Here is a 70,866-nt window from a genome sequence, read left to right as displayed (position 1 = left end):
TAAATTTGAAAGACAATTTTTTCGTAGTCTGTGGCACAAAATTTTTTAAAATGGAAAATTATAAAAATGTGTGTATTGTTTACGTGTAAATTTAAATGAAACAAAATTCTTTGTTGTTTTTTACATTTGCAAAATAAAACTCCACATGTACAATGGCAATTAAAAGTGAAATATTACAAAAATAAATGATTGCATCAAACTAAATCATAAAGAAATTGAATTATTGCGGCAGAAAATTAAGACTAAAACAAAATGAAAAGGGCAGTTACTAAAAATGAAACAAATATAGAACTATATTATTTTCTGTCTCGTGACGCCTCTGTATACTTTGTGACGGCTGTCAATGGTCTCTTATCTGTAATAATCTGTGGGTCTTATAGAAGGTGACGACAGAACTACAATTTTTAAATTAAATTTTTTTTTTAAATGTTTTTCAAAATTTTTTTTTTAAAAAAAAGTTTTTTCCAAATTTTTTTAAAAAAAAATTTAAAATTTGGTTTTCTCAAAACTTTGGATCAGACATCACTTACGAAAATATTATACTTACATTCGTCGGCAAATATATCACGATTCCAAAAATCCATACCCTTGTCCATATGAGCTTTATCAAACTCAAGCCAAAGTTTACGATTCTTCGCTGAAATGAGTGGTTTTTTGCGTTATGTTCTGCTATTAAATCCATTGTCATGTAAAATGTTTATAATTTTTCGTGGAGTAACAATGTTATTGGAACATTTTTCGATCTGTACCGCTAATTTTGGGGCGCTTATTTTCGAATCCTGGTTCACTAATTTCAAAATATTGGTAACATCACGTCTCGAAAGCTTCTTATGTCTGCCAGATTTTGGCTTATTTTCGGTTCTATTGGTGTTATTATAATGTTTTATGATCGTATGTACAGTAGCCGACTTAAATTTGTTGTCTTAGCAATTTCTCCATAAAATTTATCTTCCTTTCGGATATTTACGACCATATTCCGAACTGGAATATGAATCTCTTTTCATTTTGTCATTTTCAAGGATAAAAATTCAAAAAAATCTTTAATTATCGCTTTAACTATTGTAATGTTTGTAAATTTAAATAAATCAACAAAATTAACTGTTATTTTCTTCTGTTTTTTGTTTTAAATATTATATTTGATGTTAGAATATACTACCTTGTATGTAGACCTTTTTCCCGCTAAATATTATGTTTTTTCCCAATAATTTCTATGTTACATTTTTTTCACATTCTTTTTTACTTCAAATAGTCTTAATATTAAATACCTTAAACATAGCTATAACATCTTTTTTAATTATCGCCACTAATTCTCTAAAACTTCAAAATCGTAGGGTGTATTTAGACTTTTTTCCTTGACTGTACATATACTAAGCTTATTAACAAAAAATTTATTCTTTACATAAATAATTAAAGCCCTCACTATTCAATTATCTACACTATATTAAGTTTAAATACTTATTTGTTTAATTTTTCATTTTGGTTTTTTGACATTTGTTAAGACCAATCGTTGTTCTTGTAGAACTGACACCACCTTGTATGAATTCGCCTTGGCTTGCATCAGTAGCTCCAGAAACGTACTGTAAATCACAAAGTGTACTGTAAATAAAATACGCTGTATAAAAAGGGAAAGCCACATCTAAAAAGGTTTAAAAACAAAATTGTAATTAAAATATTTACGAAGACGCCAAATATGGAATATATAGTAAGTAGATTTCATATTCAGTACATTTGTATATAAACTTTCAATTAAATTTTGTAAATTTAATTTAGTACCACTTTATTGATTATTATACATTTTACTTGTACATACATATGTATATTTTTGTGCTTTTATACCCAACATCAAAAAAGATGGTTATATTTTTTTGTTATTTCGTTTGTAACATATGAAAATATTGGTCGTATAACCCACAAAGTATACAGAGATGTCAAATTTGACGTTTCAAAAATTCAAAATCATATGATAGGACAGTTCTCTTAAAAAGGGATAGCAAATATTTTGTACTACAATATCAGTGATGTGTTAAAGCAAAACGCTATACATAACGCGAATATGGTAGACAAAGTAATGTAATCAAAACAAACAAATAAAAAAACAAAACGATGAAAAGGGCAGTTTATAAAGATAGAGACAAATAGAACACGAGATTATTTTCTGTCTCGTGACGCCTATGTATACTTTGTGGTATAACCCAAAAGTATATCATGGGTCCTCATAAGATTCGAAGACGATCCAGCTATGTCCGTCCGTCTGTTTAAAACAAACGAAAGGAGATAGCTAGCTGAAATTCCACAAATGCTCTCTGTTGATAAGGTTTGTTTGGTATTGAAAATAGGGAATAGGTATATGTACAGTGAGTGTCACTCAAAATCGTACAACATATTTTTTTTTAAATATTATGAAATTATACAGGCAATAATAGGTGAATATATAAAAAATTAAAAGTCATTTTATTAATTGGAACAAAAAATATGTATTTCAACAAAAAAGTTAAAACCTCATTTCGTTAAAAAAATATTGATGAAAATTAAAGAACATCACAAAATTCATATTTCACTTAAATTCGTAAAATTATATTAAATTATAATTAAAACTTTAAAAATTAAAAAAAAATGTTAATATTAAATAATCCTAATACTTTGTAGGGTATCATTTGCAATTTTTTAGTGCCTTTACGATTTTAAATGAAGCGTTGATATTCTGGGCACTGACAGTCTTACCCAATTTTTTTATTTGTGGATAAGGGCAATTAAAATAATACCCAATTTTCTGATAGGTAATAGCACACACAATATAATAATAGCATTTTAAAATATTTCCAAAACATCATCTTTCTAAAACTAATGAATAAAATTTGACTACGATGGTGTACGATTTTAAGTGACATTCACTGTAGGGCAATGATATCACCTACCCACCATACAAATGTCCCTCGGAATATCAGAAAAATATTTTATTGTCAACTAGGTGCAGCGAACCCCTGTCGTAGTAAAATAAAAAATGTTAAATGATTTTATAAAAAAATAAATTAATATAATTAATACCGGAATTGAGTTGAAAAGGAGCCAGTTTGTTAGCTCTACAAGTTTACCAAACAATTATGTATATCTTATTAAGCGCCATTATTACAACTTGCCTTTATGTTCGTAATAGTAAAAGTTAACTTTCTATTACGATCAGGCCGTCCTTTTTTATATATGGTGGAGAACTAAAAAAAACTAATTGAAATTTGGTGGACACCATAAAACTTAGGAGCTGAGTTCCAGAATTCCGGCTTCCTATACGAAGGTATAGGACAATTGGCGTTTCCTGGGCGAGGCTCTTCCTAAGCGTATGCCGTAATTTTGGATGGCGTTATGTATTTTATAGAGGCCAAATAATTCTTAGCTGATATCGCAGCTATGAAACTTAATTGAAAAGGAGACAATATATTAAAAACTTAAAATGTCCGAGTTTTACCATTTTTTTCCATCTCCTGAATTTCGAATCGAATAAAACAAAAATCTGACAAATCGCTCCAGCCGTTCTCACGTGATGCCATTACATACATGGACCATTTCATTTTTATACTAGGATCGCGTGGTGGTCAAAATTTGACCACTAATAACGAAATTATACAGTTACTTTTGAGTATACGCAAATATATATTTCACGTTTATGTACAAATACCCATGTATTTAGATGTGCATAAACATGTTGTTGTTGTTTTTCAAGCAAAAAAATTTGTATTGTCCACATCTAGAGAAAATAACCTTTTAAACCATATATGTTTCATCAATATTGGTGGACAATAACATACTTAAAAGTGTACTACAAAAAAAGAGCGGCCTATTTATATATACTAAGATCGCCTGGTGGTCAAAATTCGACCACTAATAACGAAACTATACAGTAGTAGAGTATACGCAAAAATATTTTTCACGTTTGTGTATAAATACACGTGTATTTAGATGTGCATAAACATGTTGTTGTTGTTTTCCAAGCAAATTTAAAACGCTTTAACACTTTTATGGAAAGAATTTAAAAAAAAAAAATTATATTGTGCACACCTAGAGAAAATAATCTTTTAAACCATATGTTTCATCAATATTGGTGGACAATAACATACTTAAAAGTGTACCACAAAAAAACGTGTGGCCTATTTATATATAAGATATATATATATGTATATAAGATTCATACTAGCAGACCGCTCCTTCGTTTCGCTCGGTAGCTAATTACTAATGTTAGTTTTTCAAGTTTCTCCAAAAAAAATTTCTTATTAAGAAAATTGAGAAGTGAAAAGGAGGCAATATATTGAAAACCTAAAATTTCAGAATTTCTGAATTTTATTTCTTTACAAACCATCTCCTGAAAATGTCGAATCGAATAAAGAAAAAGACCCAACTCAGTTCTCAGAAACCTAAGTGGTGTGCAGTTAACTGTATGGTAATTAACGTACTGTACGATAATTTAGACCTCGGAACAGTAGCCAGGTAATTTCTACATTTTTACGGAAATTTTTAAAAGTATAAAATCATTAGACCCCAAAAGTTATATTTTCATAATGTCAACGCATGTTATACATGTTTCTATTAAATAATTCATAAAATTTGTATGTTGATATTTCAACATACAAATTAGCTGAATTTAAAATTGATTTCAAGAATTTTTTTGAATCAAATCAAGTACAATCTTTAAAAAGTTAGCATTAGCTCCATAATTCAACATGTTTGCCGCTGTTTCTTTATGGAATGGAAATATACTCATGTACATCGACCGGAAATTTGGATAGATTAAGGAAGTGCTTTAACAGGGTAGTCCGTTACATTTTTGGTCTTCACGTTAGGGAAAGTGTATCGCAATATCGAAGGGACGTATTGGGATGTGAATTTGAGCAGTACATTGACTTAAGAAGAATTATATTTTTTTTAAGACTTTAAAAACTGGTAATCCAGCATATTTAATCCGTAAATTTGAATTTGGTACATCAAGGAGAACACATGTTTTGACATGTCCTAGATATTCATCATTGATCATGAGTCGATCGTTTTGTTTGAGAGTACTAGATTGTGGAATACAATGATTCCTTACCAAGACCGAAGATTTTCACACTCCTTATTAACACCTGATATTTTAACAATGAAAATCACGTGCGCTGAAAACTACCTCTAGGATTGACTAAAAAAGCCGCAAGATACAAAACTCAGACAATTTTTGGGGGTGGAAAATTAATAGCGGTCGGCCTCATATTGCACCCTCCCAGTGGCAATTATCGGTCAGTTGTTGTGGTTTTTATTTTTAAGGTTTTAGAAACACTTACACACAAATATGAAAAAAATCAATTTAAAAACATTTGTCTTGAGTTACAAAACTTTATTTTGATAGATATCCCACTCGCATCCCACTAAGCGACCAAAAAGGTTTTAAAGGAAAAGACCTAAGCTTTCTTTTGAGAAAAAAAAATTAATAAAAAAAAGAGTCCATTTTGGAAAAAAAAAGTCAAAAAGGTTTTTGATTTTTCAAAAAAAAGTAAAAAATTGTACAAAAATAGTTACAAAACATTTTTTTTATAGATATCCCACTCGCATCCCACTAAGCGACAAAAAGGGTGTTAAAGGAAAACACATAAGCTTTCTTCTGAGCAAAAAAAAAAATTAAAAAATGGGTCCATTTTTTTAAAAAAAGTCAACAAAGTTTTTGATTTTGCAAAAAAATTCAAAAATTTTAAATCTTGAGTTACAAAATATTTTTTTGATAGATATCCCACTAGCATCCCACTAAGCGACCATATAGGTCGCTTAGGAAAAGACCTAAGCTTTCTTAAAAAAAATAAAAAGGGCCCATTTTGAAAAAAAAAGTCAAAAATATTTTTGATTTAAAAAAAAAAAATCAAAAATATTTTATTAAATTTTTTTAATTTTTTTTTTCGAAAGATTGCATAAATAGCTATATAAACTATTTGGGACACATTTTGCTAAGAACAATAGGTAATAAGTTATATGGATAAAAAAAAACACCTGTTTGGCCAAAATGTCAAAAATGTCCTATAACTCAGAGAGGTCTTGACCGATCTTGTTGAAAAATGGTGTCCGAATTACTATCCAATAGAACTAACATTGGTGCAATTTCATCGCGATCGGAAGACATCGATTTCAAAAGTTGGTTCACTTGACGTGAAATGCCCCATATACAAAATTCATGTCACCAAATTTTGTTACGATCGGTCCATAATTAGTCATAGCTCCCATATAGACCCGCTTCCGAAAATCACCTAAACGTGCATAAATCGCTTAAAAATGTTGGCATACACACAAAATTCAACATAGTTACCTTTAATATAGACATAAATCACACGACCTAATTTCATGGTGATCGGTCCATAATTGGTCATAGCTCCCATATAATACCCACTTCCGAAAATCACTCAAAAATATAAATTATTGAAATTTTAAAAGAAAATAGTTTTTACTTTAAACTTAGTGTAGGGTATTATATGGTCGGGCTTGACCTACCATACTTTCTTACTTGATTTTTATTTATTTTATTATTATATTACAAGTATTCATATTATCTATGAGAACATCCATACATCCTAACGACTCCTACAAATATATGTTCAATTAAAAAAATGAGAAGATTTTAATAACTCTAATTATCAGTATAAAGTCAAATATCATTCAAATTAAAAAAATCAATAAGTTTACGCTTAAAAATTACAACTGCCATTGTAAAAGAGCACATATTTCTAGTCAATAAATTCAAAAAACGCGCAGCTTGTACATCAAATGATTGTTCATATATTGGGTTATGTATACAAGATATAATAATTTGGGGATTTCTAAATCCCGTAACAATAAAAAATATTGTTAGGATTATGAAAGTAGATTATGAGAGTAGACCGTCTTTGGAACAAAATGAGCCAATCGTGCTAAAAATCGTGTGATTGGTTCCAGAGAAAAATTACTTCCTCCAAAATGGCCCAAATAAATCGTTGCTGATTTAAAAGCCATATATATTATGAAAGGAGACAGTTTTTGGAACTTCCCACGTTTCCCGTAATAAATCAGCAACGATTTTTTTGGGCCATTTTGGAGAAATTCATTCTTCTCTGGAACCAATCACACGATTTGTAGCACGATTGTTTCATTTTGTTCCAAAAACTGTCTATTTTCGTAATATATACGGATTGAACCTAGCCACTATCCATATTATTTATAATTGTGTATTTTTACTTCCCGATTTTCTTAATTCGACGCTGAGTTAAAAAATACCCATTAATTGGGTATTTTTACTTCCCGGTTTTTTAAATTCCCAAAATCGAAACTATCTCGTCGACGCTATCTTGGCTCACGTAAAAAACTCGAGCAAAAAATAATCAGCTGTTTGATTAATGTCACCTTGTATATCATAGTTGGGGGTAGTGCCACAAAGTATACAGAGATGTCAAATTTGACATTTCAAAAATTCAAAATCAGATGATAGGGCAGTTCTCTTAAAAAGGGATAGCAGTGATGTGTTAAAGCAAAACGCTATACACAACGCGAATACGGTAGACTAAGTAATGTAATCATAACAAACAAATAAACAAAACGATAAAAAGGGCGTTTATAAAGCGAGAGAGACAAATAGAAAACGAGATTATTTTCTGTCTCGTGACGCCTCTGTATACTTTGTGGTAGTGCAATAAATGTTAATTGAAATCAGCATTGCACTATCACTCACTAAAATTGCAAAAAAATTAGTTTGCACTATTTTTTATTAGCTTTAGTGATAATGCTTATTTCTTAACTAAGACCCCTTTCAGACTAGGCAATTTAGTAGCGCAAGTCTCTTGCCCAACAACAAAACAGCATGTAAAATTATCTTCTCCTTAACCCGACATTACCTCTGGCATCTACAAACACAAGAGACTTGCGCTAAACTAAAGTGCCTAGTGTGAAAGGGGTCTAACACTAAAAAAATAGTGATAGTGATAATTTATTAACTATCACTAAACGAAGATTTAGTGCAAAAATCTGCACTACAATTAATTAGTGCAAAATTTTAACCTGCAATCAAAAAAAAGATGCATTAAACGTACTATCACTAAATTTTCAAAAATGAGTAGTCTGAATCCAAATTCGAAAAATAAAAATTTTAAATATTTTTTTTTTTTAATGAAATATTAGTCTTAAGTATTTAATTAGTGCACAGAAATAAACTTAAACCATTTGGAACTTAAAAATTTAGTGCACAATTTGAAGTAGCACTCAAATTAGTGCAGAAAAAAAGGTGCAATAAACTGATGATTGCATTTTTTTAAATCAACTAATTTAATTTTGAGTGCAATATTGTTTAACTCACTATCACTAATGTTTAGTGAGGCTTCTAATTTTCAACTCAGCACTAAACATGAACAAAATGATTGCACTAATTTTGCACTATCACTAAGTATTAGTGCAAACTGCGTTTATACGTATCCTATTCGCAAATAGTTTGTACGTTCCGTAACGAATCAGCTGTTTTGTTTTTAGCATAGGGAAAGTTGTGTATGTCGTTAGTTTTTCTGTAACGTTGCCGTTCTGTTGCGGATGAATCTTTCGAAAACAGAATTTTGTCCGCAACGTTAAGTGACAGCTAAAACAGCTGATATCACATACACACAAAAATGCTATCAATATGAAAGCAGTGGTGCCAACATTTTTGAAAGGGAAATATTTATTATTAACAAAAGAAAAAAAAATAATATTTTCAAAAAACATTGAAATTTAATAAAATAAATATAAATTTCTTCTAATGTATGTAAAACAAATTAGTTTAAATTAAATCATTAACAAACAATATACAGTGAGTGTCACTCAAAATCGTACAACATATTTTTTTTAAAATATTATGAAATTATACAGGCAATAATAGGTGATTATATAAAAAAATAAAAGTCATTTTATTAATTGGAACAAAAAATATGTATTTCAACAAAAATGTTAACAACACCTCAATATTAAAGAACATCACAAAATTCATATTTCACTTAAATTCATACACTTATATTAAATTATAATTAAAACTTTAAAAATTAAAAAAAATGTTAATATTAAATAATCCTAATACTTTGCAGGATACCCTACCCTAGTGCCTGTTCGATTTTAAATGATGCGTTGATATTCTGGGCACTGACAGTGTTACCCAATTTTTTTATTTGTAGATAAGGGCAATTAAAATTATACTATATTTTCTGATAGGTAATAGCACACACAATATAAAAATAGCATTTTAAAATATTTCCAAAACATCAACTTTATAAAACTAATGAATAAAATTTTAATACGATGGTGTAAGATTTTAAGTGACATTCAATGTATGTATGTATTTATAAAAATGTTCACAATAATATGTTGACGGTCTAAATACAAAAAATAGTAACAAAATCACCAAGTTTTTTTGGTTACGGAAAAACTAACTACAATATAACAACATTCAGAACGGCACAGAACAGAAACGTTACAGAACGCAAAGACTAATGGAGCCAAAGTAAATTAATAAAGTAGACTCAGTAGAACAGCTGACTAAACGACTTTGGTCTGATCTGTCAATTCACTTGTGGTTGTTGTGGCGAAAAATACAACAAGCCCAAAAGCAAAAACAACAACAGGCAACTTTGACAGCTCAGACCTTAAACCAAAAACAAAATTGCTTGTGGTTTTTGTAAATGTTGTATTTGTTGTAGTACTGTCGCTACTTTATTAATTTACTTTGAATGGAGCCTTAACTCACTGTTTATAAGTCGGAAAATTTATGTTTTTATGTGATGCCGGATGGTAAAGGTTCAATTAGACGTACCATAGCCATAACCATATAAAGGGCACCATACACTATCAAAATGCTTGATGTCACTTTCGTGTACGTGTAATTTGATGCTTTGATGTCCACTTGATTGATGACTCGTCAATCTGCATTTTATTTTTGATTTTGTGGTGTTAACACCAATAGCGGGAATTATATTTAATTTTAATTTGCACTAAAATGTATTTAAAAATGTCAATATCGGATGCAACTTTAATTGCAATAACCAGAACATGTTCAGAATAACTTGGGGGTTACACGATCAAGTTTTGCCTTTCAAGTTTTAATACACTCACACTTTTTTACTAATACACTCACACTTTTAAGAATTGAAACGAACTTGCATTCAATTTCACATTCAAGTTGGTGTTCAATTTTTCATTCAAGAAAACAGCTGATTACATTTTTATGTCCAATTTGTACTAAAATTGTTTTCAAGTTGCGTGCTGCCTACGTCACCGCTTTCAATTTTTATAAATTTTGACAAACAGTATATGTAAAAGACTATCAAGAAAAACTTGATCGTGTGGCTGCAGTGTAAAGAAAAAAAAAACAAAAATAATAAGTGAAATATGTAATATAAAAAATTATTCTCTTCATCCGACACGCTCATCAACCTCACGCCTTGAAATATTTTTGTAAATGACTTCGTGATTGATGAGAAAACACCATACACTATCAAAAAGTGACATCAAGCATGCTAAAAATCAAAATGTTTTTGATTTTCCATCAAGCGTTGTCGGTGTCACACAAAAACATTTTCACTAATACTACCATAGTGCTTGATGAGTATTTTGATAGTATATGGTGCGCTTTAAACAGCTGTTCGAACCAAGCTTATGGGCAACACTGTATTTGATTATTGGTGAGATACCATAACGCCATAGCCATAACCGTAACCGTAGATATCAACTGAATATTGGTTTTCTGCCATAACCATAAACAGCTGATTGACAAATTAACGTATTTTTTTGTGTTTTTATCATTTGACTTTTATTTTTCATAGTTGCTGAATTGTTTGGTGAGTTTTAATTTATATTTTTCTTTTGTTTCTTTTCATAATTCAAAATAAACAAATGAAAACATCAAAAACTGCTGTTTATGGTTATGGCACCACAAATCGAGTATTGTAAAAAATGCTTATGTTATGGCTATGTTTACGGCTATGGCGATATTGTATGGCACGATTAATTGAAACTTAAACTTTAATAAATTGGTAGTAATGTTTTTGAACAAAATATGATAATTTTTTTATTTTTTAAAAGCAAAAATGATAGAATCTAAAATTCATATTTGCCTCGCAATCCAATTAATACAAAAACACAATAAGGGTCCTCATGTAAACGCTTATATGTCTCGCAAACTGTGCAATCTGTGCATTTTTACACTCTCGCAAATGAACTGTCAAAAAATGTATGGAAATTCGTTTGCACAACTCCGATAAGTTTGCGCGTCAATTTAGACTCGCAAACTTGAATTTATTGTGCATTTGATGAATCAGCTGCTTTTGTTTATTTTTATTTATAAGAAATAAAAATCAGAAAATATAAAAATTTTGTGCATGTGAAAATTGTGTAACTTTGGAACAGAATGATTGGATTAAATGGCATTGTGTCTGAAAACATTAACCAACAGATAGAATATAAACAAAATCTTCCAAACTATGTATACCACCATTTGTTCCAAAGATTTAACTTTCATTCAACATTTTTCAAATTAAAATGTATGCAATTTGAACAAATTTTTTTAAAAGCTTTTGTTGAATTTATTTTTATTTGACATTTTTATCAAATATAAATTTTCTGTATAAACTTGCACAAAATTGAAAAGGTGAGTTCATGAAACACGTCGCGCAAATTTTGCACATTTGCACAAATGGGAAACTTAAGCGTTTAAATGAGTACCATTAGTGTTGCTAATATAATAAAAAATGTAAATCAAATTAGTGCTTAAAAAATATATATATTTTTTTTACTTAATTAAGAGAAGTTTCTGATAAGCGTTTAAATGAGTACCCTTAATGAAATATTTAAAAAAAGTCTTAATAAACTAAAAATGTTAAAACATATGGCAATGCTTAAAATCTTATTTGCAAATAGTGTCGTTAATCAGGAATTGTTTTCGTGAGTTAGCTATTCGCAAATAAAAAATTAATTCACTGTTTAACTGGCAAATTTTTCTAAATGCAATATTTTTATTTGCGAATAAGCCGTGCGTATAAACGTAGTATATGTTGTATATCAAGGCGAATTTATATATAAGGTGGTGTTGATTCTACAACAAGTACAACATTTACAAAAACCACATGCAATTTGTTTTTGTTTATGTGGTTTCAACTGTCAAAATTTGCTTGTTGTTTTTGTTACTTTTACGTTTGTTGTAGCATTCGCCGCAACAAACACAAGACAATTTGACAGATCAAACCTCTAAACAACATTAATCAGCTGTGCTATCAACACCACCTGGTATATACAATGCAGAAATTGAAAGGCAGACATTTTTCTCATTCTCTTTTGAACTTACCTAAACCTGTGTAAAACACACTCTACCTCTTCAACCCCTCGCCAACAAACTTCGTCTGTCTGCCTTTCAATTTCTGCATTGTAAAAGGGGTCTTATCATAGACTAACATAGACCCGAATCAGCTGTTTTTAGCAACATGGCGGAGGCAAACAAAAAAATTTACGAAAAATTAACAAAAGAAAATGTATAATAAACCACGGTAGATTTAAAAGAGGGACAAACATATAAATTTATCTTTCTATATCTCGTCTCACACACTCATCGATTTTTTACTACATTTTATTTTTTCTCTCGCTCTAAGATCTGCCTTAATGGCGGAATTGGAAAAAATGTTAAAAAAAATGTAAACAAAACCATACGGTTCGAAATTACTTGTTTGACGGCTGCACAGAATATACAGAAGTGTCAAATTTGACGTTTAAAAAACGCCAAATCAGATGTTAGGGCAGTTCTCATAAAAAGAGATAGCAATATATTTTGTACTACAATATCAGTGATGTGTTAAAGCAAAACGCTATATACAACACGAATTTGGTAGACAAAGAAATGTGAACAAAACAAACAAATAAATTTGAAAGACAATTTTTTCGTAGTCTGTGGCACAAAATTTTTTAAAATGGAAAATTATAAAAATGTGTGTATTGTTTACGTGTAAATTTAAATGAAACAAAATTCTTTGTTGTTTTTTACATTTGCAAAATAAAACTCCACATGTACAATGGCAATTAAAAGTGAAATATTACAAAAATAAATGATTGCATCAAACTAAATCATAAAGAAATTGAATTATTGCGGCAGAAAATTAAGACTAAAACAAAATGAAAAGGGCAGTTACTAAAAATGAAACAAATATAGAACTATATTATTTTCTGTCTCGTGACGCCTCTGTATACTTTGTGACGGCTGTCAATGGTCTCTTATCTGTAATAATCTGTGGGTCTTATAGAAGGTGACGACAGAACTACAATTTTTAAATTAAATTTTTTTTTTAAATGTTTTTCAAAATTTTTTTTTTAAAAAAAAGTTTTTTCCAAATTTTTTTAAAAAAAAATTTAAAATTTGGTTTTCTCAAAACTTTGGATCAGACATCACTTACGAAAATATTATACTTACATTCGTCGGCAAATATATCACGATTCCAAAAATCCATACCCTTGTCCATATGAGCTTTATCAAACTCAAGCCAAAGTTTACGATTCTTCGCTGAAATGAGTGGTTTTTTGCGTTATGTTCTGCTATTAAATCCATTGTCATGTAAAATGTTTATAATTTTTCGTGGAGTAACAATGTTATTGGAACATTTTTCGATCTGTACCGCTAATTTTGGGGCGCTTATTTTCGAATCCTGGTTCACTAATTTCAAAATATTGGTAACATCACGTCTCGAAAGCTTCTTATGTCTGCCAGATTTTGGCTTATTTTCGGTTCTATTGGTGTTATTATAATGTTTTATGATCGTATGTACAGTAGCCGACTTAAATTTGTTGTCTTAGCAATTTCTCCATAAAATTTATCTTCCTTTCGGATATTTACGACCATATTCCGAACTGGAATATGAATCTCTTTTCATTTTGTCATTTTCAAGGATAAAAATTCAAAAAAATCTTTAATTATCGCTTTAACTATTGTAATGTTTGTAAATTTAAATAAATCAACAAAATTAACTGTTATTTTCTTCTGTTTTTTGTTTTAAATATTATATTTGATGTTAGAATATACTACCTTGTATGTAGACCTTTTTCCCGCTAAATATTATGTTTTTTCCCAATAATTTCTATGTTACATTTTTTTCACATTCTTTTTTACTTCAAATAGTCTTAATATTAAATACCTTAAACATAGCTATAACATCTTTTTTAATTATCGCCACTAATTCTCTAAAACTTCAAAATCGTAGGGTGTATTTAGACTTTTTTCCTTGACTGTACATATACTAAGCTTATTAACAAAAAATTTATTCTTTACATAAATAATTAAAGCCCTCACTATTCAATTATCTACACTATATTAAGTTTAAATACTTATTTGTTTAATTTTTCATTTTGGTTTTTTGACATTTGTTAAGACCAATCGTTGTTCTTGTAGAACTGACACCACCTTGTATGAATTCGCCTTGGCTTGCATCAGTAGCTCCAGAAACGTACTGTAAATCACAAAGTGTACTGTAAATAAAATACGCTGTATAAAAAGGGAAAGCCACATCTAAAAAGGTTTAAAAACAAAATTGTAATTAAAATATTTACGAAGACGCCAAATATGGAATATATAGTAAGTAGATTTCATATTCAGTACATTTGTATATAAACTTTCAATTAAATTTTGTAAATTTAATTTAGTACCACTTTATTGATTATTATACATTTTACTTGTACATACATATGTATATTTTTGTGCTTTTATACCCAACATCAAAAAAGATGGTTATATTTTTTTGTTATTTCGTTTGTAACATATGAAAATATTGGTCGTATAACCCACAAAGTATACAGAGATGTCAAATTTGACGTTTCAAAAATTCAAAATCATATGATAGGACAGTTCTCTTAAAAAGGGATAGCAAATATTTTGTACTACAATATCAGTGATGTGTTAAAGCAAAACGCTATACATAACGCGAATATGGTAGACAAAGTAATGTAATCAAAACAAACAAATAAAAAAACAAAACGATGAAAAGGGCAGTTTATAAAGATAGAGACAAATAGAACACGAGATTATTTTCTGTCTCGTGACGCCTATGTATACTTTGTGGTATAACCCAAAAGTATATCATGGGTCCTCATAAGATTCGAAGACGATCCAGCTATGTCCGTCCGTCTGTTTAAAACAAACGAAAGGAGATAGCTAGCTGAAATTCCACAAATGCTCTCTGTTGATAAGGTTTGTTTGGTATTGAAAATAGGGAATAGGTATATGTACAGTGAGTGTCACTCAAAATCGTACAACATATTTTTTTTTAAATATTATGAAATTATACAGGCAATAATAGGTGAATATATAAAAAATTAAAAGTCATTTTATTAATTGGAACAAAAAATATGTATTTCAACAAAAAAGTTAAAACCTCATTTCGTTAAAAAAATATTGATGAAAATTAAAGAACATCACAAAATTCATATTTCACTTAAATTCGTAAAATTATATTAAATTATAATTAAAACTTTAAAAATTAAAAAAAAATGTTAATATTAAATAATCCTAATACTTTGTAGGGTATCATTTGCTATTTTTTAGTGCCTTTACGATTTTAAATGAAGCGTTGATATTCTGGGCACTGACAGTCTTACCCAATTTTTTTATTTGTGGATAAGGGCAATTAAAATAATACCCAATTTTCTGATAGGTAATAGCACACACAATATAATAATAGCATTTTAAAATATTTCCAAAACATCATCTTTCTAAAACTAATGAATAAAATTTGACTACGATGGTGTACGATTTTAAGTGACATTCACTGTAGGGCAATGATATCACCTACCCACCATACAAATGTCCCTCGGAATATCAGAAAAATATTTTATTGTCAACTAGGTGCAGCGAACCCCTGTCGTAGTAAAATAAAAAATGTTAAATGATTTTATAAAAAAATAAATTAATATAATTAATACCGGAATTGAGTTGAAAAGGAGCCAGTTTGTTAGCTCTACAAGTTTACCAAACAATTATGTATATCTTATTAAGCGCCATTATTACAACTTGCCTTTATGTTCGTAATAGTAAAAGTTAACTTTCTATTACGATCAGGCCGTCCTTTTTTATATATGGTGGAGAACTAAAAAAAACTAATTGAAATTTGGTGGACACCATAAAACTTAGGAGCTGAGTTCCAGAATTCCGGCTTCCTATACGAAGGTATAGGACAATTGGCGTTTCCTGGGCGAGGCTCTTCCTAAGCGTATGCCGTAATTTTGGATGGCGTTATGTATTTTATAGAGGCCAAATAATTCTTAGCTGATATCGCAGCTATGAAACTTAATTGAAAAGGAGACAATATATTAAAAACTTAAAATGTCCGAGTTTTACCATTTTTTTCCATCTCCTGAATTTCGAATCGAATAAAACAAAAATCTGACAAATCGCTCCAGCCGTTCTCACGTGATGCCATTACATACATGGACCATTTCATTTTTATACTAGGATCGCGTGGTGGTCAAAATTTGACCACTAATAACGAAATTATACAGTTACTTTTGAGTATACGCAAATATATATTTCACGTTTATGTACAAATACCCATGTATTTAGATGTGCATAAACATGTTGTTGTTGTTTTTCAAGCAAAAACATTTGTATTGTCCACATCTAGAGAAAATAACCTTTTAAACCATATATGTTTCATCAATATTGGTGGACAATAACATACTTAAAAGTGTACTACAAAAAAAGAGCGGCCTATTTATATATACTAAGATCGCCTGGTGGTCAAAATTCGACCACTAATAACGAAACTATACAGTAGTAGAGTATACGCAAAAATATTTTTCACGTTTGTGTATAAATACACGTGTATTTAGATGTGCATAAACATGTTGTTGTTGTTTTCCAAGCAAATTTAAAACGCTTTAACACTTTTATGGAAAGAATTTAAAAAAAAAAAATTATATTGTGCACACCTAGAGAAAATAATCTTTTAAACCATATGTTTCATCAATATTGGTGGACAATAACATACTTAAAAGTGTACCACAAAAAAACGTGTGGCCTATTTATATATAAGATATATATATATGTATATAAGATTCATACTAGCAGACCGCTCCTTCGTTTCGCTCGGTAGCTAATTACTAATGTTAGTTTTTCAAGTTTCTCCAAAAAAAATTTCTTATTAAGAAAATTGAGAAGTGAAAAGGAGGCAATATATTGAAAACCTAAAATTTCAGAATTTCTGAATTTTATTTCTTTACAAACCATCTCCTGAAAATGTCGAATCGAATAAAGAAAAAGACCCAACTCAGTTCTCAGAAACCTAAGTGGTGTGCAGTTAACTGTATGGTAATTAACGTACTGTACGATAATTTAGACCTCGGAACAGTAGCCAGGTAATTTCTACATTTTTACGGAAATTTTTAAAAGTCTAAAATCATTAGACCCCAAAAGTTATATTTTCATAATGTCAACGCATGTTATACATGTTTCTATTAAATAATTCATAAAATTTGTATGTTGATATTTCAACATACAAATTAGCTGAATTTAAAATTGATTTCAAGAATTTTTTTGAATCAAATCAAGTACAATCTTTAAAAAGTTAGCATTAGCTCCATAATTCAACATGTTTGCCGCTGTTTCTTTATGGAATGGAAATATACTCATGTACATCGACCGGAAATTTGGATAGATTAAGGAAGTGCTTTAACAGGGTAGTCCGTTACATTTTTGGTCTTCACGTTAGGGAAAGTGTATCGCAATATCGAAGGGACGTATTGGGATGTGAATTTGAGCAGTACATTGACTTAAGAAGAATTATATTTTTTTTAAGACTTTAAAAACTGGTAATCCAGCATATTTAATCCGTAAATTTGAATTTGGTACATCAAGGAGAACACATGTTTTGACATGTCCTAGATATTCATCATTGATCATGAGTCGATCGTTTTGTTTGAGAGTACTAGATTGTGGAATACAATGATTCCTTACCAAGACCGAAGATTTTCACACTCCTTATTAACATTTAAAAACATTTTCCTGGCAAATTTTTTAATACTTTGTATATTTTTTTATAGGAAATTTTCATTAAATTTAATATTTTTAGTCGAAGTATTTGTTAAATTCTCCCTTTTCGATAAATTTTCGATTTTTGAATTTTTTGTTTTGAAAAATGCAATTCTGAAAATATTATTTTTTGATTATTGTAGGAATATGAATCATATTTGGCCCTAAGGGCTTGATTCTAAATAAATGAAATAAATAAATAAAACTAAATAAATAGTATGTATTCAGTAATCAACACCTGGATACTCGATACTTTTATTTCACTTTATTGGAGACACCCAAACAATTATTTTCGATTATGTTAACGGTTAGTTTGTGCTTATAATAATAGAGTATTTCATATTATTTTTCTTTATATTATATGTATATTGTTATATTTAGTTTTTTTTTTCATATTGAATTTAATTATATGTACATAAATACAATATTGTAGTCTTGCTAATTGGGCCTAATAGGCTTATATTTATGTTTTCTATTGCCATATAGTTTGACTACTGTGCAACGTAGTAAATTTTATGTGTGGTAAAATTCATTAAGATGTCAAATCCGAAAATATCTGTTTTCTACCTTTACTGAAAGTACAAATTTTAAATACTTTATTTTATTATAAATTGTTTCCTCAACTTTTTGTTGTTTTTTTAAATAAATATATTGAATTGTAAATATAAACCCGTTTCAATAAGAAAATATTTTTGTACAACATTTGGGATACTGTAATTTTACCTAAAAACCGGTATTTTTTACGGCTGAACGGAAATCGACATACAAAAGTTAACATCACCACTGGTGAGAATGTATTAGTAGAAAAAACTATGTGAAAACCCAAGGCGAATTTATATAAATCTATAAATTCGCCTTGTGAAATCCAAAACAACACTCGTACCAAAGTAAATTAATGTGCTATAATATTAATTTACTTTGACTCGTACGTGTGACTATTTTGAGTAATTTTATTGTTTGAGTTTTTTCTAGTTTCCGCTCTATGTTTCTCTATGCATATGATATTAACATACATTTCGACATAAGTCATTTAAAGTTTTAAGAAATTAGTCACTATCAAAGTCAAAAACAATACATTGATGGTGGGTACACAAGATTCGACACAGCCAAATAAAACATTCTTACTTGTAATTAATTAATAAAATTGTAATTTACGTACAGTTGCACGTAATATACCCCCTATAAAAAATGCATTTTACATGAAAATTTAACTTTAATTCCTTAATAAATTCCTTATAAAAAAAGAAACGATAAATTTTGTCCAAAATGTGTATATCTGGAAGCTGGTATTTCTAACAAAATAAATATAACACTCTTACTTATTATTAATTAATAAAATTATAATTTACGTACAGTTGCATGTAATATATCCGCTATAAAAATGTACTTTACATGAAAATTTAACTTTTTTATCAACAAAAATCATATAATTCCTTGTAAAAAATTAAACCATAATTTTTGTCCAAAATGAGTATATCTGGAAGTTGGTATGTATTTCTAACAAAACAAGGACCCAAACCTACAGAGGCCATTGTAAAGGAATGGTTATGTAATGCACTAAAACAACTTCGTTCTTCTCTACAGCCGCCTGACTTAAAACCCCTTGAAAAATTATCGAAATATTTCGACCAGAGGATAAGAAAAAGAAGTTTTATTTTTTACAAGGAAAGAAAGATGCAATATGATTGTTGTGTTGGTATGAAAGTTATGTATTGTTTTCTGTGTCATTTATTGCTCTGTTCTTTATTCTTAACAAATCCGTCAAACAAATTTGCTTTAAAATAGAAGGTCCCCACTGTAATTCCTGCCAACCCCTTTGATGCGGCAGCAGATAGTCAGGCATTGCGTGCAGCCATGAAAGGGTTGGGAACTGATGAACAGGCAATTATTGATATTCTAACGTCACGTTCGAATGCTCAGCGTCAGGAAATTAAAGACAACTTTGAAGCTGAATATGAAAGAGATTTGATTGAAGATTTAAAAAGTGAACTGGGTGGTACATTTGAAGCTGTTATTATAGCTTTAATGACACCACCCATTGAATTTTTGTGTAAGCATTTGCACAAAGCAATGGCTGGTATGGGCACAGATGAAGAAACTCTTCTGGAAATATTGTGCACTAAAACAAATGAAGAAATGCAGGAAATTGTTAGTGCATATGAAGCAAAATATGATCGTCCGCTTGCAGAACAAATGTGTAGTGAAACCTCTGGTCATTTTAGACGTCTGTTGACTTTAATTGTAACAGGTGTAAGAGATGCAAAAGGTACGGTAGATGCCGAAAAAGCCAAAGAACAGGCTGCACAGTTATATGCAGCTGGCGAGGCAAAATTGGGAACAGATGAAGAAGTTTTCAATCGCATTATGGCTCATGATAGTTTTGATCAATTACGGCTAGTTTTCGACGAATATAAACAATTGAGCGGACAAACTATTGAGCAAGCAATAAAGCATGAAATGGACGGTGAATTGCATGATGCAATGATGGCTTTAGGTAACTTTTTTGGGCACTTTTTAAATTTCCTTTACTTAAATATTATATATTTCAGTTGAGTGTGTTCAATCACCAGCAGCTTTTTTTGCAAATCGTCTTTACAGAGCTATGAATGGTGCAGGTACCGATGACACTACCCTCATACGAGTTATAGTTTCTCGATCGGAAATTGATTTGGGTTCAATAAAGGATGAATTTGAACGTATTTATAATCGCACATTGTTTAGTGCTGTAACGGTAAGTTGTATTTACAAATCCATTCTTACAAAGGTATTTTCCCAATATCAAATTAAATTTTTATATTGTACTGTATATACATTAGGGTGACAGACGATTTTTTTTAGATTTCAAAGTGTACCGGGTGGAATATTGTGACACTAGGTCTAAAAATAAAGTGCTGAAAATTTGAGCCAAATCGGACAACTATTTCGGATCGCACATCGATGTCAAAGGTCAGATACATATATGCAAAATTTTACTATTTATATGAAATAAATTTGTGAAACTCCTTAATATTCTGCATTATTTTACAGAAATATGTAGATTTATTTATATTAATGAAAATATTTTGGAGATTAACCCTATATCTCCTTTGGGTCGAATGACCCACAAACAGTATTATCGCTAAAATTCGGAAAAAAAATTTCAGTTTTTGTAAAAATTTTAAAGTTTTTAAAAATTGCCAGACCTTGAATAAGAAACTTAGGAAAAAACATTAACATATTTTGAGAAATAATAAAATTAAAGGTAATTTTTACTTAAAATATATCCGTATTTACTTGTGTATTAGTTTTTGTCTTCTTAGGATAGCGCTAACCTATTCACAGCTATGACCGACAAAATTAAATTTTTTTAACGGCAGTTTCAAATCTCCATTTTCAAATTTTTAAAAATGTTGTTAAAGGTATTTATAGACGGCAATACTGAGTATTAATATTTGTCAAAAACTCAAGTATCATAATACAATTTCATCGTCTAAACAAAATTTGTATTAGATTTTCAAAAAATACAAATGATTTTTTTGATTTACGGTCGGTATTGAAAATTTGTTTAAAACAATTCAAAAACTTTTTATTTTCATATGTATCGGGTATGTATTTATAAAAACAAATAAGGCAAATAAAAATGTCATATTTTTATTCCCTATTATAATCTCAATAAATCACAATGTGATGATCAACAAATTCTAAAATTTGTTTAACAAAATTTTTAAAAATATGAAATTGGAGCTTAGAAGCTGCCGTTAAAAAAATTAATTTTTGTCGGTCATACCTAGGAAGACAAAAACTCAAACATTTTTACAAAGTTTGCGAGTCTTTTTTACCCAAAGGAGGTAAAGGGTTAATCTCCAAAAGATTTGTTTACTGTAATTTCCATTAGTATAAATAAATCTACATATTTCTGTAAAATAATGCAGAATGTTAAGGAGTTTCATAAATTTATTTCATATAAATAGTAGGGTATTCAATCGACTAATGCTCGTTCGATTAATCGAATAATTTCTTACGAATAATTATTCGAACAATTTAAAAATGGCCATTTTCGAATAACAAATAATTCGAATAATTTTATGTAGAATAATCGAATAAATGTTCATATATATTTAAATTTATTAAATTGCTTAAATTTTTTCATAATTTCAAATTTATATACATAAGTAATAATGACTCACAAAAATTGTATAGTTTCTGAAATTCGACAAATAACTAAAGACAAAGGGAACTTCGATCACTGTAGATGATCTATAAATATATAAATATTACTGCAAGAAGTTACAATTCTAAAAACAAATCTTTCAAAATTTTTAACTTAGGACTTGAACCAATGAAAAAAAGGTACGGAATAAAATTATTAGAAATATTAATTAGAAGAATCGCAATTTATAATCAAAATATTAACTTAGATTAAAGTGGAGGTGGAGTTAAATGTGATTTTGAAATGGTGGTCGAAAGTGATATTGAGGATGACATTTATAATGTTTACATTGAAATAGATGAAGGCCATGATCTTAAAATATATGTATATAATTAATGATGTTATTAACCGCGTACATAAGTGTTGCAAAATATTTAATAAATCGAATGATAAACAAATTAGAAACGTTCACTGACAATGATATCAAACTTTGGACAGATTCCCTTTATTGTGTAATTCGCCAAATCCACTTTATTAAGCAAAGATTCGGCAACGTTGATACCCTTGATATATAATACAATTTGTTATAAATAATTTAGAAATAGTGAATAATTAATTTACTAAAGAATAGTTACTCAATTTCAAACCCGAATTAATGAACGACATAAAAAAGTTCTGAATACGTTTATATTGTATTTGAATTCAGGATCATGTCCAACTAGCTCAAATTTTTTAAAGCATAGCTCCAAAACGGTACTAGGGTTTGCTAGTCAATTGTTTTGTGGATTGTTCGGGAGTTAATCTGATCAGAATATTTCTGTTGAAAATTTTTATAATGGACTTTGTTTTCGATAGTTTTTTTACTTGAATTGTTAACTTTAACGTTATTTTTTGTTTTTCTTTAACAATAAAATATTAAAAAATGGACATCAAAACTTCATTCTTTACTTTTTTTAAAAAAAATTAAATTAATCGAATAATTCGATTAATTTTAAACGTGCGATCGAATTATTCGAACAAGTTAAAATCTCTTATTCGAATTATTCGTTTTATTCGAACAAGAGAAAAGTCGAATAATTCGAATACCCTATTAAATAGTAAAATTTTGAATATATCGTCCCGAAATCGTTGTCTGATTTGGCTCAGATTTTCAGCACTTAACTTTTAGACCTAGTATTACAATATTCCGGCCGGCACGCTTCAAACTTCGAACAACAATTTTTTTTAGTTAGTCAAAAATTAGAGTCCATGGAAGTTATTCTAAAAAAGTAAAAAAAAAATTTGTCTTCCTATATTTTTGTCAAAAAAAGTGCACGAAAAAGCATTTTTTTGGGAAAAATGTTAACAAAATTTCTTTGGCGGACTCCTAGCTATATTATTGTCATATAAAGTTAAGCGGTATCACCAAGTCTGAGTTATCTGTTGGCCAAAAACTGATGACACCATTTTTTGAGGGCCCTCTGACTTTCAGAATATTTGGGGGCCCAAAATGGACAAACTGAGTATAGAGTTTTACGAACCAAAGAATATAATCATATGATTTATATTCTTTGGTCGAACCTACACTGTCATGATCGTGAGTTTTTTGCATTGTTGCACTGTGATTATTGTTTATAAAAAACTGGTAAATCAATCAATGTAAATCAATTTTTTAATTAAATATTTGATAATTTTGAAATGTATTATCACCTAGACAGAAAATGTTACAAGTCCCAGACCTATAAGATGCAAACGCACTTCTTAGCTGTGCTTATTTGTCATTACAAATCATACCATATATTTAAGTAATAAAACTCCATTATCAGATTTTATGAATATTTAAAATTATGGATTTTAGAACGTTTTTTGTCTCTCCTGTAATAGATACTTCTGAAAAGTATTAAGCTAACGAAATGATTAATAAAATATAATTTGAAGAACAAACCAATGAAGTCAAATTCAACTTATCGTTTGGTAAAATCATCACTAAGTTTATAATGAACCATTATTAAGATTTAGCTTAACTTCTAGAATTATGCGGAATTTAATTTTTAATAGTTTCATTATGTGCAATTTATTCTGAAAATGTTTTTATTCTGAAAATGTTTGTTTTACTCATCGTCCTCTACTATTTAGAATTATTGTTATTCTTAAAAATAGCAATCTAAATGTGTGTACAATGAATATAAAAAATGCACAAAACCATGAGATTTCTTAATTTTAGACTTAAATTTTAAAAACCGGTTAACCGAGTGATAAAACCCGGATAAACCGGTTAACCGAAAATCAACATTTTAAATTAACCGGTTCGCAAAAAACCGAGATTTCGAAGAAAAACCGGGTTTTCGGTTAACCGGATTATAAACACTAACTGTGATATTAATAAAACAAGGTTTTAAAATGTTTATATGAAATTATTAAAATAAGGAGATGTAAATATATTTACTCTATTCCCATGCTGGTTAAATTTACAAGTTTTAATTAAATTTAGTAAAACAAAATTAACAAACAAAAATTTTAAACTTATTAAACTATAATATTTATTTTTCATGTACTTCTTAATTATGTGGCACTTAATTTTAGAATGTAAGTATATCAACAAATTCGGAAAATGACAAAAAGTAATTTAGAAAAATATATGTAATACATATCCTCACCTTAAATGTAAACGAACGTTTCTTTGATTATGTTTCATTTTATCAAACTACATGCTCACGCAAATTTTTAGACCACTGCTATCAAAAATTACAACTTTATTAACATTCCCACGACAGTGTAGTTACGTCCGTTTGCATTTAAGGTGACGATATATACATACATATGTATATTAGGGAGGTCTCAAAAAAGTAGTCGATGTTCCTAATTAAAACTTTACAATTTCTTAAAATGTAAATAAAATAGATAGAAAGTACTTTTTCAAGTTTATTTTTAATTATTCCCACCATCGTGGGGAAGCTATAATGCGTTTGTGCAGATGTTTGTAACGCCCAAAAATATTAGTGTAACACCCACCTTAAAGTATACCGATCGACTTATAATCACTTTCTGAGTCGATTAAACTATGTCCGTCCTTCCGTCCGTCTGGCTGGTTATCTGTCCATGTAAACCTTGTACGCAAAGTACAGTTCGCAATTTTGAAGATATTTCGATAAAATTTGCAACATATAGTTTTTTCGACCCAAGGACCAAGCCTATTGAAATTGGCTGAAATCGGTCTGTTTCACCTAGCCCCCATACAAATTTCCTCCCGAAATTGGACTTTATCGGTCATATATGTTGTTTAATTTATATAAGTGTCTACACAAATTGCGATCCATATATGTTTTATATATGACCGATCTTGTTGAAAAATTGTGTGTGAATTACTGTTCAATAGGTCGAACCTTGGTGCAAATTTTATCCCGATCGGAAGACATCGATTTTAAAAGTTGGTTCACTTGACGTGAAATCCCCCATATTCATGTCACCAAATTTTGTTATGATCGGTCCACAATTAGTCATAGCTCCCATATAGACCCGTTTCCGAAAATCACTTTAACGTGCATAAATCTCTTAAAAATGTTGGTATACACAGAAAATTCAACATAAATAACTTCCATATAGACATACATCACACGACCTAATTTCATGGTGATCGGTTCATAATTGATCATACCTCCCATATAAGGCCCACTTCCGAAAATAAGTCACGAATATAAATTATTGATATTTCAAAAGAAAAATGTTTTTGTGCATTTACTTAGTGGAGGGTATTATATGGTTGGGCTTGACCGACCATACTTTCTTACTTGTTTTTTTTATTGTATTTGTTTCAAAGAAATAATAAGCAATATAATAATCACACATATCGTGGTTCGCGTAAACGTTTTACACCTACTTCAGTTTCGTACTAGATTAAAGAAACAGTTTGCATTTTATCTTCAATTAAGTTCGAAGCTGTCGTATACGTAAAACGTTTACGCCAACCACAATAAGGGTAAATGTGAAAGAGATTTGAAAGGCACATTGAATTACAAAGCAAACGTCATTCCCACGACAGCCGGTTCTACGTACCGGAATGACCCGAAGATTTTCGGCCAAGGGCTGTCAACCCAGCAACAACAACTATACAATATTTCATCTCGGAGCTGCACCTTCCGGCATTGCTGCTCCGCATCCTACTGGTCCGTGCCGGAGTTGAAGTAAATCCCGGACCATGGTTCTGCACGGTTTGCCAGAACTGACTGCACTACATGTCAATACAATTAAGGTGCAACTCTTGTTTGGGCTGGTGTCACCTTAGGAATTGTTCCGGACTAAATCATGAAAGGGAGTGGTCGGAGAATTACGTTGCCCCATGCTGCCAGCGACGTAGTTCATCGGCGTATTCGGCATCATCGTCGTCATCCTACGCCACAACTCCACCCTCCCCACCGCAATCACAACAACAGCAGCAAATACAACAACAGCAGCAGCAACAACCATCGTCGCTCACACCATCGATTGCAGTCCGTAGACCTGGGGTGATATCCATATTGCAGTTCAACTGCAATGGCATCCAAGGGAAAATATCTGAGATAACCCGATTTATGCGCCAACTCAACATCGTGGTCGCTGCGGTCCAGGAGACAAAACTTACGAGTAATTCCAGTCTGCAAAGTTGCAACGGATACAACGTTCTCCGAAAAGACCGCACCAGAGGCAACGGTGGAGGCATCGCATTTATTATACACAACACCGTGCAGTATAGGGCTCTTTCTCTCGATCTGAATTCTAGAGACCAATATCTTGAAGTTCAGGGTATTGCGGTCAGATCGGGAGATACGGAGTTGGAGTTCTATAATGTCTACATTCCGCCAGTAGCCAGTTGTCCAACAGGCTACCATCCCGACATTAGGACCTTACTAGATGGTGATACTCGTCTGGTCCTAGGGGATTTTAACGCTCACCATCAGCTCTGGCACTCAAGTCTTGGGGAAGACCAGAGAGGAGCGTTGCTGGCGGAACAGATTGACGAATCCACCTTCTGCACACTAAATGATGATGTCCCCACACGGGTTACGGGTAATTGCGCAAGTTCGCCAGACATCACCATAACAGAGAATTTTAATTTTTCAATGGTTTGGAAGTTTTTCAATGGTTTGGAAGTCACCGCAGCAGCCGCTCGCTTCATTCCAGCTGGAAGAATATCCGTTGTGCGACCGCACTTCCCAGCAGAAGCAGCGCGAGTCGCAGATGAGCGTGATGACATCCGAAGTACCAACCCTGACGACTCTAGGATCGCCCAGCTGAACCGCGATATCAGCAGGTTGGTAAATGAGGACAAGCGAAACAAATGGTTGGATCATTTGAAGAACTGCAACTTAAGTTCTGGAGTTGGCAAGTTGTGGTCCACAGTTCGGTCTCTCTCCAATCCGACTAAGAAGGATGATAGGGTCGCGATTAAATTTGCAGATACCACCATATCCGACCCTAAACGGTGCGCGCGCGCTTTTTGCCGAAAATTCATTGAGCACACCGAGAGAGACAAGGCGAAAAGAAGTATTGTCCGCAAACTACACGATCTTCCAGTCTCGGACACACCACAGCTTTACACGCCAACTGAAGTTGCAGAAGCCATCAACACAGCTAAGCCTTCAAAGGCAATAGGACCTGATGGGATATCCATGCTGATGCTAAAACACCTAGGCGAGCGGGGAGTCGAGTACCTGACAATGGTTTTTAACCTGTCAGTGAGCAGCTTAACTATACCCGATGTCTGGAAAATGGGTCGAGTCATCCCATTGCTAAAACCTGGGAAAATCGCGAGTGAGGGTCAATCGTACAGGCCGATTTCCCTCCTGTCACCTGTAGCGAAGACACTCGAAGCTCTTCTCCTCCCCCAGCTGACCCGTCAACTACCAGCTGCTCGTCACCAGCATGGATTCCGTAAAATGCACAGTACCACCACAGCATTATCCGCCATAGTCACTCAGATCTCACAAGGCTTAAACCAGCAGAGGCCTTGTGAACGGACTATCCTAGCGGCACTTGACCTGTCGAAGGCCTTCGACACTGTCAGTCACGCCACACTCTTCCAGGACATCCTGCAGTCCACAATGCCCAACAACACGAAGAGATGGATAGTGAACTATCTGAGTGGCAGGCAGTCGTTCGCGGAGTTTAGAGACAAACGCTCAAAACCCCGTTAAACAAGGAGTTCCTCAGGGCGGGGTCCTGTCGCCACTCCTGTTTAACTTCTACCTCTCTAAACTTCCAGTGCCCCCACAGGGCGTAGAGATAATCTCGTATGCGGACGACTGCACTATATTGGCAACAGGTCACAACGTTGATGAGCTTTGCGGAATGGTAAATGGTTATCTCAATGAAATCCACAATTTCTTCACTGCACGTAACCTGCAGTTATCACCAACGAAGTCATCGGCAACACTCTTCACCACCTGGACGAAGGAGGTAAAATTGAACTTAGGCATCATGGTCGACGGCGTACAAATTCCGACAGTGAACCACCCGAAACTCTTGGGTGTCACTTTTGATAGCCTTTTTACCTCCTCAGCACACGCCACTGCAATCACGTATAAATTGCGAAATAGGAACAAGGTCCTCAAAGCACTAGCCGGCAGTACTTGGGGTATGGACAAAGAAACCTTGCTTGCTACCTACAAGACGATTGGTCGGTCAGTGGTTAACTATGCTGCTCCAGTGTGGTCGCCTTCGTTGAGTGATACCCAGTGAAGAAATATTCAAAGCTGTCAAAACGCAGCCTTAAGGACGGTCACAGGCGCCCTTCAAATAACCTCCGAACACCACCTTCACGAGGAAACCAAGGTTCTACCGGTCAAGGAACACAACGTCATGTTGACGCAACAGTTCCTTCTGGGATGACATCGGAGGAGTCATCCAAACTTCAACATCACACAGTTGTAGTCTCCCCCGAGGCATGTCAGACAGGACCTTCGGAAATACGAGGAGAACATACAGAGGTATGTGCAGGATCCATTTGATCGCCGCTCGTGTATGACAGCTTTGAACGACATTCACATAGACGCCATCAAATCCGCGGTAGCAGGATACCGTATGAATGTCGTACTTGGAGGTCGCCCACCACCGATAGCAGACGCCGAGAAAATTCTGCCGCGTGGAACAAGAGTCGTTCTGGCACAACTTAGATCAGAATGGAGCAACAGGCTTAATGCCTTTTGGTCCCGCATAGACCGTGCCGTCCTTAACTTATGCCCAACATGTGGTCAGGGTCCTCATGACACCCTCCACATATTTAACTGTTCAGCCAACCCTACTTCACTCAGTCCAATGGATTTATGGACTCATCCTGTTGAAGTAGCTCAATTTCTTGGACTTGAACAACATGCAGAACCACCAGAACATCCAGAATGATTAATGTAAAACTGTTCATGCTGCTACAACAACAACAAAGCAAACCATACTCAAAATATTATGATTTTTTGCAAACACATTAGGTTTTTTTTTAAATTTGTGAACGCATTTGAAGTTTGTGATTTTGGAATGCTGTGTAACAAGAAAAAATCATTAACAATTTGATAAAACGATGCCTATTTATTTTTATTATCTCGGAAAGTTGTGGTATCTTACTATTTTTGGGGTCGGGGAATCCATTATTGATATTTATTTTTACCTAAAACTAGAGTGTCCAAAAAACCGGCAAATTTAAAAAACCGGTTTCCGGTTTTACCGAAAAATTGTGTTTTTGAAAAAACTGGCTAAGCGGTTTCGGTTTTTGCCTTCAAAAAAACCGGTTAATCGGTTTAGATTAAATTTTTATTTAATGGAAATTTAGCATTTTTTAATTCTTTATGCAATTATTTTATATCTTTTACGAAATGTTGTCAAATGCTACAATTTCTATAAAATAAATCAATATTTTTAAAAATGGTATCAAAGTTTTTCATAAATATGTTCGAATGAGCTTTAGCAAATATATTTCATTAAAACTGGTTAACCGTCTTGCTAGAGGGTGAGCACAGTGGTATAGAAAAAAAGAGGGAAATAAATCTGTAACTTCTAAACGGTTGTTCTGATTTTATTGAAATTTGACATGCGGAAAGAGGAATTGTTGTCCAGTTGAAGTTTTGAATTATTACCTCATGGTTCCCAAAGTAGGACATCTCGGGTATGTTAAATATTTAATGCAATACTATTTCTTCGTTTGCTCTTTGATTTAAAAAAAATACATGTGTAGATTCTCCTCGTTGAGCACTATAAAAAAACATACTTAGCTATCAATTAACTCTTATAGCTTATTAGATATTCGCATTTGACTCCAGTTTTTTGATAACTCTTATTGAACTAAAAACAAATGTATATGTCAAATTTAAAATTTAAAAATGTAATTTTTCGCTAGTTTTTGGGGAAAAAAGGTCTTTTTATATTTTAATTTATCTAAAAAATTTCTTGAAGATGTATAACAAATTTATACTTTCCGAAAAGCTAACTTTGCATCAAATATCCTAAATGAAAAAAACTTTGAAAATTTTCCAAATCGCATAGTCAATATTAAAATAGAGTAAACCATTTTAGATGACCGAATATGTTCTTAATTATTTTGTAAAAGGGTTTCGATCTCCCCACCCCTAGTAAGGTGAGTAGACAAAATATTAAAAAATCACATTTTACATTACAAATTTCAAAATTTGTTACCTACCTAACAAAAATATATATGTAAAACTTTTGACAATTAAAAAATTCACTTGTAAATATTTATCAGGGTACAGTTTACATCACTGCAATACATTTTTTTAAAAAACTATGGTCACTGTTTGTTAAAATTGAAATTTTTGCAATATTCTACATATGAAGCGTTGCAAAAGTCTACATACGACTTTTACTTCTAAACAAAATTGTATGATAAAGCCGTTAATTTCACAATTGATCAGTTGATTTAGATTTATAGTAGCTGCGTGTGTGAGATTTGGTGCTAATTTTTTATTAATTGTAATACAATGAATTTCAAAATGGCGAAACTATAGGAAATATCCGCCGACTTCGGAACATTAGTTGTCAAGTTGTCAAATAAAGGAAAATTTACGGCAAAATTTTTGTCAAAATCTAGAGTCCAAACTATCCATAGGAATTATAAACGGTTTGATAGATATGAACGTTTGTCACGAACAGGATGTCCATTAACGTTTGATGAAATATTAAGGGGTAAAATTGTAAGAGAAGTCCTAGAAATTCCAAATAAATTAGCGTAGAATGAACAAAAATATATCAAAAAGGTTATGGAATTGATGTCGATGCAGATACAATTAACTGTTAAATATTATTTTTTAAATAGTATTGCAATTTATTCAATATTAAATAAAATATTGAGGTACTTGTCCCTTTGACCGAAATATGTTCATCGGTCAATTTAAATGTAATAGAGGCATCCGATTGATTGGTATACCTTAACAATTCTAGTATTGTTCGTGTTGTTATATGTTGTCCCTTGTAAATTAGTCCGGTATCTAAATAATGGTTGTTCTTATTTGACCCTCAATAGCTAAATTAGTTTGATCTAGTTTCAATTTTAATTCTTTGTTTTCATTTTCTAGCTCGCGGATTATTTCCATATATTTGTTCTTACTATCTGCAAAATGTACAGGGCTGTATGCATGAAAGTAATTGGAATTTAAAAAGTTCAACGCTTTACAAAATATTCCTTACTCTGTTTGTGTTTCCCGTTCATTTAAGTATTCCACAATTATAGAAGTTTTTTTCATAGCGGAAGATTTGGGTACAGATGGGTCAATCATTGAGGTATCAATATTGATAATAGGGAGTTGGAGTTCTTTACAAATTGTGCATACCTCTGAAACTTTGGTATGTTCTACATCATCAATCACATTTAGAAAGAGTTCATTAGAAAGGATGTTCGAAACTTGAGAACATATTTCATGTTCGAGTGTTGCCGTTCTATAGGTAAATGATATCAGAAATAACTCTTTAAAAAACATTTCAAATTTAGTGAGTATGAAGTTAAATTCGAATTTAACTAGCAGAGACACAAACCATACTTTTTAACATTGCTAATGTTGCAGCTAACGACGCACAGTACTCTGTTCTATAGACAAAAGTCGAAAATAAATGTTTCTTCCAAATTTTAATAAGATATATATAATTTGAAAGCTAAGAAGACATCTAATATGCGTATCCAAAAATTATTTTGATATGACCATATTTATTATTGAGAGAAGGCTCTAAGTCAGAAAATTTTTCAGGGAAACGAAAGTGCTTTTGAAGATAGATTTGCAAAAAATATTATTGATTTTAGAAATGAGGTCCAAATTCAAAACTTAAACTTGACTACACTTCCTCTTTGTGCATGTGAAATTTCATTCAAATCGGCGTAATGGTTTAGAAGTTACAGATTTATTTCCCTCTATAGGGGAATATCACGATAGCAATTTTCCCTTCGAGGGTAATGGATATTTCATGGGAACATAAATTTCACATGTTTTTCACGATAGGGGTGATTATCTTTATTTAATGGTTGACTAATCTTGGGTATAGCGCCGCTTAATGGGTTAATTTTAATTGTTGTCGGTGTGGTGGATTTCGTTTCTAAAGCTGATATTGCTAGCATACTTTCAGGCGTAAATAAATTATTTGTATTTTTTGGTAACTCCAGATTAACAGCTGTTGGGTTTTCTTTTGTTTGACAATCATTAGTTGTTGACAATGCGGGGGAACAAGAACGAGCATGGTTAACAGACTTGGCCATAGGGTAACATAGAGACGAGACGTAATTGTCAAAAACCTAAGTCTGTTGTCAAAAACCTATCTCTGGCAACAACAAAATACATGCTAGTCAATGTATTTTGTTGTTGTATCAGACATATGATTTGTTGTATTTTCGTTTGACAAATCGGAGTGTCTCGTCTCTATGTATAATTCTCTATGGTCTTGGCGGTTAAAAACAAGTTGTCATCTATTCTTCTGTTTGTTTTGTTTATATTTTTTTCATCTACATTAACTGTAACGTAAGCATTTCTGCCGTTTACACTTAGCCTTCGCTCACTGTTTTCGTTAGACTTTTTAAAGAGTATTTGTAATTACTTTCGTTAACACTCTTGATCTTTATTTAATAGTCAATGCACAAAAAAGGTTCAAACAAAATATAAAGAATTTCCTTTACTTATTGTTATTCAAAAATGGTGAGTTTTAATTTATTCGAATAATTATTCGAACGAACATTCACCCCTATCGTGAAAAACATGTGAAATGTATGTTCCCATGAAATATCCACAATAGTTGAATTTGTTCGTAACAGCTATTTATTGTTTACAAAATTCCATCTAAAAATTTCCCATGTTGGGGAATTTTTTCACGTGAACAAAGCTCATGAACGACAAATGGGAACACATTTCACGTGAAATATTAATTTGCGATAGGGGTGATTATTCGTATTGAATTGAAATATCTCAGGAAGAATTCAATATATAATGCGGTCATAAAGTCGTCCTGAGATCTTGACCTCACAATTTTAATGCATATAAAATTGGAATTGAAAGTTTTTGCAATAATAGATATTTTTTTATTATCTGATTACTTTTTGCTATTCTCTTTTTATGATTAACGGATTTATAAAGTAATGATATTTATTCCCACATGTATTTACCAATTTCAGTCCGAGACATCTGGAGACTACAAGCGTGCATTGACGGCTTTGATGGGTGGAGCTTAATTTGAATAACATGGAGTTTATAGTTGTTACTAATGATGGTGTTTGTTTATACAATTTTAATAATTATTTATATGTATATGTACGTATCTATGGTGTATTTTGCTTTTAAAAATATGTGTAATAAATGTAGTGTGCATTTTTTAAATAAAATTCTTAAATATCTGTATTGGTTGAAAAAAAATTAAAATTACTATGTACTATGTCGTCACCTAAAATATAAATCTCCCTATATTCATATTGATATATGTAACAGTTTCAAAGCAGTGACAAACATTTATTTCTGACAGATATTTTAAAAGATATAATAGTTTCTCTCTGCTGCCTTCTATTGTTATGAAACAAATATTCTTAACTGCATTATTTTAAAAAGCAAATTGGAAATGAATTTAAAATTGTTTCCAAACTTTGCACTTATTAAATTAAATGATTTCACAAAAATAAAATTATATTTATCTCAAAAATTGATTTTTTAGATAGTTTGAATACGTAGTTGTGAATGTAGTACATTATAATCTATATAAAACAGATTTTGCAATTTAAGTTAGATAGTTTTGTATTTTAAGTAACTATAGATAGTTATTTTTTAACTTTCTGAAAAAAAATATGATTCATTGAAGAATCAATAATAAATAAAATTTTAACTAATTGGAGTTTTAATTTATTGTGAACACAACCGTATGAACAATCTATTTGAAATATAACTTATAAGCCTGCTTTTCTTTTATCGGCATGTGTTGCTCTATTTCATTTGGTATTGTGAAATATGGAGGTGGTACCTGAAATTTAAGATATTTATAAATATTAATTTAAAATGTTTATTACAAGTGTATTGACTTACATTTTTTAATTCTTCATATGTAGCAGCACGTTTAGTAAATTCTTTAAAAATGTAATTATTTTCAATTTCATAATGAAACCTTGTATCATGTATTTTAAGAAGAACATTGTCAACACGAAGAAAATGCCTCAGCAAAATGAAAAATCCAGATGGCATAACTCTCTAAGATTTGAGGTTTAAAATTAATTATTTGAATATATAAAATAAAAATAATGCAAAGTTATTACTTACTATTTTGACTGAACAAGATGAGATGCCATTGTCGTGGAGTTCATCTTCAAATAATGTTAAATCATGATAAAACAAAATCTTTTCTCTCTGCATCAATTTAAATTTATTTAATTGTTGATCAGATTTTTCAATGCGAAACTTATCATTTGCTGTTCCCTGATAGTCAGTAGTAAATGTCCAATCAAATGGCTTAAATTTTTCCTCCATAAGACTTTCAGGCCTATAAAAAATTAAAAATATTGTTATTATACTTTCAAATTCATGAACATTTTTATTTATTTAAGGTACATTTTTTTGTTCAAAATTGTCCTCAAGTAAATCTAAAATTATTTCCTCAAAATTTAGAGATTGTCCAACAAATTGAAATCGGATCTTAAATTATTCTCATTTTCCATTACTACATATAAATTAAAAGTTTTGCAATATCTTTCTTCTGTTAATATTTGAAAATAATTATATTGTAATCTGGTTTTCAGGATTTATAAATTTGTTTTACTTTTCATTTAAGCAAAGTTTGTGTGGTGGGGAGCCATTTGTACACTATTATATTTAGTTTTTATATTTTAAATTTGAATTAATGATGTTATTATTGTATAACATGGTTATTAATCTAACAATACATGTATCAATTGGCCACGAAGGCTTTTATGTATTGAAATCAATAAAAATAAAATTGTTGTAGGGAATTTAAGAAAAAATAAATTCACTGTTTAGTGTTGGTGTTTTGTCAATGATATTTGATATGCTTACAAAAGTTTGTATATCTTTAGCTTTCAAAAAGCCTTTGGGAAAAGGTTCTCTGATGAGAGTAACTAGATTAACTCCCAACAATAAATTCCAGTGGAATTATCAATAATATTTAAATTGGGTATTTACCACATTAGAAAACTAAAATTTATTAAGAAATGGCAAGAACCTAGACTACCGCAATTAAAAAAGGACACGACAAATGATATTAAACACCGACTTTTTTCCACAGGGAAGAACTTTTGACGACAGCGAATAAAAATAAAAATAGCACTTTTAAACGATGCCCTATATTGTACTTGTTGTTTTGGAAGTATGTTAACCAGTAGTTTATTGCTTTTTATAAACTGACCTGCTACCTTTCCATTCCTGAGCACATGCAACCTGCAACGATTGCTTTCCGTTTTCCACAAGTCGTAAAGCATCCATTGGCAAAAACTCTAATATTGCACCTCCAACATGCGATAATGATAATTTATTTTTATGAAATACCATGTCCGGCAGATGCGGCAAATCCAGAGTATGTCGATAAGTGCATAGTTCGCAAAATTCATCTTCTCCAACTTTACAATATTCATCTTGACCCTTTTTACAAATACTTTTTAATATGTGAGATTTGAAATAGCTTATACGCCAGCTTTGGAAATCAATATTCTCCTGATCAACAGGCAATCGGGGAACAAGTTCATCCTAGAAATAGGAACTATTAGTTACAAAAATTAATATTCTTAACATTTACGTTTATAAAACACCTCCATTAAAACTATCAACCAGCAAAAACAATCAAATATTTCTTCTCTTTGCTTTGTTTAATGATAATTAAATCATCTGCAACAACAAAATTTCAGAGACGAAAATTATGACAGTTTACCGGCAATCAAGGCGAATCTATAGAAGGTGACGACAGAACTACAACAAATACAACATATACAAAAACAACATGTACTTTGTTTTTGTAAAAAGATAAGTGAACTGTCAAAGTTGCCTGTGGTTGTTTTTGCTTTTGGGTTTGTTGTATTTTTCGCCACAACAAACACAAGTGAATTGACAGTTCACTTGTCTAAACAACTGAATAAAAAAAATAATCAGCTGTTCTTCTGTCGTCACCTTCTATAGATTCGCCTTGACCGGCAATATACAATTAGTTGCCATCAAGGCGTATTTAACAAGGTGACAGCAGTGGCGAATTGAAATAAATACAGGCGAATTCACTTATTTTTTATATATAGAGTTTGACATACGGACGTACGGGCGAATATTTTTTATATATGTAGTTTGACATTTGTGCGTGCTATTTCTATAATCAGCTGTGCTGCCGATGGCACCTTATTAAATGCACCTTGGTTGCCATATAAATTAAAAAATCGCCAAAACAAAAAAGCAACCAAATCCAAGGCGTATTAACAAGGTGAGTGCGTCCCGGCAACAAATACAACAATGCAAAAACAACAGGCAATTTGTTTTTGTTCAAATGTACGTTAAATGTCAAAATCAAGGCGAATTAAAATATTACTATGTTATTTACAATAACAAATGTAAACATAAACAATGTTTGACATATAGTGTACATAAAACCACAGCGAATTAAGAAACAGCTGATTTTATGCACTCACCTTGTTAATACGCCTTGACCAAATCGAATCTATAGAACAAGGCGAATTTATTGAAGGTGACGACCAAGGCGTATTTAACAAGGTGACAGCAGTGGCGAATTGAAATAAATACAGGCGAATTCACTTATTTTTTATATATAGAGTTTGACATACGGACGTACGGGCGAATATTTTTTATATATGTAGTTTGACATTTGTGCGTGCTATTTCTATAATCAGCTGTGCTGCCGATGTCACCTTATTAAATGCACCTTGGTGACGACAGAACTACAACATATACAATATGTATATACATATACATATACAACAGGTACTTTGTTTTTGTAAAAAGATAAGTGCACTGTCAAAGTTGCCTGTGGTTGTTTTTGCTTTTGAGTTTGTTGTATTTTTCGCCACAACAAACACAAGTGAATTGACATGTCCAAGGTGCATTAAATAAGGTGCCATCGGCAGCACAGCTGATTATAGAAATAGCACGCACAAATGTCAAACTACATATATAAAAAATATTCGCCCGTACGTCCGTATGTCAAACTCTATATATAAAAAATAAGTGAATTCGCCTGTATTTATTTCAATTCGCCACTGCTGTCACCTTGTTAAATACGCCTTGCCTTGGTCGTAACCTTCTATAGATTCGCCTTGCTATAGAAGTTGACGACTAGGGTTCTATAAGTCGATTGTTCGAATAATTGACTATTTCCTGAAAAAGTCGAAAAATCGAAATCGTTTTTTGGTCGGAAGAAGTCGAACAATCGATTAAGTTATCTCAAAAGTCGAATAGTCGAAAATAGTCGATAAAAGTCGAAAATAGTCGATAAAAGTAAAAAAAAGTCGAATAGTCGATAAAAGTCGACTTTTTAGATTGTTAAAAAAATATTGCACTTGCATTTTTTGTAGTGTATGCTAATATATGTAAATAATAAATAAATGTTTATAAAATAAAGCTTTTTTCTACACAAACTTCTTACAACATTATTCTAACTATTATCGCCTTGATAAATTTCATTTTTATTGATAAACTTTACAAAAGGCGCATCAATAAATGTAAAAACCATGTATTTTTTACAAGAAATGGTAAAAAGTAAAAAATATGTAAATAATAAATAAATAAAAAAATAAATGTTAATAAAATAAAGCTTTTTTCTACACAAAATTCTTACAACATTATTCTAGCTATTATCGCCTTGATAAATTTCATTTTTATTGCTAAACTTTACAAAAGGCGCATCAATGAATGTAAAAACCATGTATTTTTTACAAGAAATGGTAAAAAGTTGAAAAAAATCGAAAATAGTCGGAAAGTCGATTAACTAAAAAGACGAAAGTTCGAAAAGTCGACTTTTTGTTTCAGCTGTAGAAACCCTGTCTCCACGTAGCAATATTTATTGCTGCAATCGTCAAATTTGATTACGCCAAAGAAATTTGCGAGTGTAGACAGCAATTTGCATATGTAGCTATCCATTGCGCAATGATTGCTCTACTGATTGCCTGAGCAATTATTGCTAAGCAATGAGCTGTCAGTTCAGTAGTTTTTAATGTAAAATTTCTTCTTTCTATGAGTCGGTGCGATTAATTTACACATATTTAATTTATTTAAGTACCAAAAGTAAAAAACAAAGAAGTTAGTGAAAAAATCATTCAACACAAAATATAAGCAAAATACACATCAGTTTTTCATAAAATTTCTCGTGTTAAAAATTTTGTATTTGTGACGAAAGTTTTCTTCACCTAAAGCAATCGCTCTGCTCTTGTTATGCCGACGTTATTGCTTGTGCTTAGCAATAAAAATTGCTACGTGGAGACATAGGATTAACTTTTTGATAACGTTATCAATAGTTCAATTTTTTTCCGAACTTCGACTTTTTTCAGCAATATAGAAAATATAATTTTAGTTGACATCACTTACATCAACTGTTATCACAGGAATCCACGTTTCAGTTCTATTGCACTTTTAAAACTTCCGACACCAACCAATTGTGAGAACATATAAGTTTGTCATTCCGTTTGTAATTTCTACATTTTTCATTTCCGACCCTATAAAGTATATATATTCTGGATCCTTATAGATAGCGGAGTCGATTAAGCCATGTCCGTCTGTCTGTCCGTCCGTCTGTCTGTCTGTTGAAATCAATTTTCTGAAGGCCCCAGATATCTACGGGATCCAAATCTTCAACAATTCTGTCAGACATACTTTCGAGAATTTTGCTATTTAAAATCAGCAAAATCCGTCCATAAATAACGGAGATATGAGCAAAAATCCGAGACAACCTCTGAAAATTTCATCAAAAAACACAATGTATTGCATGCTTTGACAAAAAAGCTACAAAACGTATGTTTTTGGATGTGCATGCTTTATTTTGTTTTTTTTTGTGTTTTGTTTCTTTTGGCGTTGTTGTTGTTTTTTATACAACTAAACGTTTGTTTGGTTGTGTGTTGGTTTTTTTGACAAAAAGGCAACAAATCGTATGGTTGGATGTGCATTCTTTGCGTATTTTGTTTTTTTTTTTTGTGTTTTGTTTCTTTTGGCGTTGTTGTTTTTCATACAATTAAACGTATGTTTGGATGTGTGTTGGTTTCATTGGCTTGCGTATTTTGTTTTTGTTTTTTCTTTTGGTGTTTTGTTTCGTTTGGCGTTGTTGTTGTTTTTTGTGTTCTTGATAAATTTAGGATGCTGTACGCTGAAAGTGGGCAATGTACATACATACATATATACTAATTATAAAAAATAATAATGCATCCACAACAAAGGTGAAGGGTATATAAGATTCGGCATAGCCGAATATAGTACTCGTACTTGTTCAAGGTGCATTTAATAAGGTGCCATCGGCAGCACAGCTGATTTTAGAAATAGCACGCACAAATGTCAAACTACATATATAAAAAATATTCGACCGTAAGCCCGTATGTAAAACTCTATGTATAAAAAATAAGTGAATTCGCCTGTACTTATTTCAATTCGCCACTGCTGTCACCTTGTTAAATACGCCTTGTACTTGTTTTTTTATTCAGTTGTTTAGACAAGTCAGGGCACACTTAGAAAGGTGACTGCATCACTACAACAATACAAAAACAACAGGTACTTTGTTTTTGTTAAAAAGTAGGTGAATTGTCAAAGTTGCCTGTTGTTGTTTTTGCTTTTGGGTTTGTTTTATTTTTCGCCACAACAACCACAAGTGAATTGACAATTCAAACTGAATAAAAACAAGTAAGAGTGCTGTGCCGAATCTTATATACCCTTCACCAAATTATACTTCAAAATTTTAAATATTTTTAGGTAAACAAAATTTAATTTTTTTTCCAGTTGTTTTTTGAATTTTTTGGAAAAAAAAATTTTTCAATTGTTATTTAAAATTTTTTTTTTTAAATTTAAAATTTTTTTTTTTGTTTTTTTAAATTTTTAAAAAAAAAAAAAAAAAAATTCGGGTTCAAAATTTTTTTCCCGATTTTGACCCATTGTAGGTCCAACTTACTATGGTCTTATATACGTCGTTGCAAATGTCTTTGAAATATCTATCATTAGATATCCATATTGTCTAATCCAGATATAGGTAAAAAATCGAGGTTGTCTTGGTTTTTCCCTCATATCTCAGCCATTTGTGGACCGATTTTGCTGATTTTAAATAGCAAAATTCTCGAAAACATGTCTGACAGAATTATTGAAGATTTGGATCCCGAAGATATCTGGTAACTCTGATAACTCTACTCAACTGCAACAACTCTACAACCCTACAACCCTACAACAACAATTCATCATTTTGTAAGCAAATAAATAAGTTAAGTAAAATATAAAATTTAAGTATTTCATTTATATATTTACTTTATTCATTTATATATATATCGATATATATATATATATATATATATATATATATATATATATATATATATATATATATATATATATATATATATATATATATATATCGAGGTTGTCTTGGTTTTTTCCTCATATCTCAGCCCTTTGTGGACCGATTTTGCTGATTTTAAATAGCAAAATTCTCGAAAGCATGTCTGACAGAATTATTGAAGATTTGGATACCGAAGATATCTGGGGTCTTCAGAAAACTGATTTCAACAGACAGACAGACAGACAGACGGACATGGCTTAATCGACTCCGCTATCTATAAGGATCCAGAATATATATACTTTATAGGGTCGGAAATGAAAAATGTAGAAATTACAAACGGAATGACAAACTTATATATACCCTTCTCACGAAGGTGAAGAAGGGTATATATAAGTCGACTTTTTAGATTGTTAAAAACAATATTGCACTTGCATTTTTTGTAGTGTATGCTAATATATGTAAATAATAAATAAATAAATGTTTATAAAATAGAGCTTTTTTCTACACAAAATTCTTACAACATTATTCTAACTATTATCGCCTTGATAAATTTCATTTTTATTGCTAAACTTTACAAAAGGCGCATCAATAAATGTAAAAACCATGTATTTTTTACAATGGTAAAAAGTTGAAAAAAGTCGAAAATAGTCGGAAAGTCGAAAATAATCGAAAAAAGTCGATTAACTAAAAAGTCGAAAGTTCGAAAAGTCTACTTTTCATAAAGTACCAAAAGTCGAAAGTTCGAAAAGTCGACTTTTTAAAAAACGGAAAAAGTCGACTTTTTGTTTCAGATATAGAACCCTTGTCTCCACGTAGCAATATTTATTGCTGCAATCGTCAAATTTGATTGCGTCAATGAAATTTGCGAGTTTCCATTGCGCAATGATTGACTGAGCAATTATTGCTAAGCAATGAGCTGTCAGTTCAGTTGTTTTTAATGTAAAATTTCTTCTTTCTATGATTCGGTGCGATTAATTTACACATATTTAATTTATTTAAGTACCAAAAGTAAAAAAAAACAAAGAAATTAGTGATAAAATCATTCAACACAAAATATAAGCAAAATACACTGTTGCGATTTGTTACATTGCTCTAGAGGGGCGAGGCATGCTGGGTTTTTCTTCCGGCTATCTTCAGTCGAGGCGCGGTACTTTCTCTAGATTTTTATTTGCACAACAATAGAAAATAATTCATGCCTCTGATATGGTCATACCTATGGTCACAAAAAAACAATTTTAGCAAAACATTTTAAATTTTTTCTTTCACTTCTTTTTAATTAATTTCTACTTTCTAATTCATTACTAACATTAAATTTGTAAATCTTATAAAGAATATATATATATATATATATATATATATATATATATATATATGTATGCACAGCGCATACTTTCGGGACTTTTTTTCGATACAGCGTATATTTTGAGGACTTTTGCATACTTTGGGGACAGTCCCCAAAGTTTTTATATGTCTTGCGCATAGTTTGGGGACATGATACTTTGGGGACATTTTTTTCAATTTTTTATTATTATTTTGTTTTATACCTCCACAATTCTACTCTTATTCTTTGTTATCGTTTCGTGTATATATACGTCCTAAATGTCTAATATTTCCATTTTAAAATTTATTTTCATAACTTGGTGTTGCCACACTTTCAACAAAAATTCTGTTGCAGCGGTTAACATCAATATTTGTTTTTACTTTTTCCGCACGTCGATTTTTCTTTAACGCCGTTGATAAGAAAAACTAGTCACAGCCTTTGATGTTTGCAATTTTGCCGCATTTAATATTCTTGTTGGATATACCTAACTAGTAGAAGTATTTATAATATTTTACTATGTTGTTTTACGACATTTCTATTTGTATAGTTCATTAAAACTGCGACTACTTTTGATGCCTGTTTTAATATTCTTGATCAATAACATTGCTTGACAAAATTCAAGTTTATTTCGTGTAAGAACTTGTATACAGTATGCAGGCATTTTTTAATAGCAAAAAACACTAAAACAGGTGTTGGAAGTCATCAAGATAACCACCACAGATTTTATTTAAACATTTTTCCTTTAATATATTTTTCTTACCTATGGCCGGTCGCAGAGATATTCTGTGAGACGTTGATTTAATCACAGGTATATATTTGTTTGACTATAAATTCTATATCATTTATAATTCCTATATTTTCCTAAATTTTAGTGGCCCAGAAACATCTTTCAAATGCTCCCATTTAACCTCTGTCCTATATATCAGGATATAGAAAACTTCATTCATGCAACGAGAAAATAACAAGTCGGATTTTTTTTTTTGGAAAAAACAAATCTTGGGCAGATCATGTTAGTTACATTAAGCATTGTCTGGACTTAAATCTGGAATGTATATTAATCATGGAACATTTTGTTCTGAGTTTGTGAACAAACAAATTTTGGCGGCAGTTCATACTTTCGGAGCCAAATATTGAAAAAAGTACATATAAAATGGTAGCCTCAAAAATCTTGATGTACAGAAAAACTGTTTTTAGCGAAGACGGCGTTCGAAATACCCCTGAGAATATAATCCTTGCTCAATACAGAAAACTATTTTTTGCTCCAAAAATTTTGAGATGCAGAACATTTATTTTATTGTATACATTTTTCTCATGTTTGTGTAAACTAGATTTTTCCAATATCTGTTGGACATATTTAAAATTGAATTCAATGACTTTAACGCTCCCTTAAAGCATAAGAACAACTGTATAGCGATGAAATTTTAATTGTCTGATGATCGGAAAATAATTGACGATATCTTCCATATAAGTTCCCCTTTAGAAAATTGTATCTGTGCATTGACTCAAATATTTTTTGTTTGTGAATGGTTCCAATGGCATAGTATTATAATTGATTAAACTTAATTATCTCTTAAATTTAAAAGGTATTTGTCCATAATGGACTTAACACTCATACTTGTGCGTATTTAATTTTTTAGTGATTGTTTTAATTTTTTAGTGATTGTTTTAATTTTTTAATGGTAAGTAAAAAAGGTAAACATTTTATGCTTATCCAAAGTGAATATTAGTGGTCATAAATTCGGAAATAGACATTCATACAAAAATCAAAGGTTTATATTTAGACAAATGTGCCACAGAAAGCACATTTTAATAAATACATATAAGGCGAAGACTGAAAACATTTTGATATCTGCAAATGAATTAGATTAATTAAAAATAACCCTGAATGATTGGACATTTGTAAGCTTATGTATAAATATTTTGCTTCGAGTATTAATAAAAGAAACTACCCAGCGGGAAAAAAGAGTTAGTAAAGTGGCCTTCCTAAAAGCTTTTTTTTGCAGACACAAGCACACCCCCTCTGCATTGCAAAATCATTTCAATTTTACACGGCGAGTCATTGGCAGCCAAGTGCTTGCCTTCTCTGTTAGAGGGTTACTTAAAAAGGCCTATTAAATGGTCTTCCCTTGAAGGCCTATTAGAATATCTTTTGCTGAAGGCTTAGAAGACCAATAACGGAATGTATATAAGATGGTCTTCCGTTAAAGTCATATTAGAAGATCTTCAGTCGAAGGCTTGTAGAATGTCGGTATAGGAAATTATAATAAAAGTTTTAGGGACTTATTCATACGAATTTATCAGTTTTTTAAAACAAATTTTCATACAAAATTTGATATATACAACTTTGATAAATTCTTATCAATAAGTCAATAAGACTTTTAATATAATTACCTGTGCAGAATACAAAGGCTTCGACGGAAGCATGTCTAAGAGGGTTATTAGGGAATACATTTTTAATAAATTCAATATTAAACTTAAGGAATTAGCTTTAAAGAGTCGCATGTGTAGTTTTAATTATAAAACACTACTTTACGTGAACTCTTCAACATAAAGTTAAGCAAAAAACTAAATTTTTGGAATGAAAAGAATACATTCTTCTGTTTTCAGATAGAGGTTTATAAAAAAGAACCCAATCATGTTTGAATTTTAATAATTGTTTGGACTTGTTTTGCAATGCAACATATAATGTGTATGAATCCTTCGAGAAGGGAAGCAAAGTGCTTGTAGAAGGCAGTGTCTTTTGTAAAGTGTAAATATGGCTCCTAGAAGGCCTAAAAATCGAAGTCCTAGCATTTTCCCGCTTTATTTTAACCAATATCTTCATTTATGTAAAAGATTTTTAGGGTTACCGATTTATTTGCAAAAATTTCCCACAATTCCGAAATTAAAAGATTTTTGACTTTTAGGGCTACCGTTTTATATGCAAAAACAGATATCGGAAAAAATTATACGCATTCCTTCTCAAAAAAAGTCTAAAGTGATTATTTTAATAAATAAAGATTTAAGTCATTGTTCATATATCAAACATTATAACTGTGTGTCAACTAAGGACTTCGCAAAAGATGGTAGGCTATGGAATATTTGGTCAAATGGAAAGCATATGTAAGAACTTTTATGAGTAATATAATTAAAACATAATTGTATTTCAGCGATTTCGTTAGTTATAAAATGTTAACGCTACTCAAATATTTCAGAAGTATTTTGTTATAGATGTCATCTCAGTACTAATGTATTTAAATAAATATGCAAGTTAGACATCTTCTAAAACTCAAACTTATTTGGGGGCTAAATTTTAGAAAATTTTTTTAGTCATGTTAATGTGTGAATATACATACATTCCAGGGAAATATACATACATGTATATATATGGGGCAATGAGTAATTAATGACCGATTTTGGAACGTGTCAAATATAATTTACTTAAAATATAATCCCGATTACAATCGGGGACATCATTGTTTTCATGTGTTGTAATATCAGAATAAGTCTATACATATAATCATGATTTAGTAAAACACTACAGTGTTGTTACCATGAAATGCATTTAAAAAATTAACAAAATTTTAAAGAGAAAAAATTAGAAAAATAAGTAAATGGAGTGCTTTATTCGGTATGATTTCTATGAGTATTATTTATGCAAAATTAATAACTTTTAATTTTGCAAATTATGAAAGTCGACTCTGCATTTTATGAAAAGTCGACTTTTTGCAATTTTAAAATTGTTGAATTTCCAAATTTTTTAAAATATCTTTTTTCTTTTTTATGTTCAAAATATCTGATATGTATCAGAATTGCTAGTTTATATTCTATATGCCTAATTTCATTTCCCCGATTACGATCGGGGACATCATTGTTTTCATGTGTTGTAATATCAGAATAAGTCTATACATATAATCGTGATTTAGTAAAACACTACAGTGTTGTTACTACAAAATTCATTTAAAAAATTAACAAAATTTTAAAGAGAAAACATTTGAATAATAAGTAAATAGAGTGTTTTATTCGGTATGATTTCTATGAGTATTATTTATGCAAAATTAATGACTTTTAATTTTGCAAATTATGAAAGTCGACTCTGCATTTTATGAAAAGTCGACTTTTTGCAATTTTAAAATTGTTGAATTTCCGAATTTTTTAAAATATCTTTTTTCTTTTTTATGTTCAAAATATCTGATATGTATCAGAATTGCTAGTTTATATTCTATATGCCTAATTTCATTTCCCCGATTACGATAGGGGACATCATTGTTTTCATGTGTTGTAATATCAGAATAAGTCTATACATATAATCGTGATTTAGTAAAACACTAGTGTTGTTACTACAAAATTCATTTAAAAAATTAACAAAATTTTAAAGAGAAAACATTTGAATAATAAGTAAATAGAGTGTTTTATTCGGTATGATTTCTATGAGTATTATTTATGCAAAATTAATGACTTTTAATTTTGCATATTATGAAAGTCGACTCTGCATTTTATGAAAAGTCGACTTTTTGCAATTTTAAAATTGTTGAATTTTCGAATTTTTTTAAATATCTTTTTTCTTTTTTATGTTCAAAATATCTGATATGTATCAGAATTGCTAGTTTATATTCTATATGCCTAATTTCATTTCCCCGATTACGATCGGGGACATCATTGTTTTCATGTGTTGTAATATCAGAATAAGTCTATACATATAAGGTCTGTTCGCGTACTTTCCAGTAAAAAATATCCAGTAACTTTATGATAGAGAGTAATTTTTAATTTACTCTCAATCAAAAAAATATCCAAAAAAGTACGCGAACGCAAATTTGTAAAAAAAAATTGCAAGTTTTGTTTATAAACAAAGATTAGTAATGCCCTTTTGCTGAAATCTCAATCGCTAACAAAACACCAAAAAACAAACAATTGAAATTATGATTTTTCTTATAAATAAATGGATATTTAAAGTTAACAAAACATGTAATATCATTACAAATATATTATTGTTTTAAAACTTCATGTTACAAACATATTAGTAAAATAAAAATTTACATAAAATCGCTAAGAGAAAAACAAACTAAGTGGTTTTAAAAACGCTAGATTGACAATATTTGTTATGATTTTTCACAACAAACAAACTCTTTTAAAAACTAATTTATGATAAATAAAATTAGAATAAATCTAATTACAAATAATTTTTTAATATTCGTGTGTTATTAATTTTTATATTTCTTTCAAAAAATGTAAAATTTACCAAATTTTTGTTTTCTTTGGTTTGTTTACGTATTCATATTTCAACCATATGTTGTGAACATATTTTACTGGATATTTTTTCCCCAGTAAAAAATATCCAGTAAAATAAAAAAATTCTCTATCATCGAACTGTCATTTTTATCGCTCTCTTACTCTCTCGTTGCAAGTTTTCAAAAGTACGCGAACGGAATCCAGTAACAATAGTTGCAAATTGTTACAAATTGTTACAAATTATTGAGTACGCGAACAGACCTATAATCGTGATTTAGTAAAACACTAGTGTTGTTACTACAAAATTCATTTAAAAAATTAACAAAATTTTAAAGAGAAAACATTTGAATAATAAGTAAATAGAGTGTTTTATTCGGTATGATTTCTATGAGTATTATTTATGCAAAATTAATGACTTTTAATTTTGCATATTATGAAAGTCGACTCTGCATTTTATGAAAAGTCGACTTTTCGCAATTTTAAAATTGTTGAATTTCCGAATTTTTTTAAATATCTTTTTTCTTTTTTATGTTCAAAATATCTGATATGTATCAGATATGTATCAAAAATTAGAAAAATAAGTAAATGGAGTGTTTTATTCGGTATGATTTCTGTAAGTATTATGGTATTATTTATGCAAAATTAATAACTTTTAATTTTGCAAATTATGAAAGTCGACTCTGCATTTTATGAAAAGTCGACTTTTTGCAATTTAAAAATTGTTGAGTTTCCGAATTTTTTCTTTTTTATGTTCAAAATATCTGATATGTATTAGAATTGCTTGTTTATATTCCATATGCCTAATTTCATTTCCCCGATTACAATCGGGGACATCATTGTTTTCATGTGTTGTAATATCACAATAAATCTATATATATAATCATGATTTAGTAAAACACTACAGTGTTGTTACCACAAAATGCATTTAAAAAATTAACAAAATTTTAAAGCGAAAAAATTAGAATAATAAGTATAGAGTGTTTTCATATAGAAGGTGCCACGCCCACTATAGCCATTCCGCCCATTTTTTCCAAAAATATTCTTATGGATGTCAAAGTTGTCCATACAGTTTCTGAGATATGCGACTTTTAATACTTATTTTGAAAGTGGGCGTGGCACGTCGCATTCAATTTTATATATATAGATATGCCTAACCCCGTGTCTATGTAAGACAAATATTTATTATGCTAAACGTCAAATTGTTATCATGATAAAAAATTAGCAGGTACAGACGGTATTTATTAGCGTTATAACGTCGTTATGACAGTGTTGTCTAAACAATTGTTTAGACAACGTTGTCTTGATAACAAACGTCATTTTATTGTAAAATTTGTTTAGAATTTTGTTTTTGTGCAATTAAATTTGATTTTTAACATAAGTTTTAGTGAAATTAGTGTTTATTTACAAAATTTGCATTTAATTTTATTTGTTTTAATAAAATATAGCATTATTTCAGCAAAATTATCTGTGAGTTGTCGTGATAATATCAGCATTTTGTTACCCCTATTCATTAACATAAAAAAAAAAATTGACAATTTTTCTGCCGACGTTTTGTCAAGTGCCGTGATAAATAATTGTCTAATATAGACATGGGGTAATTTCATTTCCCCGATTACAATCAGGGACATCATTGTTTTCATGTGTTGTAGTATCAGAATAAGTCTATACATATGATTTAGTAAAACACTACGGTGTTGTTACCACAAAATGCATTTAAAAAATTAACAAAATTTTAAAGAGAAAAAATTAGAAAAATAAGTAAATGGAGTGTTTTATTCGGTATGATTTCTGTAAGTATTATGGTATTATTTATGCAAAATTAATAACTTTTAATTTTGCAAATTATGAAAGTCGACTCTGCATTTTATGAAAAGTCGACTTTTTGCAATTAGGAAAATAAGTAAATAGTGTATGACTTCTATGAGTATTGTGTGTAAAAAATTATTTTAAAAATTTCGCGCGATTTTTCACTTTTTTGTAGAATGTTATTGTTTTGAGACATAATATAAGATTTTAATCCTTAATATTATACATCGTTGGAAAGGTATTTCGATGTACTTTTCAATAATTTATAGTCTGGTATGAACTTTGTTTCTCTAAAAAAAACAACAACAATTAACTAATATCGAATAAAAAAACATTAATTTTATATACTTTACCCTTTTAAACAACAATATCATCCCCATTTATTAAGATATACGTGTATATCTATACATCAAAAGAATGCTTGAAATCTTTTCTACAATTTGTTTTATATTTATCGGTACCGTTATTTCGATGGATTTGTGAAAAACGGCACTTTTATCACAAAATTTTATATAAAAAATACTTTTTGTGCGATTGGTCTTCATTGAGTTATTAAATGAGGTCATATTATATATCGTTGAAAAGGTATTCTAAAGCTCTTTCTGATGATATATACATTGTTAGAATCGGTTGATGAATATAGAAAAAATTGCGTATACATGTATAAACTTTAAAATTCTATAACTCCAAAACCAAAAATTTGTTGCCCAAAAGACATATACCACAAATTATAGAATTGAACGCTTTATAAGTGATAAATTTTTTTCAAGATTGGAGAGTTATATATGGAGAGTTAAATATATTATAAATATAAACCAAAAAATATGTATATATTTTAATATTCATGTCATCTATGTTTATACAAGCTTTTTTTGCTTATATTGATTATGAAAAAACATAGTATGGCACCCCTCTTTTGATTTTTAAATACCAATTACTTAAGAATACTGATTATTTTTTAGCAATACCCAAGCGGTTATTATAACGGTATTTCTAAAACATCATTGTACCACAAATTTGTGCATTGTATTTAGTGGTGATAATCTGTGAAAAATATATTAGGATATAAACACAATATATAAAAAACATAAAATTGCTGAACTTGTGCTGTTTATCGTTTAATTCTTTTTGAAGTATTTAAGTTTTTTAACGTTTGGGTGAAGTCCAGTTTTTGGTAAGTTGTACAACAATTTTAATTACAATGAAATTTAAACTTTTAGCTGAACTAGAAGCAAACCATTTATTATACCCTACACCACTATAGTTATGCGTTTGTGCTGATGTTTGTAACACCCAAAAATATTGGTATACTGGCATTAAAGTATACCAATCTGCTCAGAATCACTTCCTGAGTCGATTAAGCTATATCCGTCTGTCTGTCTGTGTGTCCATGTAAACCTTGTGCGATGAAATTTGGAACGTGCGCTTCTTTTGGTCCAAGGACGAACGCTAGTGAAAATGGTTGCAATCGGTCCATTATTTCACCTAACCCCCATACTACCGGACCCCTCGAATAGGGCTTTTGACCTTATTATGTTAAATGATCTACTATCTCTATAAAAATTGGCAAAACTTAGTCTTATATAAGTCTTAATAACTATAGCGATTTTCATAAAGATTGGGCATTATTTGACCCTAGCCCCCCTACAAAGTCCTCCTCAGAAAATGACTTGAATGTCCCACTTATAAACACTAGTATCACGATGAAATTTGGCACAAATAAGTTATATAAACATTAATTCCGACAACAAATTTTATAAGGATCGGCCCAAGCCCCCATATAACCGGACCTTCCGATATTGGCCTTTTAGCTTATAACTACGTCAAATATACTACTATCTTCCCAAAAATTGGCACATCTAAGGTTGGTGTAATCCTAAAGAACACTGTAAATTGTCGTCATGATCGGGCATCATTTGACCCTAGCCCTCATACAAAGCCCCCTTCAGGAAATGATTTGAACGTCCGCAATTCATTTATAAACAGTAGTATCACGATGAAATTTGCCACAAATAAGTTTTATATAAACATAAATACCGACAATAAATTTTATCAGGATCGGACCAATTTTTACCATAGCCCGCATACAACCGGACCTACCGATTTGGGCCTTTTAGCTCATAACTACGATGAATATAATACTGTCTTTCCAAAAATTGGCACAACTAAGTTTGATATAATCATAAATAACACTGTCAATTTTCGCCATGATCGGGCCTCATTTAACCCTAGCCCCCATACAAAGCCCCCTTTAGAAAATGAGTTGAATGTCCAAAATTCACTTATAAATACTAGTATCACCATGAAATTTGGAACAAAAAAGTTTTTTATAAACATAAATCCCGACATTAATTTTATAAGGATCGGACCAAATTTTTCTCTAGCTCACATACAACCAGACCCCAACCGATTTGGGCCTTTTAGCTCATAACTACGTCAAATATACTACTATATTTCCAAAAATCAGTATAATTAAGTTTGATATTATAAATAACACTGTCGATTTTCGGGCCTCATTTGACCCTATCCCCTATACAAAGTCCCCTTCTGAAAATGACTTGAATGCCCACAACTCACTTATAAACACTAGTATCACGATGAATTTTGGCACAAATAAGTTTTATATAAACATAAATTTTATACGGATCGGCTCAACTTCTGCCCTAGCCACACAACCGGACCTTCCGATTTGGGCTTTTTATCTTTTAACTACGTCTAATATACCACTATTTATCTAAAAATCAGCATAATTAAGTTTTCTATAATTATAAATAACACTGTCGATTTTCGGGCCTCATTTGACCCTATCCCCTATACAAAGTCCCCTTCTGAAAATGACTTGAATGCCCACAACTCACTTATAAACACTAGTACCACGATGAAATTTGGCACAAATAAGTTTTATATAAACATAAATTTTATACGGATCGGCTCAACTTCTGCCCTAGCCACACAACCGGACCTTCCGATTTGGGCTTTTATCTTTTAACTACGTCTAATATACCACTATTTATCTAAAAATCAGCATAATTAAGTTTTCTATAATTATAAATAACAATGTCGATTTTCGTAATGATCGGGCCTCATACAAAGGCCCCTTCAGAAAATGACTTAAATGTCCACATGCCTCCTAGTCAGCATACAACCGTACATGAACAGACATTAATTAGAACCTATGTAAAATTCAGCATAAATGCTTTATAATTGAAAATTAATCACATTCAATATTCGCAATTGGTGTAGGGTATCATATGGTCGGCCACGTCCGACTATAGTTTATATTCTTTACGGTTTTTGATATTATTATTATTTTTTCTAGACAAATGCAGAAACAACAATAATAAAACGCTTTTGGGAATGTAACCTGTTTTCGTTGTCCAGATTTTTAGGCCTAAGCTAATTGTGAGATGACTAAATTTGGGAAATACTTTGCTTTGGTCATGTCAACACGCAGTAAGTGAAACTTATATATGTATATTTATAATTATATATTTCTATAATTAAGTTAATGTTTAATTTTTTAGCCGATAAGACTTTATACTTAACTTAATTGAAAAAAGTAACTACTCTTATAAGGTGAAAAAATTCATAGTTTATAGAAATTATCCTTATATATATTTAAACATCGAAACATTTCATCGTCCTTTTTAAAAAAAGTCGTTAACAAAAATATGGAACAAAAAATGGAAAATAAAATTAAAGAACAAAAGTTCGACTCACATTCTATTACTACATCTGTTGCTTCTTCTATTGTTACCTCTTTTAAAAATAAGACATTAAATCCATCTCCGTCGTCAATTTCAAAATTTACCACAAAATTGTCTTCTGCGAAAATCACAGTATCAACTAAAAATGTGGATGAAAAAACAAATAAGTCAACTCTAATTTCTAGTAATTCTCCGATTAAAGTACAAACATATTTACCTAAAATTAATAAAATACAAAAAGACAGATCGGCTGCAGAAAATGGTAAATACATACATGCGTACATTATGTTATATTACAATGAAATGATTCTCATTAATATAAGGCAATTTCATAAAATTTAGAAACTAAAATTATGATTTTAAACTTGTACATCTCCTATTTCGACGAAATTCGGTACATACATTTTTCACATGCATACGAAATTTTTAGTTCTCCAAAATATCCAAATTCGTTACGGTTTGGATTTAGTCGAGGTTAAAAATTCATATTTTTTAAGATTTTTTCAATAAGTATTAGATTTGACATGGTATATATTAGAGCATTCAATTATTACGGTTTTTGTCTTATTCGGTTTATTCGACAAATAATTATTTCAGATTTTAAATTGGCCGGTTAATAATCGGATAATTCAAAATTATTCGGTTAATCGAATAAAAGGAAAGTGAATGTTTTTTTAATAATATTATTTCTTTTCTACAATATTTTTCTTCCTATAACAAACAAAATTATAATTTTCCACTTCTTTATATTCAGTTCTATTAAAGTTTGTTAATTAAGTTTTTTCTCAAATATTACAAATTTTTTATTTTCATGTGAAATATAAAGAAATTAAGTTAATTTAATTTAATTTATGTTTTTGAGATTTATTAACTAGTTCCAGAATTCATACGTTCCAATGAACTAGTGTATAACTATGTAGCTGAAGAACTTATTAGAAATACTTTAGAAACATAACACTGTTCCCCAAAACTGGATGTAGAAGTAAAGGCGATGTCAATATTTTCAAGATTTCTTTTCAGTAATGTTTCTGCATGAACCCATTCTAGAAGTAGGTAAATCAGAATAACTTATTACAACGTTTCTAAAGTATTGTTATAAAAATCATCCAATAAATATTCTTCATTATAGAAAAGTAATTAAGGAATTAATACAGAAAGAAAATTTATTATAAAAATATTGAATTAATATTTCAATAAGTATACAGTAATTTTACTGTTAAATAATAAGTTTTTCTTAATCGGTTATTGATATAAAATTCGGTTATTGATAAAATTGCAAAATTGAAATTTGGCAATTTTCATTTATTTCTTGACTAAAGGACTTTTTGATATAATTATCCTTATGTTAAAACTATATTTTTAACAAATTATTGTCAAACTAACACATATGTATTAATTAGAGACTAATCTATATAATTAATAGGCAAGGCGATTTTTGTGACCCCTTTTACTCTTATAGTATATATCCGATCTTGGCAAAAAATATATAAATTTAAAGGTATTTGTTCGCAGATGTGCACAATATATATATTAATAAGATCGGTTCAGATTTTTTGGGAGTTATAAGCGTTTAAAGTTGTTACTAATACATAGAAACAAAAGTCACACGTATGCTTGAAGTAAAAAACAAACAAAGCAAGAAACAAAACAAAAAAGTAAACAACACAGCTTATTGAAAATAGAGAGGAGAGTGCATTATATATCTGATGGTGTTTTGTTTCTTTATTTTACAGTTTTTGTTTTTACATACTTATTTTTATAATCTAAATTTTTAATTTCATTTCGACTAGGGAAGCGAAGCTCCCTTTATGTTCTACTAGCGTACCCTGGGTGCTTCGCTACCCAATCAAAATTAAATACAAAAATAAAAACAAAGTTTTTATTATTATATGTTTTTCTATTTCAATATTAAATATAATGCAAAAAGTACCATTTGAGGAACGAAAAAATTTCCCTTTCTTACGATTAGAACGATGAAATAGTCGAATAATTTCTTTCTTTATGTACTAATAAAAAGTGTACCATTTTCCCCTATTTCGAAACGATATAAATTTTCATTAATTCGCTCAAGAAATATTATGTTTTCAAAAATACCAAAATATTTACTCGAATTTGGACCCTACATAGGTCTTAATACCAGAATTCCAAAGTAGTACACCAATAGGTTATTTATTGTGAGTAAATTAAAATTTTTTCAAATTTTATAAAAGTGTCCAATTTGCCAATTAGTTTGAATAAATCTATACTTTCCATTTTTCCCCTTTTTGGTACTTTTTTCTCCTCAGTGAAATAGCAAAAGTATTTTTTAAATATATTGCAGTGATAGTTCATAATTACATTAATAAATCAATAACTAACAATAAATCGAAAAAGTTTTAATGTGCTAGAAAAAAGTACCAAAATACAGTTTTCTCCCTTTTACACCCAAAAAGGACTGAATTTTAAAAAAGTACGAAACAGGTGTCTCCTAATTTTGAAAGATGTATCCAAAATATTTACAAAAATTTAATTATGTTTATTTGTTAAAAAGTTATAAAGGGCCAAAAAATGTACCAAAATTACCTTTGTTACACATTTTCACCCCTTAAAAGTACCAATTTCGAAAAAGTACCAGACACCCATCTGCTCTTTTTAAGAGTAGATACAGATACATTTAAAATTTTTCTCGAAAACCAGTTTTACCCGTTTTTCCCCTTTTTTACCCCCAAATATAAAAATATCCAAAAATCCCTCCTTAGTGGATCTACATATCCAAAAAGACATCTATGGTCAAAATTTCATGATTCTAGGTTTAGTCGTTTGGGCTGTGCGATGATGAATCAGTCAGTCAGTAACGCTACTCTTTTATATATATAGATTATTAAAACCAGCTAAATAGGTTAGAAAATATACGATATCAAAAAAATCCTTAAAACTATGAATTTTGAACCACGAAAATCGAAACTGTAATTAATGAATTTGGAGATTTTGGAAAACTTTAAACTTCGTATTTATACAAAGAATTAGTTGCCGACTAATAAAAATCACATTTCTAGGTTATATAATTCAGAAAATCGTAAAAGTAACAGTTGAATGAACGTGTTTAATTTTGCGTTTCTTGGTTCAATATTATAGAAAATTTAAATAAACGCATGGAAAAAACAAAAGATGTTGATTTTCATATCTCATACAGATTATATTAATATATTTTTTTTACATGGATTTTACACAAACCTCATAAAATTAATATGTATTTTTTTACATAGAAAATATTTATGGATTGTGAATATGGCTTCTAATGTTTTATAAGAACAAAGAGAATCATTTCATCATGATATACATATATTTGTCTATTATTTTTAAATCTATTTTATACACAGATCTTCCAATAGTTCATTTAAAAAAGTTACCTGCAATTTCATCAAATTCGTTTTATAAATCTTCAATTGTACCACATGAAACCAAACATAGTTATGATGTAAGTTCTAAACCGGTATCTTCAATTTCTAAAACAAGTAAAAAGAAAACAAAGAGAATTTCTAAAACTCTAAATAGGAAATATACTTCATCATATAAGTCACGATCGTCAATTACACCTACTGAAAAATCTTCTATATCGAGTAACGAATCTATAAATAAGGTTTCCGATACAATTCAAAAGAAAATTCCAGTCAACAAAGTTGAAAATATATCTTCAGATATCACATTTATTGAAGGTTCATGTTTTCAAACAGATTCCCACAACAGCGCCAATTTACCTAATGCCTCTGATGAAAATATAACACCAGATTTAACAAATGGGAGAACAAATGTTAATTGCAACCAAAGTATTATAGTTTCAGATCAACCAATAGTTCGTTTAAAAAAACTGCCAGCAATTACATCGAAATCATTTAATAAATCTCCAATTATACTACATGAAACAAAACCAAGTTATGATGTACGTTCTGAACCGTTTCCTTTAATTTCCGAAACAAATAAAAAGAAAATTAAAAGAATTTCTAAAACTTTAAATCGTAAAAAGTCACGATCATCAATTACACCTACTGAAAAATCTCCAAAGCTCCAATATAAAATCAGTCGTAAAAAATCGTCTATATCTGTTTCGAATAACGAAGGTTTTAAAACAACAGGACACAACAGGACTAAATTATCTAATGCCTCTAATGAAAATATAACACCAAACCCCTCAAATACATATATAGAATTTGACATAGCTCATAATAGTACCGAAATAAATAACTTCTCCGAAAGCTTAAATGAATGTTTTGCTGATTCTACAAATGGGAGTACAATAGCAAAGTCCAACGAAAGTATTCCAGTTTCAGACTATACGTTAAATTCAAGCCTACTTATTGAAACAAATTCTTACAATAGCGCTGAAATAAGCAGTTTTAAACAAAATTATACAGTAAACGTCTCAAATAGTATTGATAGTAGCGTTGAAATACATAACATATCTAAAGAGTGTGCGTTTGTAACAAATGAGAGCTTGTCTGAATATTTGCCTGACACAACAAATGATAATACAATTGAAAGCTTAAATTTTAATAACACGCCTATGCAGGAAACGGAAAAAAGTGTGCAAGAGATAACGTCACCTTTACACATTTCTAGCGTAAATATTCCGGTTAGCAGCAAGTCTAAAAAACATTTTTGTATCTTTTGTAAGACATTACAAACAAAATTAGCAAGGCATCTTATACATAAACATAAGTCAGAAAAACAAGTAAAGGCGATTTTACATTTACCAAAAAAAAACAGAGAGCGCGTGAAGTTAATAGATCAATTGCGAAAAGATGGGGATTATTTACATAACACAACAAAATCGCTAAATACTGGTATACTTATTTGTACCAGGCAGCAGCAGTCTAAAGTAAATAACGAAGCCAATGATTACGTTTGTTGCAAAAAGTGCAAAGGTTTTTATTCTAAAAAAACTTTAAGATTACATTTACGTAAATGTGGAGTTTTTAGTAAAAATGATCGAACAAATTTAATTGCTGGTAGAAGACTTACACAATATATACATGAAGGAGCAAACGAAATACTAAAAACCAAAATTTTCCCAATTCTAAGAGATGATAAAATTACTAGAGTCATCCGGTATGATGATCTTATAATTAAGTTTGGAAATAAATTAGCGGAAAAATATACTTTAACTCATCAACATGACATGGTACGTTCGCACTTGCGATTATTAGGTCGCTTTAAAATAGCCATTAATGAGTTTTGCCCTGATATAAATGAACTAAAGCAAATTTTCAAGCCGCAATTCTTCGACGCTTGTATAAAAGCTTTGCGAAAAGTAGCTAATTGGGATAATAGCTTAATGTGGTTTAAAACTCCTGCGGTAGCACAGCACTTAACCTCACTAATAAAAAAATGTGGATACAAGCAAAGGACAGAGTTAATAAAAATACAGGATGAAGATTTAAAAAAGGATTTGGACGATTTTTTACTTTTGTGGGAGGAAGAAATACCCACCCTTATAAACAAAAAGGCATGTGAGGATCAGGCAAACCAAAAACGAAATAAAAAAACTGTTTTGCCCTCCAGAGAAGATATAAAGAAATTATATTTATACTTGAAAAATAAAATAATTGAAGAAATTAAAGTTTTGGAAAAAAAATTTTCGTACCAATCGTGGATGGAGCTAGTTAAATCTACTCTGATTTTTATTCAAATCTTCAATAGGAGAAGAGCGGGTGAAATCGAGCGATTGACACTCTCTAATTATAAAAATAAAGAAGGTATAACTGGAAATATAGAAGAAGATATTTTAAAGACTATATCAGAAGAATCTCTAGATTTTGCTAAACAATTTGTTCGAATTTCCATCAGAGGGAAGTTGGGAAGAACGGTGAGTGTGTTGTTAAACCCGCTATGTGTTCAAGCCATTGAAGAGATAATAAAACATAGAGAGGCTGCAGGGATAACTTCTAGCAATGAATACATTTTTTGTAAAAGGAGCACATCAACTTTATCCAAGGAATATTTTCGGGCTTGTCCACTTTTAAAACAATTTTCAATGGAATGTGGCGCAAGGATACCAGAAAGTTTAAGAGGTACCACATTACGAAAACATATAGCAACACATACATCCCTGCTAAATGTAGAAGAAGCTTCTGTAGACAGATTAGCCAATTTCATGGGACATCATAAAGATATCCACAAAAATTTTTATAGAATGTCAGTTCCAGTATCGGAAATAACATGTGTTTCTAAGTTATTGATGAACGCCATTGGAGAAGAAAATGAAGAGGGTGATGAAGTGTTTGAAAATATGGTTGACGAGGAGGGGGAGCTTGAGACAAGAACTGAATTTAACTCAAATAGTTATATAGATTCTAATAAATCCGAAGCTTCAGACGAGAGTAGTATGTCAGAAGAAGTACCTAAGAAGAAGAAGAAGAAAAGAAGAAGTAGTAAGTATTTACGTACACTGAAAATAATCCATGCCTAATATATACGAAAAATGTCGTACATTGTACGAAAGGCTTCGTTGTTTTACACCACGAAATTGTTTCGTTATATATACGAAATTGTACGAAATATTTTAGTATAATGCAAAATTATTTTATATAATTTTAGAAATAATTTGTTTATTTTACGAAGAAATTATTTTTGTAGTTTGAAAATATTTTTGTAATTTTAGAATAAAAATTGTGAAATTTACGAAGTATTTTTTTAATAAGTTGTTACGAAATTTATTTTCGTAATGTTAAGCATGGAATTTTTTCAGTGTAGATATTGATTAAATTAGAAAATTATAGAATTAAAATTATAAAATTTAACTAAAATAATTTGTGTTAAGATACAATATAAACATTTTATTAAATAATAATAAAATATAATTTTAAGAAAAAATTTATTCATAACATTAATAATTAATTAAACTTTATTTTCAAGCATCACCTTTTGGAACAACCAAACGTTCCCGATGGTCTCAAGAGGAAAGGGACGCAATTAATTCCTGTTTTGGATGTTTGAGAGATTTGGAAAAACTTCCTAGCCTTACAGAGTGTCTTCATGCTATTATCAAATGTCCTGTCCTAAAAAATAGAACTCCTGCACAAATTAAAACGTGGATCGATAATCAGAGGAGATACAAATAAGTATGAACATTTATTGTATAAAATATGAACTTCTTCAAAAACATATTTTCTTATTACAGACATTTTTTTCATACAGCGTTCCAAAAATACTAAAATCATTGACCGATTACCTGTTTGTATGGAGGAGTAATAAAGAATCAATGTTGTTCTACAACAAAAATATTCCAAAATTCGTGATTTAATATTTATATATTTATATTATACAATTAAATACAATAATTAACATTTAAAATTTAATTAAATTAAATAATTAAAATTTAACTGAAATAGGCGTTGGGAATAATAATAGAAACAAGTTATTGTAATGAATTGGTTATGTAAGAAAATATTTAAAAAATATTTCTTTTTAAATTTTTTCAATAGAAATGTATTTCTGAAAGTTAAATAGACTTTTTGCTTAATTTTTTCGTATTTAAGTTGGTTTTATGAGCATTTTATTGTGTATCTGGAACCTGCACTACTTAACAATTCGAACACATTAGAATGGGTAAAAATTAAATTAAACATCAAGGTATTTTGATGAAATGTCAAAAATATGCTAAAATAAGTAAAATTAAATACAAAAAGTCCAATAAGCATCGAAAATTCAAAACAAATAATAACGCAATAGATGGTTTAGAATTTGGGATTAATATCATCTTAGAAACGATATATTCTATTATATTAAAATTTAAAATCAATATAAAACCAAAATATTTGAAAAAGTTTTCATTTGATTATATTTTTTAGAAGTCTAATATAATAAGCCTTTTTTTATAAAAAAGGAATGAAAAAATTTTGTTTGTCGGATTTTATACCATATAAAAAATGGTTTCTATATTGATATTAATTTCCAATATTTAGTCCCCTATGACATTTTGATTCGTTAAGAATTTTCGATACTTATTTGCCTTTTTTGTATTAAATTTAACTTATTTTAGCATATTTTAAACTTTTTATTAAAATGCCATTATATAAAGTTCATTTTTATTCGTTCTAAAGTGTTTGAATTGTTACGTAGTGTAAAATTGGCCAACATTTTCTCTGAAAATTGGTAAGTTTTCGATATCTATATATGGGCCTAAAAGAAATGAAAAACAAATATTTTTTAAATATTTTGTTCCATACCAAATGCATTATAATAACATGTTTCTATTATTTTTTCCAAGGCCTATTTGAGTTAAATTTAAATAAAAATTTCCCGAGTCCAAAAAGCTATAATATCTGAGTAGCAAAAGAAAGTATACATAAATAGCTATCATTTGAGATATTGATCATCAAATTCTACCATATAGTTTGGCAGAAAATAGAATTTCTAATGAAAAAATTTGTTTTCTATTATTTTGCCGGCACTGTATTTTACCGAAGTCATAACTGTTACGGTCCCTAATTGTTTTATAATAAGAATACACAATAGTAATCCAAGTCTGAAAGGCTTTAGTTTACAAAAAGCTTTATCTTTCTAATTTTATGTTTTCTTAAAATATGAATTAATTTTTTTAATGATTGATTTTTTAAACATTAATTTACTCTTGAAACAGAAATATTTTAATAAACAATTTGTTATCCTGAAAAAATTTTAATTTAATTTATTGTAATTACGAATATTACCGTATTCCAATAAACTGTTCAAAAGGTAAGATCAAAAAAGTAAGATCAATTAAGTAATAATTCATTAACCATTTTATGAAACAATGTTGAGGTCATATAAAAATACAATAAAAAATTATTAAATAGTAAATACAGCTTATCTGTCCTTTTTTAGTATTTTTCGTTGGAAGGTTTGTTTTCAAATGTCCGTCAGTGTGTATGTTTCAGAAGATACCACTTCCGAAAATCAATTAATCGTAAAAAACTCATGAATTAATAACGATATCGGTATACAATTCTACCGAATATGTATCTTTCGGTGACACTAATTTTTTTGTTTTAATTTTGTTTTTGTTTTTATTACTACTGTATTCCACATAGGCATCTACAAAAACTTAAACCTAAGTCTTCTTTTAATTTTTCTCAAAAATGTTTTTCTAATTAGCAAACCCATCAGGAAACCATCGCTCGACAATTTTCAGTTTTGCTCCAATTGTTTGCTTTTCTAGCTGCGTACATTTGAGTTAATGAACATGATGTGCTCAAAAGCAAAAATAATACAAAACCAAATGAGGAAATCGTGTTTCTAATTTTACGAAAGTACGAAAACCTGTCGTAATATTTTTTTTTTCGTATATATTAAAAAACTTTGTTTTATTTTACAAAAAATAATTTCGTTAAGGCATGTAATATTTAACGCCAGTAACGAATTTTTTTCGTAACAAAATTATTTAGTAATATACAAGAATTTTCTTAGATTTTACAAAATAAAATTTTTTTGTTACGATTTTTGTTGTTATTTTCGTAATTTTAGCGAGTTAAATTAAACGTAATTTTAAATTGACATGAAATTATATACCTTATTTCATAAATTTTAGAAGGCGAACATTTGATAATAAAAATGTTGATTTATTTTAAACTAAAAGTATGTATATATAATATTTTGAAAATTGTATTCAAAGTGTTTTAAAATATAAGAGGTTTAAATAATATCAGTAAATAATTAAATCTTTGAAGTATCAGTTAAATATAAAACAATTTGTTTTTTTTTTAATTCGCAATAACATTTTTTAAATGAACTAACATATTTATGTAATATAAAAAATCGTAAAATAAACGCATTTTTTTCTAAAATTATTTTGCATTATACTAATATATTTCGTAGGTATGGATTATCAGTGTATATATATTCAATATTTTAGAAAACTCAAAAAAGTAACAAAAGACCTCTTTTATTTAATTTCATGTTCCTAAGTTCAATATTATAGAAAATTCAAAAAGTAAAAGTTAAAAACGAATAAGTACAAGTAATTCTCCATTGTAGATTTTCATTCACTCAATTCCCAGAACGCTCAGTTTTATGTTTCTGGGTTCAATATTATAGAAAACACAAAAAGTATCTTTTGAAGTAAGAAAAAGTCTCCTTTTATAGGTTTTTATTTACTCCGGTAAATTAATTCACCTTTCTAGGTTAAATATTGTGAAATACTCAAAAAGTATGCTCCTAGGTTCATTATTATAGAAAACTCAGCAATTACCTTTTGAAGAAAGAAAAATTATCAAAAATTTTCCTTTTATAGATTATCATTAACTCCGGGCTCTACATGCTTAATTTTATGTTTCTAGGATCAATGTTGAAAAAAACTCAAAAAGTACCAACTAAAAAACGAAAAATTAAAAAAAATAGTCCTTTGTACCGGAGTTCCAAGTAACACACCATTCTCAAATTTTATTAAAATTGGCTCAATGATTTTGAATAAAATTCCCGTTTTCCCCCTTTTGGTACATTTTCTACCTATTGAAGTAATTGATATTTTATTCCAAAAAGTTGCAATATCGGAGTGGGAGCCCATCATAAAATATTCATATGCACAAGTGAAAATAATCTTTTATGTAAAATGTTTCAAAAATATATACAATTTTCACCCCTTAATCGTCCAAATATTCAAAAAGTACTAAATTTATATTTTTATAATTTTTTCGATAAGTTAAGAGAGTCAGAAATATTTGTTGAGTTTTCACTGGTTTAAAAGATGATGGGATGAGATATAAGGCTACCGAATTAACACGTTTTTACCCCCTAAACAATCGAATTTCCAAAAATCCTCTTTTAGTCTATCTATTTGGTGGGAGACCAATCTGCTGTCCAAATTCAACTCTTGAGCTTCAACCGTTTAGACTGTGTGATGATGAATCGGTCAGTCAGTACGTTAAAATTGTGTATATATAAATAGATAAATTTGCTCAAGCAAAATTTTAGATTTCTATCTCTAATAATTTTTCAGATATAAGAATTTTTATATTTAATTCATATGGGAGGTGCCCCTATTGCTAATCACCAAATTTATTACCAAAATGTTTATCTGGATGTCAAAGTTATTCATACAACATTGCCCCTAGAAATAGTTTAATTTCCCCCAAATTGTACACATAGTTTTCTATGTTATCTGTGCAAGTTTAGGGATTCTAACTCTAACGGTTTCCCAGATATACAATATATTAATGTAATTCTTTATTCAATACTTTAATAACAAATTCGTAAAAAGCAACCATCAAATATTATTCGATTAATCGACATAAATTGTTCAAATTGTTCTTTATTCTAAATTGAAAAAAAAAAATTAATATTCTAGTCTATAGTATATTCAATTATATAATTCATAGTCTAGCACAGTCTATAATCTAGTAAATGGTCTAGTTCAGTTTATATTATATTCTATAGTATAATTCATTGTCTAGTTTTATCTATATCATAGTATATAGCACAATCTATAATCTAGTCTAGGGTCTAGTTCAGTGTATAGACTAGTCTATAGTATTGTATATGGTTTAGGCAATATGCTAGACTGTAGTCAATATGTAGTTTAGTCTAATATCTATAGTCTAGTCTACTCTATATAGGCTAGGCTATAGTAGTGTGCAGTCTAGTCCAGTATATTATCTAGTTTAGTATAATCCTTAGCATAGTTTATGGGCTAATCTAGTCTATAGTATAGTATAGTCTAGCCAAGTATATAGACTAATCTATAGCCAAGTATCATATAGTCTAGTCTTTAGTATATGGTCTATTCAAAGGTTTAGACCATAGTCCAGCCTATAGACTAGTCTATATTGTAGTCTATAGATTAATCCAAATTCTAATTTATAGTCTAGTCCATTCTATAGTTTAACTATTATCTAGTAGAGTATAATGTCTAGTCTAGTGCAGTATATAGTGTAGTCTATGGTCCAATCCAGTCTATACAGTAGTCTAAAGTCTTCTTTATAGTCTAGTGTAAGGCCCAGTCCGAAATCTAGTCTACTGAATAGTATATAGTCTTGTCTATAGTCCAGTATACATCTAGTATAATCTAACGTAACCTCTAGTCTGTAGTCGAGTCCAGTATAGAGTCTATTACATAGTCGAGACTATAGACCATGTTCTTGGAAGCCACTTGGTAGCTAGTTGAAATCACAGAATGAATTTATTTATCCGATGAACTGCTTCATAATGCAATACGACAACAATGGTGAATCTTATATACTTTGGAACAATCTTATTTCGTTCGCATATCAAGATATGTTAAATGACTTCAAACCTATAAAAACAAAGGTTATAAATCGTATTAAAAAATTAAAACCTTATGTACCCACAATATTTCGCCATTCGATTCAATATTCAAAGCAAATTGTACAAATGAAATGATATTTAAATATTTTCATTTACTTCTGAAGTTTGCTAAAAGAATTGCTTTCGTGTTAAAATGTTTTTGTTATTCCGTCTTGCTTTGTAGTGTTTTATTTTTATTTAAACGATTTAAAGCACTTATTTGCAGTAAATCAGGGGATAAATGGAGTTAAAATTGTATTGGCATTACTATGAAATTTATTGTATGAATTCCATAGGCGCAAAATACAGAACACGTAACGCCGTTAAAATCAGCAAAAATGTAATAAACATGTGGCATCACAACTTTTCGTATATACAGAGTATTTTCTGAGGACAAGTCTCCAATGTATGCGGTACACAAATGAAAACCCCCAAAGAATGCGCAACGTTGATTAATGGATTTATAGGGAAATTATTGGAAAATTATTTGAAATATCGGGATATATGCGTCAATTATGGAACTGAGAACATAATCCAATTTTAAAAACATCAAATTTTTTGTGTCCCCAAACTATGCGCAATGCATACATATATATATATATATATAAATGAATAAAGTAAATATATAAATGAAATACTTAAATTTTATATTTTACTTAACTTATTTATTTGCTTACAAAATGATGAATTGTTGTTGTAGGGTTGTAGAGTTGTTGCAGTTGAGTAGAGTTGTGGAGGTTGTTTTGCTGTATAGTTGTTGTAGCTGTAGTTGTTGTAACATCGTTGTTATTGCTGTAGAGTTGTTGTAGTTGTTGTTGTAGCATCGTCGTTATTGTTGTAGTGCTGTTGTAGCTGTTGGTGTGGCTGTAGAGTTGTTATAGCTGTAGTTGTTGTTGTAGCCTCGTTGTTATTGCTGTAGTTGTTATTGTAGCATCGTTGTTATTGCTGTAGAGTTGTAGTAGCTGTAGTTGTTGTAGCTGCCTAAACTAAAATACCAAGCCATTTGCCTCAAATTTTTTTGCTCTGATCATATATTTTTATTTAAAGTTAGGAAGTGAATTTTATAGCTTTGCTTTTATTATTGTATAGTATTTATATGTATTGTGGGGGCTTTGGTTTCGCCCAGCTATTTGCTATTTGGAAAAATGTTTCATTTATAAAAAAAAACTTTTTAGTTAAAAGCTATCAATGGAGATTCAAGTTTTGTTATACAACTATAATTTTAACATTTAACATCTTTGTAGAAGTTGTCTTTTGGTTTCTCACATTTATTTAAAACACATTTCTTTAAAACATTTTTTTAAAAAGAAAAACTTTTCATTTGAAAGCTGTCTCTAAATGGAGATTCTCCTTTTTATTTACAATTATATGTATGATGCAAATTTAAAATGTTTGTAAAACTTGACTTTTGTCCACATTTTTTTTTAAAAAAATACACATTCTTAAACATTTCCTTTTTTAATAAAATATTTTCTCCAAATTCACTTCTTTACCACTCAGAATTCAATCACCAACTAACTTTTCTATTCTGTGTCTGTCTGTACTCAACCTTTTGTACATTTTCTTTAACCTCGTTTTGACGCTTGTCCTATTGTCATTGGTCAACTGACTTAACGGGACTATCATACCACTACTGAATATGCGTAGAATAAGAAGAAACACAATAACGACGGAATAAATAAAATTCCTATCGTCAGGGACGTTATCAATCCTACAAAGAATTTAGTTGCCAACTCATTGTAAGGACGAATAAAATAAATTGCTCTGTTTTACCCTTATGTTACCGACGTTACATTAACTTGTCAAAATTTCCTAAATTCAAAAAAAAATCGTGTTAAATTGTGAAAATAACAAATCCGCAACAAACCAGCTGCGTCTCTAGATCTATGATCGTAGAACGAACACGCAGGATTTCGTTTGGGAAAAATTAGTTATCAATTACAACGATAATTCGTGTCCTAATAGGGATTACACAACGTGTGGCTCGACACACGAAGCCGGGCAAACACCTCAAAACAAATAAAAATAGAAATGTAAAAACAAAAAAAATAACGATTTTTCATGTTATGGACGAATGTCCGAAGCGTGATACTTGCCAATATAATTACCCTGGAGATCTTCAATATCGTACCAAGCGATCCCAATTTTCTTTCTAATCCTGCATTTAATGAATTGTGTGTTAAATTTTGCATTAATACCTTTCTTAAAATCACTTTGCGAATGATTCTTACGCAACACCTCTTGTCCCACTACAAAATTAACAGGCTTACTGCTTGTGTTGTACGTTTTAGAAGCCTTTTCATGGGCAGAATTCAGATTTTCGCGAATCTTCTCTCGTATATGCTGCAGGCGATCAGAAGTATGTACTTCAGTATCATCCGACAACATGTTTAATTTTTCTAAAACGGCATAGGTTTTACATGTTCCATGTGAAATCATATTTTGCCCAAACAGCGCAAAATATGGCGAACACTGGATGGCTGAGTGGAAGTCGGTTCTCAAAATGATCAAAATCTTCGAATATTTCTGTCCCAACTTGATTCGTTTCTGCAATTCTTATGAGAAGCAGACGTGTTTTTTATTCGCTCCGCGACTTAAGTGGTTTCAGTGAAAATTTAAATAAAAAGGAAAAATTTAGCGATTGGACGCAAAAAAAAATAAATATTTCTCTAAGTGTTTAATATAAACAAACAAAAAAAAATTATACAATATAACAAAAAAATAGAAATTTGTTTAAAAGTGCTTTGTTTATTTTCTTTTTTCAAATTTCGTTAAATTACTGTGAGCATATGAACTCTCATAATGAGAGTAGACTCAGTTTAAACGGTAGAAATGCCTACATATTTTTGAACGGGGAGGGTGAAAATAGAAGTGCTAACAAAAATATAAGAGATCCAGACTTTAACAAAAATTATTTAACCGCCAAACCGATTGAGAGAGCGCGCTATTGTTCCCCCGTGATACAAATACATGAGAACAATATTGCACACATCATCACCTAGTAATGCTTGTTTAGAACAAAGCATAAAAGAAAATAAAAAGTGTTCTGGTACAACAACAAATACTGCAGTAGATATAACAGAGTCGACAATGATAAATACACAAGCTTATGATAATCCACTAACAACACCTAGTGAGAGCTTTAATGTATTTAACACTGAAAATACCGTGATGGAAGATAATGGTACATCAAGGGGTGCTATACCTAGGGTTGGAAATAAGATAAGTAAAACTAAATCTCCAGTTCAAACAGGTATGCTTAGATATATAAGAATTAATAAGCGAAATTTAAGTCCCCAGAAAAGTCTGCCTTCTGAGAAAAAGCAAAAAATTACTGATAACCCCTTGAAAAGTAACCGTTTTGCTCTCTTGAGTGAGGAAGATTCTAATCATCAAAAAAATGATGATAAATCCATCCGTAAACCGTTAAAACCACCACCAATATTCCTTCGTGAAACTAGCTCTAATAGCTTAGTGAAATCATTTATTGAACTCATTGGAAAAAATAATTTTCATATTGTTCCAATAAGAAAAGGAGGTGTGCAAGAGACAAAAATAGTTGTATACACTGAGGATTGTTATAGAAAAATCTCTCAACATCCTAAATGACAGTAAGAAAAACTATTATACATATCAACTTAAGAGTTGCAAGGGCTTGATAGTGGTCATAAAAGGTATAGAGTCCAGTGTAGATACAAACGAAATCAAGGAGGCCCTGGAAGAATTGGGCTATCAGACAAAGAATGTAGTCAATATCTTTAATAGAGACAAGGTTCCTCAGCCAATGTTTAGGGTTGAGTTAGAGCCTGATAATGGGAAATTAAAAAATAATGAAACTCACCCTATATACACTCTAAGATATTTGTTGAATCGTAGAGTAAATATAGAGGAGCCTCTTAAGCGTAATCGTCCAGTTCAGTGTAGTAATTGTCAGGAATTTGGACATACACGTAATTATTGTACCCTACGCACAGTATGTATTGCATGCGGAGGTCTGCACTCTTCGTCACAATGTGATATAGTTGAGAATGGTCTCAGTAGGAAATGTGGTAACTTCGGTGGAGATCATTCCGCTAATTATCGCGGATGCCCGGAGTTACTAAAAAGATTAAGAGAGAGGCAAAAGCTGTTGAGAGGTGAAATAGTTGAATCAACACCTACAAATTCGGTATCTACATCTAGACCACTAAGCTCTGGAGTGGATTTTTCAAATGATAAAATAAATGCGGCTCATCCAGTATCCCAGGAAAATGGCCAGGGAGCCACAATTAATGCTGGTGCCAGCTCATACGCCAGTATTTTAAAAACGGGTTATCAAAAGCCAAAAGTCCCCCAAAATATGGGAGGGTTGGAAAACCTTATGCAAACACTTACTGAGAATATTTCCTCTCTTAATCAAAATATGACTAACTTCATGTCATCCATGCAAAACACAATACAAGAGCTTCTGAGAGCACAGAACCAAATGATTCAAATTCTATTAACAAGAAAATGAATTTTTTGAAGATATGTTTCTGGTTTAAACCAGCACAAATCGGAAATTTCCCATTTTATGTTAAATAAAAGCATCGATGTGATGTTAATTTCGGAAACACATCTTACAAATAGATATAACTTTAATATATCAGGATACTCATTTTATTACACAAACCATCCGGATGGTAAGGCACATGGAGGTACCGGTATCATAATTAGAAACCGATTGAGACACTACGCCCTAGATGCGTTTTCAAAGGATTATATGCAAGCAACATCGATTCGCCTTGAATACCCAGCTGGAGACTTAACTCTGAGCTCTATATATTGCCCACCACGTTTTTCGATGACCAAGGAGAAATTTGAAGAATTCTTTATAACACTAGGAGATCGGTTTCTGGCTTGTGGAGACTACAATGCCAAACATACATATTGGGGTTCGCGATTGGTAAATCCCAGAGGTAGACAGCTGTATAAAGCTCTAGTTGATCGCAAAAATTGCTTAGATTTTGTGTCTCCTGGACACCCAACTTATTGGCCAACTGATCCTAGAAAAATTCCTGATCTAATAGACTTCGCCATATGCAGAAATATTATTCGGAATGCAATATCCACAGAAATATCCTATGATCTATCTTCTGACCACTCTCCTGTAATTATTAATTATTGTGAGAGACCCAACATCCCAAGATTTCCTAAGGACTCTTTGTATTTTAAGACAAATTGGCTAAAATATAGGAAATATATCAGCAGTCATATCCACACAAATCCTAATTTACAGTGTGAGGAAGACATAGATATGACCGTCAATGACTTCACGTCATTGATCGTTTCGGCTCTGGAACACTCTAGGTGCCAGATCCCTCCAAAAACTAATACGCCTATTTCAAGTTCGGATATTGAAAGACTTCTTCTCGAAAAGAGAAGACTCAGAAGAGAATGGCAACATAATAGATCACCTGCTGCAAAGCAGAGGCTG

The 70,866-nt window shown here is 30.2% G+C and overlaps 2 protein-coding genes and 2 long non-coding RNA genes across 4 annotated transcripts; 2 read left to right on the top strand and 2 right to left on the bottom strand.

Moving 5' to 3' along the window:
* The first annotated feature begins 14,436 nt into the window (after window positions 1-14,436).
* Window positions 14,437-34,479, top strand: AnxB10 (Annexin B10). The gene is made up of 4 exons (XM_065507461.1): window positions 14,437-14,596; window positions 19,829-20,537; window positions 20,593-20,774; window positions 33,778-34,479. Exons 1-4 carry the CDS (start codon window positions 14,585-14,587, stop codon window positions 33,832-33,834), a joined length of 960 nt encoding a protein of 319 aa, XP_065363533.1. The 5' UTR covers window positions 14,437-14,584; the 3' UTR covers window positions 33,835-34,479.
* LOC135956868 (TIP41-like protein) lies at window positions 34,470-36,528 on the bottom strand. Its single transcript, XM_065507462.1, has 5 exons — window positions 36,403-36,528; window positions 36,003-36,340; window positions 34,904-35,123; window positions 34,673-34,834; window positions 34,470-34,610 (listed from the first exon to the last, which is right to left on the bottom strand). The coding sequence occupies exons 1-5, from the start codon at window positions 36,406-36,408 to the stop codon at window positions 34,521-34,523; spliced, it is 816 nt and encodes a 271-aa protein (XP_065363534.1). The 5' UTR covers window positions 36,409-36,528; the 3' UTR covers window positions 34,470-34,520.
* Window positions 36,529-42,898: 6,370 nt separating this feature from the next.
* Window positions 42,899-45,460, top strand: LOC135957855 (uncharacterized). Its single transcript, XR_010576432.1, has 2 exons — window positions 42,899-43,243; window positions 43,308-45,460. It is a non-coding gene; the product is annotated as an uncharacterized LOC135957855 (long non-coding RNA).
* Window positions 45,461-64,312: 18,852 nt separating this feature from the next.
* Window positions 64,313-65,609, bottom strand: LOC135958179 (uncharacterized). The gene is made up of 2 exons (XR_010576453.1): window positions 65,456-65,609; window positions 64,313-65,400 (listed from the first exon to the last, which is right to left on the bottom strand). It is a non-coding gene; the product is annotated as an uncharacterized LOC135958179 (long non-coding RNA).
* Between the last annotated feature and the right edge of the window lie 5,257 nt (window positions 65,610-70,866).

This window comes from Calliphora vicina, chromosome 4, assembly GCF_958450345.1.
Source record: "Calliphora vicina chromosome 4, idCalVici1.1, whole genome shotgun sequence".
Taxonomy (NCBI): Eukaryota; Metazoa; Arthropoda; class Insecta; order Diptera; family Calliphoridae; genus Calliphora; species Calliphora vicina.
The sequence above is the reverse complement of the archived record's forward strand: the minus strand, read 5'-3'. Positions and strand labels throughout refer to the sequence as shown.

Bases quoted from the DNA above. Each gene is read 5' to 3' on its own strand.
- LOC135956868 (XM_065507462.1), bottom strand. The intron at 34,835-34,903 runs GTAAGTAATAAC...CTCAAATCTTAG, and splicing joins CATCTTGTTCAGTCAAAATA to AGAGTTATGCCATCTGGATT. The intron at 34,611-34,672 runs GTAAGTCAATAC...CTTAAATTTCAG, and splicing joins CATATGAAGAATTAAAAAAT to GTACCACCTCCATATTTCAC.
- AnxB10 (XM_065507461.1), top strand. The intron at 20,538-20,592 runs GTAACTTTTTTG...TATATATTTCAG, and splicing joins TGATGCAATGATGGCTTTAG to TTGAGTGTGTTCAATCACCA. The intron at 20,775-33,777 runs GTAAGTTGTATT...TACCAATTTCAG, and splicing joins CATTGTTTAGTGCTGTAACG to TCCGAGACATCTGGAGACTA.